General features: G+C 37.0%; 2 protein-coding genes across 2 annotated transcripts; one reads left to right on the forward strand and one right to left on the reverse strand.

Moving 5' to 3' along the window:
- Positions 1-525: 525 nt before the first annotated feature.
- LOC140148422 (uncharacterized) lies at positions 526-37,736 on the forward strand. Its single transcript, XM_072170356.1, has 10 exons — positions 526-740; positions 14,725-14,827; positions 15,352-16,027; positions 16,898-16,992; positions 18,643-18,736; positions 22,156-22,338; positions 26,896-26,961; positions 27,402-27,493; positions 30,223-30,328; positions 32,845-37,736. Exons 1-10 carry the CDS (start codon positions 598-600, stop codon positions 33,036-33,038), a joined length of 1,752 nt encoding a protein of 583 aa, XP_072026457.1. The 5' UTR covers positions 526-597; the 3' UTR covers positions 33,039-37,736.
- Positions 37,737-53,567: 15,831 nt separating this feature from the next.
- LOC140147678 (transmembrane protein 26-like) lies at positions 53,568-57,324 on the reverse strand. Its single transcript, XM_072169448.1, has 3 exons — positions 57,104-57,324; positions 55,900-56,053; positions 53,568-54,961 (listed from the first exon to the last, which is right to left on the reverse strand). The coding sequence occupies exons 1-3, from the start codon at positions 57,310-57,312 to the stop codon at positions 54,350-54,352; spliced, it is 975 nt and encodes a 324-aa protein (XP_072025549.1). The 5' UTR covers positions 57,313-57,324; the 3' UTR covers positions 53,568-54,349.
- Positions 57,325-60,774: the final 3,450 nt, after the last annotated feature.

Raw genomic sequence — 60,774 nt, forward strand, 5'->3', positions numbered from 1 at the left:
CACTGTACAAAAATCTGTATCAAATGCTGCATGAAATACAAGCGTGTCCCTACCATCTCTTAAAATGTCGCACAGTGGCGTAAAATAAAATTCACAAAATGTGATATGATTTCTGCATTTCGGGGGTCAAAATATTTTGTACCTTATATGAGGGGGGGGGGTCAAATTTTTTTTGTCCATCAAGAGGGGGGGGGGTCGAAAAAGTTTTGGGTTCACGAAGAGGGGGGTTAAAAATGTCCACGTGAAAAAAATATTTCCCAGTCCCCCCCCCACCAAAGTATTTCTGAACACTCCTTTAATTCAAATTTGATCTTGTCCATAGAATACAAATCACGATAAGTTTGGCTAAAATGACAAAAAAAACAGGTTGAAAACTTGACCAAAAGATGACTTTAGCCCTGTTAAACGTCAATTCTGTACACGTTGACAACTGGGCCTGCAACTGGGGGATGGGGGATGAGTGTATTTTGAACTTAGTAACGTGCGGTTAATGACAGTTTATTCAAAGACGGAACGGTACAATTTTGTACAGGTCAAACACATGTCAACACTGACATCCTGCCCTAGCAACTTTCAGTTTCCACGTCACCCCTCAAAATGAACAAAATCAAGCAGTTAAAAGAAGATATAAAAGGATTGATAGGCAAAGATGAAATTAAATATGAACGGGCACCGATTGATGATCCAGATGAAATAGATGAAATAGAGGCTCAAAAATCCAAAACAACCGGCACTACTAGGTAAGCTTAAAATTTTAGTTTCGAATACACGTCGTAGTCGTTAGCCCGAGGTACTCACACCTCCGTCATTACGATTTCCACTGTCCTTCTCCGTACGAAGGTCTGAGACTCCTACATGTAGGCTGAGCATATGGGACAGGGACGGTACACATAAGGCCAAGTAAAATAAAAAACATGTTTCACGTCCGTGTTTTTGAAAAAAAAAAGGAGGAAGAGGGGGCTTTTTATTTGTTATTTTTTATCGCAAAATCAGTGTAAATACCCATAATTAGAGCTGTTTCAGCGTATACAATAATGCCTGGAAAAAGGAGGAGGCCTCTTTTTATTTGTTGTTCTGAGAGATAGGCCCCCTCTAACTATCACAAAACCTAATATAAAAGTGTTCCTTGTATATTAGCAAGTCTATAGAAGGCCGTGCATTTTGAGCTGAGCCCACATAGGTGGTATTGTTTCATGTGTGCAACAAACATGGAAATTGACAAGGGTGTATAATTTTAAATTCATGTGCTACATAGTCAAATTTGGTACCAAATTGAAGGGAATATATATGTCAGCTACTTAAAGTCACAAAAATGCCCATTGTTATCTTGTTTTTGAGTAATTGCTAATTAATTAACCCCAAATGGCAAATAGCCATTTTTGCACGGTGGTAGATGAGGGGGAGCAGGATGAGGGGGAGCAGGAAATATGGGAACATTATAAGAGTAAGCTATATAGATCACAATACCCAAGAAATATTATTTTATTGAATCATTGAGTTATTCCTTATTTATAAACCAAGGTTTTATTCTTAGATGGTACTTAATTAGATTAATTAATTAATTCATTAAATTTAAAATCATGAAAGCAATGCCATTGAAATTCTAAAAGTTGCGCACAAATTGTGCTGGAAAATATGGAGTGAAATTTCTGTGTCCACTACAAATTTAATATGCTCTGAGTAAAATTAAATAAAGTGCAAGCCAGTAAACCTGATACAATGTAGGCTTAATTACAAGATCAAACCCATAGTTTTAATGAGAAAATGGGGGGGGTAGCAGAACGTCCAGCCAGACCGATGAAGGTCCAAATCGGTATTTTATCTCTATCATATGGCATCAGATGAGGGTTTTTTTTTATGGCTACAAATGAATCCTCACTAATTAGATTTGTATTTAATCTAGAGGTGGTGTATCTATAAATGCATCAGAATCAGCCAAAGAGTCCGTTCAACACTGTCATAGCCTCCACTGTAAAAGTAAAGTCCTTTAAAAAGAGAAACATGCGATTTGTTTTCACATTGTGAGAGTAATTTTCATTTATACACTGATTACACTCTTGGCAATTTAGCATTGTCAGTTCTCTCACATTCACCTTTCCATCACACCCTGTTGATTCAAGAGAATGGTTCCGTGGGTTCTTGGAACGGTTTTGTATACATACTTATCCATTTGTTGTTGTCTTTTAACATTTTTCTCAACATAAAAAAATCACCTAGATGTGACAGTTCTACACTTGGGCTTATTTCTCGTGCGATTAGATATGTTTCTGCAAATTGAAACAATTCTTGAACATTACGGGTACATTATGCTCCTTTATGGACTCATTTTTTCTTCTGCATGTCATATCAGAAAATGTACATGTACATGTATGACTTGAAGCCACCGCATCACAATATGGCCACACAAATTTGGCTGGCACAAAGGTGCTTTAACTTTAAGGACATTTTATTAGTTTTCAAAGGACTACCAGAGGACACCTTTCTTAAAAGGACACAAAAACTGTCAAAGCAATTTTTTGTTCCTCAGGAGTGTATTCAACCCAGTACCAATAACTGTTAAGTTGCAAGTTCTTCAGAATGTAGCATGAGGACATATTAGGGTATAATTTCTTCCAATTTTTATGTTCTTCTGTTGCTATTAAGATGAGTCTAAACTGTATTCGTCAGTAACTGTTGTTTTTGTGTTATAGCTTTAAAGTTGTAAATATTGTTTAAATTCATGAAATTGTCCCAAACAATGTTCGCAAAGTTTTTTGGTTGGCTGGTAATTAAGCCATGATACGATACCCACCAGCACTTCAGTGAGAGTCGGTGCATTTCATTTTTTAAAAGCAATGTAACTGATTTTATGCATTTATTAGTGTCACTTATTTGCAAATAAATAGTTTGAATGTTTATAAATGTTATAAAGCAAATTTACTATTCAATTTTTGAGATTATATAATATACATCAAAAATCGCTGGAAATTTGCAACTCAAATTTTATCTGAAAAAATGATCGCACAAAATTATTTTACCAAACATAACACCTAACAAGTTATATATCACTGGAAAGGTCTAACTGAGGAGAATTGAAAAATACAGTTTAAATTTCAATAGGGTGTATGGTTGTTTCTTTACTGAAAATTTTAAAATATAACATTTTTTCTAATTTTTTCAAGATATTTTGATCTCTAACTCTTTATGACTACACCCTATGCTTTTTTTAATTGTATTTTTGAACTCCTGAGACAATTTCCTGTTGAAAAATGTATACTTTTATGGGTGTAGGATGTCAAACATTAAAAATATACTTCATTGAACCGAAAACGGCGCGATTTTCGGAAAAACAGTCGGTGAAACAGAAATGGGCCCACCTCAAAACGCATGGCCAGAAAGCATCTCTACTTCCTAGACATATTTTTTGAAAAGTTATAACTGAATTTCAAAAATAAAAATAAAATTGAAGAAACCTCAAAAAAGGAAGCGGGAGGGGACGTGAAACATGTTTTATTTTTTATTTGGCCTAAAATACCACATTTTCTCATAAATACCACTTCCTAGTCCAGGCTACCATAATACCATTCCTCACGTGAAGATGATGTAAAAGACCAGACTTGTAGCTACTAGTGACTGTTATCGTCGCTGTGTTTTGAATTCTTCCTATAAATGCCGTCAGTGTGACGTCATCACCGCGACGTGAGTTCAGAGTGCCCCGTTTCTACGTACGTACGGCATTCATGGCCCTATGGTAGCACAATCAAACTTCTTATCTTACCAAGTTAAAATTATGCAAATTTCCTAGCACTGCCCCACGCACCCACTGCATGACATCACGTGCACAGACCTGACGAATCGTGTGCGTATGATCGGTGAAATTTTTGTAAAATTTGGTAAAAAACAGCTCGTGCATATTGTCCGTCTCCGTTGTAAAACTGGGTCCTCCGTAGTAAAATCCATCATGACCACTTGAAATAAGCTTCCAGCCAAGTCAGAAAAAATATTTCATGTCCAACAAAAAATTATAACCAAAATTACAGATAAATAAAATTTGAGTATCTTCAGTCATCGAAAATTTTGCTCGTTTGACGCCAGAAAAAAGTCAATTTTCAAACGGCAATATTTTCCGAACGGAACCATTGATTTTCATTCTGTTTTCGCCAGAGCCGAGCAGCCATCTTGAATTTTACAAAATCAATGAATATGCATATGTTTGAGCCCAGTAAGGTCAAAAATTCATTCATAAAACCATGTCGGGTCAATTGCAACGATTCTGATCGGGCCGAATAAGACCACGTGTTTGTGACGTGTTGGGCTCATGAATATTTAATGAGCGGCGTGCTCCTGCCTGACACGATAAAAAAAGATACAGGGGATCACCAAAAGTCCGATGCTATGCACTTTGCATGCTTAGTGGTGCCTGGCGTGCTAACTGGCTCCTTTAATTCTAACTTCGTACAGCGTGAATGGGGGTAGTTCGTTCGTGGGTAGGCATGTTCACAAAATTTTCAAGTAGGATATTTCACATGGAAATTATTTTGTTTAAAAAGGTGATTATTTAACTTAAAAAACGAGGGGTCAACCATGTCTGTAGGTAAAAAATTAGCGAAGTTATGGGCAAATGTCTGTTTTTAAAAAACTGCACTTTTCTGCGGCCATCATTGACAATGCCTTACAATGACTTACTGTACAAAAAAAGCATGTACCGGTAATGCATCATTTTTTACCACGATGATCCATTTTACACATCGGCGATTTTATTTTATGAAATCTAACTTTCACTGCATGCTGACTTCTGTATCAAGGATAAAGTACCAGCACTTTTTAGACTACGTCTCCAAGTTTCTGGTGTCCAAATTTCAAATTTTTGTATTTCCCTATGTGGATTACACAGTTAAGCCATTGACTGTGAGCTACTGTGGTCGCAACTTTTTGGACTGAATGTCGCCCTCTATAAATAAGCAATGTGGACATGTCTACCTATGGTGATCGAGGATGGAACAACTAGGCCTAGGCTAGGGTCATGATGTTTCGGGTTATAGGGACGTATGCATAGATGGAACACCAAGACCCGGCCCCCCAACCCAACATAAAAATTGACAACCATGAGAGTTACCAAATAGAGCGGAAAAGGGGTAATTTTTTTACCAGTACCGAGGACCGCGAAATTGGGAAAATAGGGGGTATTTAATTTGGACAGTCCGTGAAATTTGACAGTAAAATCAGCAAAATAGGGGGTATTAATTTGCACTGTCAGCGAAATTTGGATAAAAGGGGTAGGGCCTACTGGGGAAATCCGGCAATTTTATGTCAATATTATTTAGTGTCACTGAAAAGGGGTGTTTGAAATTATAGTCATTGAAAACGGGTGTTGGAAATTCTAGTCATTGAAAACCACAAAAAAGGTGTTGTTTTTGGCCAAATTTTGTCCTCGATTTTGCATGAAAAGGGGAGCAAATTTGATGAAAAATCATTGCACAGGGGGTCTTTAAAATATTTGGTAACTCTCATGGTTGCCAACTTTTGTGTTGAGTTGGGGGGGGGCACCGAGATAAAAAGACTAGTTTGCGTCTGACGTCATCTGTCAATCAAACTCGAGCACAGTTTGTTTACAAGTGTCGTGAAGATGAACGCGGCGGTAAAACCGGGCGCATTATGACGTTATGTATTGTGTTAATTTAATTTTGCACCTTCAAACATACATATTACATTACAAAACCATTTTAAAAGGTCTTTAGTCATGTTAGTAGGAACGAAACGTTCTTTCCCGAAGGCACCATGTACGTCAACAATGCCTAGAAAAGTTGCTTTTTGCCTTGGCTTATAAAAGTACTGGTACGTAATTTGTCGCCATTTTCTGCTGTTCCTTTTCTCCGATCAGCACCAGATAAATCGACCTTCCTTTTTACGCGCAGTGCCGCCGACAAGGGGGTTGAAAGGGTGCATTACCTTGGGTCTTAGGGGCCCGTAAAAAATGAAGAAAACATACTTTACTAAGGGGTAGTAAAAGCAAGGAAAAGGGACCTCAGGGGCCCGTAAAAGGTAAAGAAAAGATAACGGTACTTTTTAATTAAGGCATATTTTCTTTGCTTTACTATATGTATGGGACAACAAATTAAAGGTCTCTTTTCTTGTCCATTGGGCCTACATGTAATAAGTTATCTCTTCTTTGATTTTTACGGGCCCTCCAAGGTCTCTTTTTTTCTTTTTATGTACATTAAGGGATCTGGAATGAGCGTTTTGAGCGTTTCGACAGTATTTTTTGTGGGACATGGACATGAGAGCACATCAGACATATCGAATTGCATGCTGAATATGAAGAATGTCTTTCTGATGATATCAAGTAATTTTCATTTTTTGAAATTCACGATATAATACAAATTTTGTGAGAAATTATTATTAAAATTTGATATTTTTCCCATTTTTGATATAATAACAGTCCTCGAAGTAAGTTTTATAAATCTAATGATATATTCTTAAAGTATATGTAGCTGGGATGAAAAGCCGACGATCAATTGAAAATTTTGACCTTTCATATTGAAGATATGGATTTTTTTCCAAAAAGACCTAATTTTTTTTTGTGTTTTGGGAAAAAAAATCATATCTTCAATACTGAAAGGTCAAAATTTTCCATTGATCGTTGGCTTTTCATATACACTTTAAGTATAAATCATCAGATTTATAAAGTTTACTTTGAGTACCGGTACTGTTAAATATCAAAAATATCAATTTTTAATCATTTGCCATAAAATGTGTATTACATTGCGAATTTCAAAAAATCAGAATTATTTGATATCAGAAGGACATTCTTCGTATTCAGAATGCAATTCGATATGTCTGATGTGCTCTAATGTCCCACAATAAATACTGTCCAAACGTTCATACCCCATCCCTTAAAGGTACATGTATCTTTTCTTTGCTTATTAAGCTTTTTTACAAGATTCCCTTTGACGGCTGCATTAATGCAGCAGTCAAAGGGAATGACTATTTTTGCATTTTTCTCAAAAACTAATAAAACACTGGTAACAAAAGTTATGTAATAGGGGCAAGGAATCCAGTTACTACACTGCAATTTCAGTGACTCAAGACAAGTAAATGTAGTTATTGATCAAATATTGTTTTTCCCTCATTTTTGACTGTAACTCCACAACTGTTGTCTGTGCTGAAATAAAATTTTCAGTGCAGTACATGTAGTTGTAGTCCTTCCTTGCCCCTATAATATACATCTTACTTATCACCAAAGCGCTATAATTTTTGAGAAAAATGCAAAATAGGCACAAAATTGGCCAGGGGTGTAGTACCACCTTAAGTCCTTCAATGACCTTCATACATTGTACTTTGAACACCCAACTCCAACACCAATTTTTCAATTCCCTGCAATGTGTCCAACTTATACTGGATATTTTGTAATTCACACCACTTCAATTTGCACGCATTCCTTTCGACATTTGAACCCCCCCCCCCCATAAATTTGTATGTTTCTTTTATAGAATGAGCATATTTTTATTTAATGTAAGGCTAAATATGAAAATAACAACAAATAAAAGTAATGTTTCCTCTACTTACATTGTATACAAGACAGCTCAAGACCAGGGACAATAAAACCATATCAATTTGTAAGCGCTCTTTAGCAAAGTCATAGTTCATTGAATTGTATCATATCTAGGTAGTTTTCAACAGATTTACCACATTCGCCTTGCTACATGTATAACATTGAAATTTTGCGTTATCTGTTGACCTAGTAACGAAAATTGTTTTTAGGGGGAAGTGTTAGCTTTCGTTTGATATTTTTAAAAATCTGATTGGATGAAGGGAACACTTGAGGTTTCAACAAAAACCAATCAAAGAGGCCCATTTTTCAGCTAGAAACTCCACAGCTCTTACGATGCTATGCACTCAACCGTGTAGTGTAATCAAAGACTGTGTGGAGACAATTCACTGCATGCCTGAGAGCTCTTGGACAAAAATGTGTACTCAGGTGTATAGAGGTGGAAACTGTGCGCATGATGGTTTATAAGAGAATCGTTTTTGTATCTAAACCTTTCCATATGTTTGGGTGCTCCGTTCTACTTCAGTGCCAATGAGGTTAAGAAAATGGTAGTTGTTCCAAATCTACCTTACAAAGAGTGTGCTGACATTCAAAATTTATATGTCCCGTGGACAAGCATTAAAATCGAGTATCGCTGTAAAATATGTCATAACAACAGAACGGTAAATGCTAATTACCGTACTGACGCGAGTATAGTCCCATCCCGTTTTTGGGTGAACATTCATGGTTGATTAAAAAAAATAAATAAAAAATGCATACAAATTCAATGCATTTGGAAATCATTAATAGAGTATGACATGAGTACAAATTTATTCAAAACACATACATGTAGGCCTACAATATTTTTTTTTTTTTTTTTTTAAATCAACCATGAATGATCCTAGAGCATTTAGGTCTAGGTCGGTCCAGGGACACTCCAAAGCCGAAAAAATAAATAACTTAAAAAAAAAAAAAAAATTGGGGGTGGGACTTTACTCGAAGGTGGGACTATACTGGCGTCAGTACGGTACTTCGTTTTTTCACACAAGGCCATTAATGAATATATCATGTGTTTTAAATCCTAAAAGTTCAATCTGGTTATAAAATAAAGATGGATTCTTTGCACTATTGCACTTTTTCGGACTCACCTTGTACATGTATATTGCTTAGAAAATATGGACTGAATATCTCAGTGTTTTAAGTTGAGCACTATAGACATATAGTTCGTGAAGAGTGATGTTTAATTTTTTGTAATGAAATTTATATCTTCAATCTTATCACATTTTGAGAACTTTACACTACTGTGCGACAGGTTAAGAGATGGTAGGGACAAGTGAGCATTTCATTCAACATTTTTTTTTTCATTTTCATTCATATTTTATTTGCCAATCACCAATCAATAATACAATGTACAAATGTAATTCAATAATGATATTAGCAGAAGCAATAATAGTGATAATGATAATAATATAAATCATGGTAATAAATAACCAATATAATAATAATAGTAACAATCCTGATAATTTGAATAACATGATAATAATAATAATTTATGTACAAGATATGGCGGGATGTACCAGGTTAATTGCACGAAATGGCCCGTTTAAAAAAAGAAATATAAAGAGGTTCTATGTACTTTTATGGAGTAATCAAAAATGACAATTCAATTAAATAGAATGACATTTTAAATGAAACCTACCATTCTAAGTAAATCAAAAGGATTTTTTTAAATTATAATATTATTACATTTTACAGATATTAATTTCGTGCAATTACAGGCACCTGTGTGCATTTTATATTCAGAGTTTGTATTCATTTTTGCATATCAATGCCATCAATACCATAAACTTAATGACATTAATGATCCTAGTGTGTACTTTCATGGAGCTGTAGGTAATTAAAAATAATGACACATCAATTAAATGAATTAGTGAAATACATTAGTGAACCAGACATGTATCAATTTTCAACTATAAGTGCATATCATTAGATTGATAAACTTTACTTTGAGGACTGTTAAATGTCAACAACATCATTTTTTAATAATTTGTCATAAAATGTGTATTATATCGCCAATTTCAAAAATTCAAAATTATTTGATATCAGTTAACTGAGTTAAGGCTATTCCTCAATCTACTCAGAATGCAATTTGGTCAAGCCTTACATTAAGTATGTCAGGACCAGGAGCCAAAAATAAATTAATTAGTTTTACAGGTTTTATCCAGCATTATTTATACAGTTATGTGTATACCAAAGTGTAAACAAAATTCAACCAACAAATTAAAAAAAAAGAATAATAATTTTTAATAATTTTTACAGGGTAGACCAAGCTTAAATCATACAAAATCAAAGAAGAAAAAACCATCCACATAATTATAAAATTTGTAATGCAAATGAATAAAACTGGCAACCCAGTGACCCACTCTTTTCATGAACTGAACCAGATAAGAAAATCACATTCAAAAAGTGCATTTAACCATAGACTCTGAAGTCTTCAGAGTCTATGATTTAACTTCAATGAACAAACGTGTATTGGGAGTCTGGGATTCAACAAGGTCAAAGTGGCATCCAAGGTCAATTAAAATTGCATCTGGACTTTTAATAATTTACTTGCTGAGGACTTTAAGGGCATTTTAGTTGCTTGTAAGATGAATTAAACTGCTAGGCCTATTCTTTTTTTCTTTTTTTAAAAGCAATATAGTGGTTTGTCATGTATGTTGACCTGCCAACTGAGCACCAAACACTTGCTTTTTAGTGGCTCCTGGTCCATGCATTTTTCACTTGAACCAGGAGCCAAAAGGTTAGAACCACTGGGTAAAAATCGCCTGGCGCCTGTCTAATGTAAGGCTTGAATTTGGTATGTCTGAGTGATACACTCTCAGTTCTCAGCCCTTAACGTCAAAAATGAGTCAGTAAAATGTATGATTTTAACGCATGATTTGTTAAAGTTTACAGAACTCGAGGGGATACAACCCCTCTGCCAGCAACCCCTTCCCCTCAAGCTTGTCTCTGCTAGCTGATCTTTTAGATTTTATGTTTGCTAACGTGCTGTGACTTTTTTCTTCTAAAATAGCCCCTGACAGAAGGTGAATCTTTGCCTAAAAATAATTTTTGAAGGGTGAATCAAGGTAAATGGCTTGAGATGGGTAGGTTCAAACTCCCTTTGACGGCTGCATAAGCACAAATATGAAGTTTGAACATTCTCTGCATGTATAAGATTAAGAGTACAAGGGGGGTCTGGAAACCGAACGCGATGGAATATGACAATATAAAAAGGGGTTTAGGTAGACTCATAACTCAAAAAGTAGATGAACTATGCTGTTTTTAAAGCAATCACAACATTATGCCTTATGTTAGAAAAGTAATTATCAAGCATGAATCACATGGTTCTATTTAAAACAAACTCATATTTTCCTTAAAAACAAATAAAAACAGCCGTCTCTCACCCGCAATATTCATATTTCCTGGGCTCCGAAATTGCCTGTGGGGCAAAGTAATTTGTTTCCATAGTATTAAGGGGGTACTACACCCATCGCATTTTTTTGCGGGTTTTTTGCATTTTGTGAAGAAATGAGAAAAAAAAATTGGTCAAAGTGGTATGCAAAATGAAGGGGCAAATCTTCTCGTTCTATTGGTGGCATCGGTATCGATGTAGCTTACATGCTTTTAAAGGACATGCCCAAAAGCGGTACATGGGGGCACTTTTACAAATTGGAGTATATCTAAAATTTCAGAATTGCTACCGTGAAACCAGTCACACGCACAAATTAAGCATTAATGTCAGACCCTAAAAGTACCAAAATATATATTTTTGGAAATGCATTAATTATGCACAGCTTTGAAAACACATGCTTGGCATCACTTATCATTATTAAAGAAAATAAACTTCTTTTTCCCCTTCCAGTTGACAATGATATGCAAAATTTGTGTTCGCTAGCCAGCACATCTGTTTCAGGTTTGAAACAGTAAAATCTTAATGATAAGATAATGCTTGTTTTTTTTTTTAGTTCTAGGCGATTTTTAGGGTCGCCATCTCAGTAAAAGACAAACACTGAATACAATGTAAACGCTATCACAAGTACATGTGTTTGGCACAAAAATGTTAATTTGTCGCAACTTGTTGCACAAAATCAACTAAAGTGAGAACGTTCACAATGTATGTTGGAGCATAATTAATATGCCACCATTTTTACTTACATCAGAGAAGACAATCCTGTATATTTCATTTGAAACAATTCCTGCCAGATGATATTTCCGAGTTTGTGGAGGTCGCCATTATAATTTTGTATTTTGGGTTGGGCGATACTTGATACTTTGATACCGCCGATCGGTACTGTGGGTCGACACGATTAATTGGTATCGCCATACGATACCGTAGGCTACTTTTGACAGAATATAGAAAAAATAAAATGTATTATTATGAAACGTATTGAAAACAAAAATATTCAAAATTGAAAACAAATAATTATAAGCAAATATTCTAATCTTTCATTCTCGACTTCACGCCGTGGGGGGGGGGGGCACTCGGCAACTTTGGAGGTGACGCGCCTATAGGGCTGGATAAGACCCCCTTTTTCAGCATCGCTGTCACCCAAAGACCCCATATTTTTTTACAAACACATGCTCTGTCACCCGAAGACCCCCTATTTTCCCCAGGCGGCGAATGGCATGATCGAGCCGGCAACTTGTGAAACCGCCCGGCCGTATGGCATTTTCCATATACCGCTACTTGGTTAGTTTTGTGGGGTTCATTATCGAACCCCAACGGTTTAGCTTGTATTTATATTATTTATTAACATAGGCCTATTTGTTTGTGATATTTCAATCGTTTTAAAATTTCAAAATAATCCCATTCAATTACACGGTTGAAGATGAAAATTTACTGAATTTAGAGAATGCAATGCGACCACCACCTGATTTTTCCATTTGATCTGTCACCCTTACAAGTTCAATTTGAACAGCAACTTTCATTTATCACTGATTTTGTTACTTATTTTGAAAAAAAAAACAATGAAATTTGAAGCCATTTAGAACTAGAAATTCGATTTTCGAGGTTTTTGAAGCGCTGTTTCGGCTCTCACCCAAATATTCCATTTAAAAATAAGGTCATGTTCTCACCCAATGACCCCATATTTTTTACATTTTGCTCTCACCGAATGCCCCTTAGTGCGAAAGTGCCAGCCCTACACCTATAATCCATTTCATATTGAAGTGCCCCCGGGACTTCAGGTAGCGAATAAATTTGGTATAGTGATTTAATTCCAATGGATTGTCCCCGGATTGTCTATGGGATATACTCAGCGGCATACCATGCGTGATATGTGAGATATTTCGAGTGATAGAGGTGAAGTTTATGATGTTGTTTTTTTGCAAATTTCCAATGTTTTTCGCCTCCAAATGTATTGGGAACTTTCATAATGATTGCATATTAAAGACCCATTCAGTGATCCCAGCGCAAGTGTAAAAAAATTAAAATTGTTTGAAGGATAAGTCATTCAAATTGTCATTTGGTATTTTTGAAATGACAAATTTGGCTAAAAAACGAAAAAAAAACAGCAGTACTGACGAAGTTGAAGCCAGTGGCGTAGCTGCCAAAATTGCCTGTTTGGGCCCGCCCTGGCGCTATTTGGGCCCTCGCCCCTAGCTCAAGGAAAAAGAGGAAAAGGAGAGAGAGAGAGAGAGAGAGAGAGAGGAAAAAAAAAGGGAGAGGAGTGGGGGGAGAATGGTACTATATAATATCAAAATGTGTTGCTTTTAGGGCGCTAGCACCTATAATCTCTTTTCTCTCTCTCTCTCTTCACTTTCTCAAACCACGGAAAAAAATTGGGTCAACCTTTTCGGGCTGTTGAGGAAGGGCGGCTAAATTTTTGTTTGGTGGATTTGGGCCCCGCCCCATACAGGCTTGCCCCCCCCTGGAAAAAAAATCCCAGCTACGCCACTGGTTGAAGCCCCATTCAAATACACAGTAGCTAATTTAGATACTATCAGTATCTAAATTACAGATTCGTGTAAAATGTCTTTCGGCTGAACCACTCGCATAGGCTATGTTTAGCACATCTATGACAATGACAAAGGTACCGAAATCTGAATTTTGATGATTTTTACGATCGTCTGGATGAGCAAATCACTGAATGGGCCTTTTAGTTATTTTATCATTTTGGAAGAAAAAAAGAAAAATCTAAAAATTTAAAACGATCGTACATTAAGGCTTTAATTAAAAAGAAAGTTGTAAACTTGTTGCATCTAGTCGATTAAAGTGATGTTTGCTATACTGGTTTTATTATCACCTGTGTTGTGTTTACGATTCGTAATCCCACGAAGAGTAAGTTTAGTTCGTTAATGTGGTAGGCCTACAGCCACACGTACCCGCATCCCCTGAACAAGCACATCCCGACTCATTTCAGGCGCTGATTCAGGGGAGCGCCGACTGGCCCAAGAGAAGAGAAAGGGGCTTTCGCGATTTATGTTTAAAACAATTGCTAAAATTGTCCACCAAATCGCTTCAATTAGATCTTCATTTTGCACAAGTTTCTTACTTCTGAGGGGGGAACATCCCCTCAGACAACCCCTCAATCGCATAGCGCGTCCGCGACCATTCTTTTTTTTTCATTTTATTTTATTTTTCTAAAAATTCGCCCCACTCCCTGACTGCTCTGGATAGACAATCGGTAACAAAAGCTGGTATCGCCCATCACTATGAAGATTGACATAGACGTATTATAGGACTGGGAGCGAGTCTAATACGTGTGAGTAACGGCAGAAACCGGTTGTGAAGAAGACTACGTGGATCGCTACAAAAATAAGCGTCCTTAACAACCTGTCAACTTTAAGACAAATAGGTGAAAAATTACACTTTCACGATGTGTTTTCATAATCTTTTTTATTTCACATGATCCGTGCATATATCGCCTAGCTATAAATGGAAAAATATTTTTTTAGACCAATCAAACCAATACATGGGTGTAGTACGCCCTTAATGTCATATTTAAAACAAAAATTGTGTTCAAATCATGCTTTATGACTTTCTTAAAAAAATATGCATTTTAACAAATCTTACATCTTTTTCCAAATTTTTGCGTAAATATGCATAGTTTTATAAACCTTACTTTAGGGTTTTACAAATATTTAGTAGTAACGAGGCCCGAAAGTTTCCATACTCCCAGTTTTAACACCAACCTTTAAAAGTATAATTTCTTTCTTATTTCTTGAACATACAGTGTTATGTGGCACAATGTGACCGACTTTGCAAACATATTCAAATCCTTTATGGGATCAGGATATCTCAGTAATCCATTTGCTTATCATCAAGCAGGAATAGGGGTAAGTACACAGTATTCAAATGAATTTTTACCTTGGGGTGCACTTTTGCACCCCCATTTTGAAAGTTGTCATGCAATTTCATCTGATGCAGTTTCAGACAATCAACACATAAAGTCAATACAATGTGGTATCGCAATTTTGCACTGCACTTTTAAAAGTTGTATTGCAACAGGCGAATTTTGGGGTGCAAATTGCACTGAAATAGGGTTTATTTCAAATGCTGCAAGTACATAAAGTAATTTTTCGTTGTCAGGGTCAGAATATCTGTAAGAATCCGAGAAGCGATTCTCACAAACAGATTTGCGTGAATAAAAGTTGATTCTCGCAAACGTTTGTAGTTTGCACAGAAATTGATTTGCAAGAATCAAATGATTCCCGATTTTTGTTATTTTGATTTATTTTGATTTAGCTGAATTGTTGAAATTTTCCATTTTTTTTTCATTGCAATTGGAGAGATTTATGTTAAAATGAAATTGAAATAATAACAAATAGGTGTTCTTGTTTTTTGGTTTTTTTCATTCCAGCTTGGCTTCATAGCTATGGTGTTTATTGCTATTGCCACAACACATTGCTGTCAGCTTGCTGTACATTGTAAGAAACAAATCATCAAACATCTTCTGAAGAAACAGTTTCCAAATGGTACTCAAACTACAGACCCAAAGACTTCAGCCATGCTAGAACACAACATGACAGAAACTCGAAAGAGTCTAGAAAGGTCACTGACTCTGCAGGATATAGCCCAAATTTCACTGGGTGTATGGGGCTTGAGAACAGTCAATTTAGCATTATTTATTACCCAATTTGGGTTTTGTACAAGTTATATTATATTCCTTGGGAAAACATTGCAACATCTTTTTGGCGGTATCGCAACTGAAGATGAGTCAACAGAGGAAGGTGAAAGGTCATTATCAGGAACATTGCAATCTGTAAACATGACCTCAGATATGTATGATTTTCTTAATAGCACAGACCAAACTGTAACAACTATAATGTATAACACCACTATAGCAGTTACAACTCCTCCGCTGATGAGTACTAATCATTCTGTTCCATCTTATACTGTGTTTGTTCTTGCACTGTATCCCATTTTTGTAGTCTATTCTTTGATACGAAAGATGAGGAACATTGGTCCAATCAGTGTTGTATCAAATATCATCAATATGTCTGCGTACACAGCTATCATGGGCTATCTTATAAAACGTAAGTATTATTATAATTAAAGACAGGATTAGTTTGTGTCTGACGTCATCAAACTCGGGCATGGTTTGTTTACAACACAGGTCTTGATGATGTGTTGCTGAATGCGGCGGTAAAATAGGGTGCCTTCAAATATATAACCTTCTCAAAAGTTAGGTCTTCATAGTAGGAAATTTTCTTTGCCGAAGGCACCATGTCAACGATGCCTAGAAAAGTTGCTTTTTGCCTTGTAAAAGTATGTAATTTCTTGCCATTTTCTGCGATTCCTTTTCTCCGATCAGCACCAGATGAACCGACCTTCCTTTTACGCAGGCTTTAACGCGATAATAACCTATCAAGGGTCGTAGGGAGTTTGATTGACAGTGGCGTCAAACGCAAACTAGTCTTTTTAATTCTGTCTTTAATCATATAAATAGTAGGTAAGACAAACTGGGAACATACCAGAAATTAGACTTACCATGATTCAAGCTCATGTTAAATGTAACTAACTTAATATTGCACCAGCAGCATTCAAAAAGCTGCTATGGATTAATGTGACTCCACCCTAAAATGTCTGCTATCACCCGAGAACTCGGCTCCAGAGAAAAATGGCGGCATGGTTCTTGGGTGATAGCAGATTTAATAGGCACATGCACTTAAAGGGTCCTAGCAGAGCTATTTTATCTGCAATATATTGTTATTACAGTAATTACTGATGATCATCCATTAAAAAGAAATTTTATGTTTTGATTTACTTCAATTGTTATGTTGGTACATCATTGATTATGATTCTGACTTCTTTGAATATGTCAAAATTTAAAACAAATTTTAAAAGTGTATTATTGTTTGGAATGTGTATTTGTAACCAATATTCATCATTTTGCATACTTACAGATTACCGTCCCAGGGATGATATAGTGTGGAGTAAGTGGTCATCATTCCCTATTTTCTTTGGCATGATGACAGGTGCATATGAAGGTCTGGGAACAGTAAGTAACATGTAAACTTGTGTATATTGACTTGCCTCAAGTTTGATACAGACATGGATCAGTGTTTTTATACGGTAACACTGCAAGTGTGCTGACAAACCTCATTTATATGTGTGTGTACCCAAGATTAGGTTGGCACATTCAATGGGCGATTCTAGTTGAAATCCATTCACTCCGCTACAGAAGACATAACTTTAATCTCCCACACAAGAGGGTGCAGATTTCAGATGGACTCCTGTTCAGCTATAGACGAATCCAATTTCACGCATTCCTACACCTCAATGGCAGCCCAAGCTGGGTCCCCGTCGGTTCCATCTCACCTAAAATGTGAAATGAAGCGGCCTTGGAGGGTATTTTAAACTGCATTCTATCATCCGTGTTACACATAGACAAAAGAATGATGACAGTTTACAACACAAAAGAATCTAATATTGAATTTTAAGCGGCTTTAATCCACCCAATTGGGCAGTCACAACACCAGTTTGGTGCTGCGGGGACCCAATAATGGCCAACCAAATCCTGACCATGACTTGGCTCGTTGTATTCATCTATAGGGCAACCCCATTTGAAATTCACACTCCCTGTGTCGAAGATTAAGGTCATTTCTTGCATAGAGGGTGTATGTATTTCAACCAGAATAGCCCAATTTGATACTGAAACCAGCGATGAATGCATGTATATATATGTCACTACCAAAATCGAAATGAAAGTGTAGTATATAAATTACAAATATGTGACACAATCTGGTCCGTGGAGGCCAAAGGCGGCATATTTGAAATTGAAATGAAGGCAAAAATACATGTATATAGTAAAAAAAAACAAGAAAATACATAAGAAAATAGACATCACATATAACTTTGGAACCAAGTACATGTATGCTGGACCTTTATTGTTTTCAGTATATGATAGCCTAATGTTTGTACAATTTTTATATTTGTCAAAAATGCCTCCTTTGGCCTCCATGGACTAAATTGTGTCACATATAAGCATAATGATCAGGGATATTGACATTGTAAATAACATTGTAGGTCATAGCATGGTTTTGAGATCACCTTGGGTCTATAATTTTAACCATACCCCTCACAGTCAATATTTATATACTATGCACAAATTACGGAGCTTTTGTGAAGTATACATGCATTGACACAACACCTGGCATAGTACACCTGTGTCCAATAATTAAATATAGCAACAATAGTAGAGCCTGAAGAGCACTTTGAAAATAGAGGGCAGCAAAGAAAATAGTGATTTTAGGTGTGAGACACAGGACACAGACAATTCTTTCAGTGAAAGTTTATTTCCGCCCACCTTTAGACCAAAATGTTAGCTGATACACTCACATTTAGAATTAGGTGTTGGTCCCAGCATTGAGTGTTTCAATGTAACTACCAAGCCGCAGGTGAAACAAAGGTTAGTAATATTTAGCTCATTTAGGGGCTACTGAGATATGCAATGTACCAGGGGCCAGGGGGATCATCTCACTTATAATTAACCCCTTCCCATCCCATGCCAATGGTCTTGCTTATCCCTCACTAAGTTACACCCCTCATTAAGTTACTCAATGAATTATGTGTAGAATTGGTTATATTTTTCATATGGGATATATCAAATTTTCTAATCTTGATAGTTTTCTTTCAATTTTTATTGCAGATCATTCCCATTGAATCCAGTATGGAAGGCAATCGAGAGTGGTATTCAGTACTTCTAAATTCAGCTTTATTTTTGTACACTGTATTTATGGCAGGTCAGTAACTACTCAATACCCTGAACATAATTTACCTAGCTGAAAATAATTTACATTAGTGCAATATTTCCACCATATATGTGACGTGTCATGTCAAAAGGAGACACTGTTGGGCAGGATCGTAAATGGAGAAATAGCCAAAACTCTGCCCAGGGGTGATTTTTTCACAATTTGTGTTTGTTGCGAATTTGTGATGTTAATAATGTTAACAATATTGTCTGATAGTTTCAGACCGGAATATAACTGGCATCTTGTATATTTTGAGTCATTTCTGAAGGTAATTCCTACTCTCAACATTGTCAATAATATTTTTAGAAGCCGATATCTCAATTTCCAATTTTATGATACCATAACTTACAATGTACGAACTCAATATCTTCACTTAGGAATGTCCAATTTCATTGGGGAAAACAGTGCTGTACGTGTAGAGCAAAATATCTCTTTATTTAAGATATGTAAAAACCTCAAAATTGATAACCTGCCCAAAAGTGTCTTTGACATGACACGTCACATATAATTTGCGGTCTTGTGTGTGCGGGTGCAGTCCGTCGCTCAGAAGACCTGGTAGTTAGAAGACCCGCTATTCAGAAAACCCATTATTCAGAAGGCCCGTTGGTCAAATTTTCCGAGTAGCGGACCTTCTGAATAACAGATAGACTTTCTGAATAGTGGGTTCTTTGTTGAATTTTATGTAAACGACCCGCTACTCAGACTAGTGAGCTGTATCCAACCCTAACCCTAAACCCTAACCCCTAACCCTAACCTCGAACCCCACTTCTTCTACCTGTGAGTAAATTCCTCTCTTTGAGAGTATCGTCGTACTGTGTGCACCCTCTCTAGCTGCTCATGAAGAAAAATATATACAGGTGCAGTTGCAGATAAGGTGCGAGTAAAAAGAATCCAAGACTTGAGGACTAACGTAGAGCCAGTGGATGCAGATTATTTCTAAACTGGTCCAGGGATTCTGCTGACACTACTGAGGCTGGGAGTTGGTTCCAGAGGCAGATGACGCTGGGGGAAAATGATTACTGGTAGGCTTGAATCCTGGAGTGTTGTTGCCTGCACTGCATCTTGTGTCCTCTGGTGGTCTCGGAGGATTGGTACAGGAAAGGAGGGCCAGATGGTATGGCTACAAAACTATGAACAATGTGGTACATCATGATCATTTTGTTGTAAGATGGCATCAACATGTTCTTTGTCACAGAGACCCTTGGCCAGGTCATTGATTGTCAGAAGCAGCTGCGACTTGCAGGAGTGTTTTTTCCAAAAACCGAACTCATTGTCCGTATTAAGGATGCCATGCTTGTCAAGGTGATGCATGATCTGACTGTGTAGGATGTGTTCCAATAACTTGCCAATGATGGATGTCAGGGAGATGAGACAATAATTCTCAGGCTTGTGTCTGTCCCCTTTCTTGAAGATAGGTGAGATGTCAGCTGTCTTCCACTGAGTGGGAATCTTGCCTTGATGTAGTGAGGCCTGAAACAGCATGGTTAAGGCTGGTGCCAATGCGTCTGCTCCTTCTTTAAGTAGGTATGCAGGTATGTTGTCTGGGCCGCAAGCAGAGAATGGTTTGATGTTTGAAAGCAGTTTCCTAACTCCCTCCACATTGATTGTGAAGCTGGGTGCAGTAGGGTGAATCTCCGGTCCCAGATCTGAAAGTGAAGTGATGTCTTCAGTCGTGAAAATAGAAACAAACTGGTCGTTAAGGAGACTGGCCTTAACAGTGCTATCAGATTGGAGAATGCCATCCTTCATGATGGGGGCGACTCCAGTGTTGTCACATCTTTTGCCTTTAATAAAGGACCAGAACTTTTTAGAGTTATTGGTGTTATCATCACAAATTGTGTTACAAACATAGTCACTGTATGTTTTACGACAGTCAGATTGCATCTGCTTCTTCAGTTTCTGATATCTGTCACGCTCGCTATGTGTTGTTGCAATGATGTTGTACATGGCATTTTGAAGGGATTTTCAGATTCTAATTGTTTGATAATGCATTGCAGGGGTTTTAAAGGTGTCATTGTTGTTTTTAATTTACAATGAAAAAGTAAAAAAAAACCTAAAACACAGATTGCATTATGTGTAAAAAAGTTTCTATTGCCCTTTCCTGAGTGACCCAAACTTAAACAATTTTGAGAATACCAACCCAAAGACTCTTGAATACTCTTGAAAGAATACTTACCCAATTTTTTGATTTTCAGGAAAAAAGTTTTTTTTAAAGATTTTTTAATTTTTTAATAGTCATGCTAAAATGCAACATTATGCTGAAATTGGCACCCCTGACCTTTCACTGTTTACAATGAATTTGCCATAAAAGTAGTGATAGAACAGGATTAATTACCAAAGCAATGGGTTTACACTAGTTTGAATGTATTGCCCTGCACTATAATCAGGCACACTCATCACCTGTGTATGTGTACAATCATTGATTGAATATTATACCAATCTTTTCAAAGACATTAGAATAACCATTGTAGTCTATATCCACTGCTATACATTTATCTGATGAGCATGGTCAGAATTTATATCACCATATGGGGGACATCGGCATCAAACTGGTGTTGTAACTGCCCAATTGGGTGGAAAAGCGCTGCTTCAAAATCAATCTTGTATTGCATTGTAAAATTTCAGCAGCCTTTTGTCACACGGGTGATGGAACACAGTTTAAAATTCCCGTAAAGCCTGCATCATTTCACATTTTAGGTGAGATGGCCCACTTCAATGGCTGCCATTGAAGTGCAGGGATGCATGGAATCAAATTTGTCTATTAGTAATTAATCCAATTATATCAATACTTCTACAGCGAATAATGGTCTAGAAAATGAAAATAAAAAAATAAAACATTTTATTGGCCTAATAATCATACATTTTGGAGCCAAAAGGGCAATAGAATTTACTTTCATTAGGCCTTTCATGCACATAGCACTACACACACTGTATGACGCAATCCAGGCCCTGTTCTCTAATTCAAAGGGGTCGATTGTTAAGAATTGTGTATGATTATATCTAGTTTTTAGCTATCCTATGACCAATAGTCTTTATTATGCTACTATTTAGCTCTGGATTTTTTGAAGTCTCAATTTTATTCCAAATTTGTTCCTTCTGATACCTGTACTTGGTTTTCTACTTGCCGATGCCCTAATTGTAGGCCCATTTAATGTCTTGCCCCTGTATTCCATTTTTTTTTTTTTTTTTTCAAATTATTTAGGTCTTTCCTAGGTGGGTTGGTTCTAGAGGTGAATTTACACCTGTTTATCCCAGCCTATTCGCTGGCCTTTTAACATGTTTTTATATTTATATTTTTCAAAATTTTTGATGTGCAATAATTATATATGTACCAGTGATGAAGTCTAATAAATAAATAATAAATAAATAGAGTTAATGAGTTAATTAACTTCCATTGTCTTTTAATACAGGAATTGGTATGCTTGGTTACCTGGTGTATGGTGAAAATGTACATCAAGTCATTGTATGGAATCTGCCACATCATATACCACTTGTGAGGCTTCTTAACATCTCCCTATTGCTCAATGTATTATCTACATTCCCTATTCAGCTCTTCCCAGCAATCGAGACTGTCGAAGGTCTTGTGTTTGCACGTAAGTATGGATACAGAATAAATTCTTGTTCAAACTTCTTAAAAAGTTTACTTTACTGGTATTGCTGCTACTTGTATGTGTATATGGATCTCAGTGAATGTAAAATGTTAACAATGTGACAAAATTGTCTTCTGTTTATGAAGGATTTAATAATGATTATTATCAGGGGTAGCACTAGCCTCTTAAATCTTGGAGGTCCATGTAGTGTGGCTTCGCAACACATATTACCCTGTAAATAGGGTCATATCTGAAAGGTACCCCTAAGCAGGACTTTATCTGAAAGGTATCACCTTTACAGATTTTTGATAAAATACTCCTATTTACATGGTTTTTTATCATTTTCTGATATTTACAATGCTTGTGTTATGGTCCTGATGCAGGGAAAAAGAGTAGAGGAAACATATTTTGTAATAGCAGGATCACTAAAATTACCTTTAAAGAGCAAGCACCTACTAGAAGTTCAAAAACAACTCTTTTTATAGAAAACAGGTTAAACACAATTTGCATTCATTCTCTGAAAAATGACATTTTTTCATGTTTTTTGTCACATTTGCACTCGTGTAAACACTATAAGACTTTAGTGACCCTGCCATATTCATTGCAAGGGTGAAATAATGTGTGGGTATCCATTTTGTGTCATATATTATATATGCACCTGGAAATTGTGAAGAAAAATATTGTTTGTCTCTTTCAAGATCAACATTGATATGATCAGGAAACTTGCTTCATTGTCATGCCTTGTGTGCTTGTAACACTGGGACTTTCTGCACAGAAACATATCCTACCAAGCAAGCCTTATAAACCCATCGAAAACAGAAAGTATCTAGTTTAATTTTGGTCCATAAGTCGAAAATGGGGTCTTAAATCAAGACTGACCAAAAGTATGTTACAGATAAATTTATTCCGCACAGTTTGATACCTCATTTGTCAAAATCGATGCAGAATTGATGCCACAATGACCTTTTGAATGCACTATACCCAGGATTTTAAAGTTGCAGTAATTCCTATTGATGTGGTTTTCCTGCTTCTCAAGATTCTCCATAAAGGTACACAATAACAGAGATAGACTAAGACTGTTTGACTTCAGTTCATGTGTTTTTTGAATACAGATACTCTTTTACTCCTTCTTCAGTGTTTTACCCTTCACTCTTCACAGTCAATATCTGGCATGTCCTCCTGCTGCAGCAATGACTGCCAGACATCTGCAGTGCATGCTCAGTGAGACATCTGATGCACACTTGATCTAACAGTGTGGAAGTGGGTTGGAACCGCTTGTCAACTCTATAATAAAACCACAAATGCTCAATCAGGGGACTTGATGGGCCACTGAAAACAGCTGATCCCTTCATCTTCCAAAAACTGATTGGTGACTCCTGCCCATGAGGTGTCACATTATTGTCCTTCAGAACGTTCAAAGGCCCATTGATGTTGAGTAGGTCGGTCTTTCCGTCCAAGCTGATGCCTGCCTACACCATCACTCCGCCTCCTTCGAATGCCTCCACCTCATGGATACCTTAGTCTCCCACATCCTTGTTTCTTTGTCTCTAGATTTGCCAGCACCCATCATCCCATGGGAGATACACTTGACACCCGTCACTCATCAGTGAACAGAACATTTCCCCATCGCCATCTGCTCCATCTTCTATGCTGTCTTGCAAACCCCTAAAGACCAGATTTCCTTCTTATCGGACGGGTTTGAAGCCCAAGAAAATGTAGACCGTTTTGTATGGTCTGGAGACATATCTGTCTAGGGCGCTGTCTTTGTTTCCTGTGCAGATGTTTATGAATGTCTTGAGCTGTAAAAACAGAAGGTTATAATTAGAACAGATTATTGCAACTTTTAAAATTGAGGTGATTACATTCAAAAGGTCATTGTGTAATCAATCCTGTATCGATTTGGAAAAATGAGGTATCAAACTGTGCGGAATAAATTTATCCGTACCGTAACATACATTTGGTAGGTCTTGATTTAACACCCCTTCTTTAACGTATGAAGCAAAATTAAACTGGATACTTTGATTTTGGGATGGGTTTAAGAAGCAGATGCCAGACAATTTTAGCCTGGATCTCATCAAAATTTCACAGCCAGGTGACACAATATTGTGTATATTGTATTGGCATTGGCTCCTGGTAAAAAACATCATCCATTCTGATGGCTCCTGTTCAGGGGCGTTTATTCTTCCGTTAATCGCCCCCAAAGGGGAGGGAATAATTTTACCCCTTTGGGGAAGAATTTTGCATTTTGAAAAAGAAAAAAAAATAGAGGGGAAAAACAGAAGAAAGTCAACAAGATTCAAGGAAGATTAAAAATGAAATTAACAAATTTGGGGAAAAATGTATAGCTGGAACATGTATTATTAAATGTTATGGCTATTTTTGGAATGAAATATATGGTCACTGGGTGGCAGTGACTGCTCTACAGGGTAGGTGAATTCATCAAGTATAATTTAGGGAAGAATTATAATGGGTACATACATGTAGCATTAGCATGCATGTAGTGATCCCTTGGCTTTTACCCATTCCCATCCCAAAAATAATTATTTTGAGGGAAACCATGGACTTAAGCATAAAACAGGGAAAAGTTGGGTCAGTAATTCTTCCCTGCCTGGGCAATAGTGACTAGTGGTCATACTATAGGTAATAATGCACACAAAGATTAAGGGAGCTCTGCTTTGCATATTTCATACAAAATCCATTTTCTTTTTAGTTTGGACATCTGCCTGTCTAGGGAAGCATTTGGGATTCTAAGGGAAGACAGAACCATTAATCAGTTAACAGCTCTATTGTCCAATGTTTGTCTTCCCTTTTAAACCTCGGCTTCAGATCCAAATCCTTGATTATCCTTCCCTAGGCCTTTTATACAGTCACCACATGTATAAAAGAGCTGAAAACGCTGAAAACAGTTAGCAAAAAGCTAAAAACACCTAGCAAAAAGCTGCAATTTGGGAAGATCCTATACTTTTGTACAGAGTAAGTATACTGGTACAAAAAAAGCTGAAAATCAAAACAAAAAAAGCTGAACTCTCACACCCTATAAATAATAAATCACAGTTAGCTCTGAAAATAATAAAGAGCCTAGAGGTGTTTGCCAGCCTGTCTTCCCTAAGTTCCCTTTGAACCATTAGTCCTTAGATGCAATGGTTCAGTGTCCAGACTGTACCATCTACATGTATGTAGGAAAGAATTTGATGTTGTTAGGTACCGTAATCAACTAAAATGTGTCCCCTACCCCCTTAATTTTTGGAGGTGTGTAAAAAGTATTGGTATTTGGAAGAAAAATCAAAACTCAAAAACTGAACAGGCTTTTGAGATGCAAACTTGTTGTGCCCAAAACAGTTGCTTGTAAAAAGTTTAGCTTCAATTTTGCCTGACTGGTATTTTATTTGAGTTTTGATTTTTTTCCAACCATAATTTATGATATTGTGAGGCTTTCATCATACATGTATTTGCTGGCATTTTAGCACAGGCAAGCAGCTGCACATGAATTTGTAAGAAAATAAAGTAAAGCAGATTTTGCTTTCTGATTACAGATTCATAATCTGCATAAAATTTCACCCTAGAAAAAGATCCTTTGACCATAATATCAGTAACTTAATTTTCAAACCATTTTGGCCACCAAATGGTGCCAAGATCTTGAACCAGGGGCGTTGCTAGACCAATATGATTCGGAGGGTGTACGTTTGCCGACTGAAATATTTTGTGAATTGTAGACCCAAATTTTTAAAGAGCCTAGAGGTGTTTGCCAGCCTGTCTTCCCTAAGTTCCCTTTGAACCATTAGTCCTTAGATGCAATGGTTTAGTGTCCAGACTGTACCATCTACAGACTACATGTAGGAAAGAATTTGATGTTTTTAAGGAAGACAGAATAAAACAGCTCACACTTAGAATAACAGTTGTATAAAGAAGTTTCTGGGTCTGACAACACACCTATATTCAGACAAGGAAGGGAGGGAACAACAAAATAAAGAAAAGTACAAGTAGATAGCAACAAGCCTAAAATTTTCCCTTTTGGGTCCATTTTTAGGATCTCAGTTGGGGAAGAATCGGGGGACGGATGTGACACAGCGCGGTAGGGTGAGGGAATAATTCCAATTTTCTGGAAGAATAGACACCCCTGCTCCTGTTCTAGGTCCACTTAATTTAAGGCTTGCTATCAAGATTGTTAAACATATGACATCATTGCACGCTTAAACCTAGTTTCTATTAACCCTAACCCCCTAAGGGCTTTTCGACGACGGGAAGGGAAAGAAGGAAAGAATAAAGAGAGAAAAGAAGGAAAGAAGTTGTTTGCTCTGGGTGGGATTCGAACCCGAGACCCCTCGCATGCCAAGCACTCGGTCGGCGACACTTTGCCACGGGGTCTTGGGCTTCGCTGGCCAGCTTAAACCGTGCGTTATATATATCACTTAGGGCGATTGCGTCATCACACCACGTGGGATGCATGCACTGAACAGCGCATATATCAAGTAGTATTTTGTAGTATTCAGGCGGGTTAGTGTTAAGGTATATAGAAGAACACACCATTGATGCATTGTTTGTTTAATATCTGTCATGTAGGCAATCAGACTGTCACCTATGAAGAAATAGAAATGAAAGACATGGGACAATCAAAGAATGACATGGGTAAGTTGGAGTAGTTTTAGCGAGAAATGGAATGAAAGAATGAGAAAGGGGCAGGCCTCAAAAGAGAAGAGAAAGGAGGGGTGATCAAGGGTGGAAAGAGATAATGAGATTAATGAGAAAGAAAAGAGAAATAATAGTTGGAAATAAAAGGGAAAGAGAGAATGTGAGAAAAGACAGAGAGAAAAGTAAAAAAAGACATACATTCAGGTTGACCCTTCATGTAATTATCTTGTGTAAGCTAATCCTAACCCTAATCCTAACCCTAACCCTAATCCTAACTCGAAACTAACCCTAACCCTAATTTCGTGTATAATTACATGAAGGAGTAACATACATTGAGACAAACAGACAGGGAGACAAAAAACTTGCAGAGAGCCATCAAGATGAACAAAAAACTTGTAATAATAATTATGACCTGTATCCTTTTTGTGAACTTGCAGATATGCAAATACATCAAAATGGTACAGATGAAGCCAGTATAAACAAAGGAAGTCATAAGATGCCAACTTCTACCAAAGACATTGTTGATAAGGTAATTTGGATTATAAGGTGGTTCAATATTCCTATTTGTTAATGTTTTTTTTGAGTAACCGAACAAACATATGAACGTAACTACAGTCCAACCTCTCTTATCCGGCCATGATGGGACCAAGCATTGTCCGGATAAGTGAAAAATCCGGATAAGTGAATTACATGTAATTCTGCATTGACTGTCCCAAGTACTGAAATGGTGACAACAAAAGATTGTTTAAACATGGTGTAATAACACTAAAACTTAAAAGATGGCTTTAGAGTGCTTTTTGCAACATAGTTGATATTCTAAGCATTTAGGGCATGGAATTACCTGTGGTAAATCATCAAAAACATATTTCTCTGTGATCAGAGGAATTGTGATCGGAACAAGGATTGGAAAAGAGCATGTGCTTTTATGAATGAACTTGGCCATTTCGGGATTACGATGCATGCCGAAGGGTCATTTTCCGAATATATACGAACTTTGGTGCCATTTTATTATTATCCCACAATGATCGGTGGTATGGATCGCTAGATATTGCTGTTTGAAAAGATTGCTTTTTGCCGGGCTTTTTGCTGACATAAAAAATAGCGACATTTTCAATATTAAATACCAGTTCTGCCACACTGCCGATGTATGCTTTGGGGGGATGGGATTTTTTATGGAGATGATGAACCTTTATTTCACCTAGTGATTGATAACATAATTATTCTGGGCGGCTCATCAAATTTTGAAATGTTGCTTTGAAAGTGAAACCCCTGATGACGAACATTTGACGCACCCAGGCAAAGTGACTGACATTGACGTACCTATGTTGTGACTGACCAGTAGTTTCCTTGACTGTAACCTGTGTCAACAATTTGACAGTAAATGGGTCATATAGTGCGTCATACAGGTGACAGGTGCATTATGGTTTCATTACAGATTGGAAGAAATGGGACAGCATGCATACATGACTAGTTAATTATCAATATTTTGGTTTCATTCCAGCAAAATCCACCTTGCACTTGTTTTTCAGTAAAGAATCTTGACATTTACTAATTTTAATTACTTAGTATTCAAAGAGGCAGAAATGATCTTTTAACACATGGGACCTTACTTTTGAAATTTAGTTTAAAGTTATGATGGCTTGGGTACTATTAAACAAAAGGAGGATTTCGTGATCCTAGCATCCTCTTTTTATGCAGTAGATATCCACAAAAAAAGCTTATTTCCAAAATTTCAGTTGATTCCGATTTTGCGTTTGCGAGTTATGCATGATTATGTGTATTACACTGCTCCATAGACAATGTGTTGTAATTTTGTTCTGGTGCACCAGAACGAAATTCAAATTTGCGATATTTTTGCTAAACTAATTAATCTGCAAGAAATATTTGGTACATAAACATTATGTAGCCAGAGGTATCCAGTGGTGTAAAAATCTCAACTTTTTTGGGAAAAGTGGGGGCTGAGGCTGTGGATCACGAAATGCCCCTTTAAAGTATTCTGAAATGTTTTTCTTTATATTTTTAAGATTACCAATATTTTTGAGTATTTCACAGAATTTGCAATATAAAATCCAGGTGTATTTTGCTGGAAGGGCGCACATAAAGAGTATGAGGCCATAAAAAGAAGGAATGATGTGCCAATTACTGTGATATTTTTTTAGATGTAATGAGTTTTTCCCACTATCTTTCTTTTATTCCTTGACCTGTATAAATATATTTACACTGGTAGATGTTTGTGGTAGCTTAAAATGTCATGTGTGGCAAAAGTGATATTTAGAGTATTTGTGATTCTAGCGTTCTCTTTTTATGTTATGTTTGAGCAGATCCACAAAAAAGTTTATTCCCAAACTTTCAGTTGATAGCTGATTTTGTGTTTGCAAGTTGGTACATAAACATTATGTAGCCAGAGGTATCCAGTGGTGTAAAATGCTTAAAATGTCATGTGTGGCAAAAGTGATAATTAGAGTGTTTGTGATTCTAGCGTTCTCTTTTTATGTTATGTTTGAGCAGATATCCACAAAAAAGTTTATTCCCAAAATTTCAGTTGATAGCGGATTTTGTGTTTGCAGTTAGAAGGAAGGTGACCTGATATATTTGGAAAATCAAATTCTTTACTTACGTATAACGTAAAGTGTCATCCGTTTCAACCAGTCATGCAAAAAGAACATGTTAATGTTTATTGCTTATGGAATTACTGACATTTATACAGACTGATATGGGTAGTCTGCTGTGTTTTTATTAATGATAATCATCATGATCATGTAATATATTGATTTTACATGAAAGACCCTATTTTTCTCAGTATCATATTGATATTAGAAGTTCCAACTCGAATAAAAAAAACTATCTAATTAGTGTCAAACATGGGTATAGCACAGTCATGACTAATTTGACAGTTTTCGGATGATTTCTTCAGAAATATACTCTTTTGGAATGCCTAATTTCAATATGTTAATGAGAAAAATATAAGCTTTCACCTGATTTTGATGGGGTAAAATGGTGAGGCTGCCAATCAGGTTACCCACTTTTAATGAATGGTTACATATATCACACTGCTTCATTGGCCACTGAACAATATGCTATAATTTTGTTCTGTTAACAGAACATAAATACAAGTTTGCTAAGTGAATAATAAGGTTTCCAGTGGTATAAAAATCTCACCTTTTGAGAAAAGTGGGGATGAGGCTGTATGGATCATGAAATGCCCCTGTAATCATTGTGAACTAGCTAACAGTATTCCTTTTTTATTTGCTTAACCAGGCCCCCACATGGCAGCGCAATATGGTCCGTGTGATGATAGTAACAGTTATGGTCGTCATAGCATTGGTTTTTGAACATGTGTTTGCATTCTTTGGTGCTCTTGTCGGTAAGTAGAACGCCTAGGGGTGTTTCCACAGTAATGAGACCCCCCTAGCGTTTATTGCCCTAATTTTTGTTCCTTATTTATTTTCATAGTTTAATTTAGGCCATTGTTAATCTTTATAAGTAAGGAGATAGCGAGCAAAAATTCAATGCCCTACCTACATTTTGATAATTTTGTCCACATAAACCCTATGGGGAAAAATAACGGTTGTATAACATGACTTTTGACGCACAACAGATAAAAGGTTGTATTTTGAAAAGTTGACCCTGTATGGTCTGTGCTATGGTTTTACTACATGTAGGTTAACATTATTGATTCCTTTAATACAAACCAAGTGTATAGGTACTCTGTGATCCATATCAGGGTTAGGATGTGGGTACAAAGTCATAAGGTTGCAATGTGCGTTAATGTTACAACCGTTAAAATGTTACAACCGTTACAACATTAAATGTTATGAAACATTAACAATGAATGATATTTCATTGCTGAGAGAATTAGAAATCATCTTGAGAATGAATTACCACCAGAGCAGGCTGGCTTTAGAAGGGGAAGAGGGACAAGAAACCAAATTGGCAATTTGAGGAATTTAATGGAGAAAAATAGGGAATTCCAGCAACCATTATACCTTTGCTTCATTGACTACTCAAAGGCATTTGATTGTGGGCGGCATAGGCAGCTGTGGAGAATAATGAAAGAAATGGGGTTCTCCGAGCATGTGACTGACCTGATTTGCTCATTATATCACAACCAAGAAGCCACCGTTAGAACAGAGAGTGGAGACAGTGAGTGGTTCACTATTGGCCAAGGCGTTAAATCAAGGATGCATTCTGTCACCGTACCTTTTCAACATATATGCAGAGTACATCATGAGGAGAGCATTTGTTGGTGTTACAGGTCAGGTGTCAGTCGGAGGACGAAAGATTAACAACCTCAGATACGCTGGCGACACCACCCTTATTGCAAAGTCATCAGATGAGCTTCAGGACCTTATAGACAGAGTAAAAGCAAATAGTGAGGAATTTGGGCTGCATCTCAATGTCAAGAAAACAAAGATAATGATCTGTGGAGGAGATACAAATCAGCAAGTGAAGGTGAATGGAGAAGATGTGGAACAAGTTGACACTTTCAACTTTCTGGGATCACTAATAGACAATGCAGGGGGCAGTTCCCAGGAAATCAGAAGACGCCTAGCCATGGCAAGATCATCGGCAATTGCGCTGACAGATATATGGAAAGACAGAGGTATTTCTAAAGCTACCAAGATTCATATTATGGATGCTCTGGTTTTCCGATTGCCTTGTATGGCTGTGAAACGTGGGCGGTTGGAATGACAGATAAGAAAAAGATCATGGCGTTTGAAATGTGGTGCTGGCGGAAGATGCTGAGAATATCTTGGAAAGAACATAAGACCAACGAATTTGTAAGAAACCAAATTGGAGACCATGCTTCCGTGTCCCAGAAAATAGATCGTTTTAAACTGGCGTATTTTGGCCACATTTCTAGAAGAGATGGTGACAGCATTGAGAAGATAATTATGCAAGGTCACATAGAAGGCAGTCGTAGAAGAGGTAGACAGAAGCTTAGATGGACTGATGGAATTAAACAATTAACAGGCCTTTCTCTCGTCGCAGCCCACCGTCTGGCTCAAGACAGAAGCTGCTGGAATACCATCATCAACAGGGTCACAAAGGGTCAGTCATGACCCATAGGACCACGACGACGATATTTCATCGTTTTATCCAGGTTTGTTATAATAAGAGGAACTATGACAATCATAAGACAAAACCTTACTGTGATTATTTGGTTCATTTTGTAAGTTATATGTCATTTTGACGTGCTTTAAAGTGCAGTTATACAACTTGCCAGGATTGCGCCCTCTCTTGGTGTTGAAAAGGCAATGGGCTATTACATTTAAAATCCACACTCCCCTGTGGAAGATTTTTGAAATATCTTCCACAGGGGGAGTATGGATTTCAAATGGAATGAGTACATTAGGCAGCTCTATGAATTTCATACCCCCTCTGAGAAAGATTCAACCTGAATCTTTCCCTGAGGGAGAGTGAGTTTCAAATGGAGCTGCTAATGTGTTAATTCCAATTGAAATCCACACTCCCCCTGTGGAAGATATTTCCAAAATCTTCCACAGGGGTAGTGTGGATATTTAATGGAATAGCCCAATATTTCAATGAAGAATGTGTTTGTTTCCTATTGTTTTCTGGCATGTTCAACAAACCCAATTCTCCTTTTCTTCCCTGGCCACTTTCTGCTCATTTTGTTAGAACAGCTGGGCAGCACTGATGGTACAAAATGTACTGGGATTAAAGTATTTTTCTGAGTCATGTAAACCCCAAATTAAAGGTGGTTGACCTTTGACCTGTAACTTTAATGAATGATGTATGGATGAACAGTACTCATAGATAAAACCAGTGAAGATGGGAAGAAATTTTTTCTCATCTTCAAACCTTATGCCTGGTCTACAAAATGATTAAATATATTTTATTTTTTGATTTATCTTGCAGGCTCACTTGGATGCAGCTTGATATCATTTATCCTTCCTTGTCTTATGCATCTTTTTATACACGGCGTCAAGTCTCTTAGCAAAGCAGTGGTCGTCAAGGACATTTGCCTTATATCAGTGGGAATCTGCGGTGCTATTATCGGTATCTACACATCAGCATCAAAGATAGCAAAACATATGCATGGATACAGCTAACATACAGTAGGAGACCTTTATATAATCTCACATTTAATGGGACAGATTTTATTATAAGAATAAGCTGATTGCCAACTTTTACACAAACTACAAGTTGCATGGAACACAATTTTTCCAAAATATTTATTTTTATAGCATGATCCAATCAAGCAAAATGAAGGCAAAGTCCTGATTTAAGTGTTGTAAAAAATGATATAAAAAAAAAAAAGCACAGACTTGCAAGTTGCGACTGCAAGTACTTTCCTGGATTCTAACTTTGAAAAAAAAAAAAAACCCATCAAGGCCGCACGGCCGGCAGCCCCAAGGCCAGAGACTCCCATAGTTGAGTTCTGGAGTTCCAATATAAAAGGGCCCTACAGGGCATGAAGGCAATAGAGCGTAACAGCCAATTATAAATTTGTTTATTTTTTCCCAAAAGACACCAGTGCCATTGTCAGTTGTACTCCTATGCTTGGTTTTTGAGTGTCTCAGTTGAAGGTCAACCTGGCTTGAAAGGCAGTTATAAGGTTTTTTTAATTAGGACACTTGCCTACAATTTGGACAATTAATGCCTACAACAGAAAACTTACATGCAGTTTGGACAATGCCCACACATATAAACAATATATGAAAGAACTATGAGTTTTTAAAGGGAAAAGGTTATAGGAAATTTATCAATTAATAGATTTCCTTTTATTTATTTGATGGTCACAGAAATCATGTCTTAATTAATTAATTAAGCAAAGCAGTGGTTTCTTTTGTGTGATAACAATGCTCGGAAGTTAATTAGTTGTGCACAAGAAGCCTGTTGTAGGTAAAGGCTCTTGTTTGAAATTGATTACATTTGAATGCTTATTTGTGGGTGTTTCTTTAGATAAGATCACATTTGCCGTCTTGCCATTGCCAAACAAGGGCAACCACTTGATATAGTTCTTTGCTTGCCAGAAAGCATGCACATCATGTTTAATTTAGACCCTTGCTTGAATGAGGTGAAATGGTCATATACTGTACACTCTACTGGGATGTCCCTCAAGTACATGTATATTGAAAACCCAGCTGCTAACCTTAGTAATATTGCATCTAGACCAAAAACTGTGAGTGTCAAAAATGGGACTTGTTCCATGTTTTTAAGGAAGGGGTCACATATGTGCTGTAAATGCAAGTATTTGAAAGGGTTTTTTAATTGGTAATTAAAGTAATTATTATCATTCAATGAACAGGGACGGTTTACAGTGAACTGCTATTCAGCTTTATGCAAAAATCATAAAAATACAATACCATAATGTTACAAGGCAAGACATTTGTAACCATACACCACAAATGAGCCGTAAAGTCCCCCGTCTGGTCATTTTTACTTTTTACATATTTGCAAAGAGCATGTTTCAAGGATTAAAATGACACCTCAATGAACTTCATATGACAATCAGAAGCAAAGTTATGACTTGTCATAGGTTATCATGAATCAAAACACGAAACCGAGAAAAAGGCATTCAAAGTTATCTATTTTGGATTTTTTTCCTCAGATGGGCCTCAGAAATCAGTATATTTAATATAAGTATATTTCTTTAAAATAAAACTTTGTAGAAGAAAGCTTAAACTTTCATATCTGCACAAATCTCAATTTCGCCAAAATACAACCTTTGCATATGTATTTTCACCTCTAGCTCAAAATGAAGTTTGCCGACTTTATGGCTCATTCGTGTCGTACGGTGACATTTTATGTATACGAAGTTTACTGTCAATTGCCTGTCTCATTTTCTACAAGGACATAATATATGTGTTATTTTGTGTGTATTCTGTAAGATTCAAAAACTATTTTTGTAGAAATTGTAAATGATGTGCCTTGAAATGTTATAATTATGAACAGTTAACTGATCAGGTTATAGTAATTATAAGAAAGTTTAGATAAAACAAGTTTTGTATCAAAACAAATTGATACCGGACATTATGTGATAATATGCAGAATTCCAACACAATCAGAGAAAAACAAAATTATCACAAAAATAGTTTTTATTATGTAGAATATATATTTATATATAAATGTTCAGCCTTCATTTGTTTTCTATCACATGTATTATTTCCTAAAATGTGACCCACTCCCACAAAACCAGACATAAGTCACTAATTTTGAAAATTGAGTTTTTGATGTCATCATTTAATACAGGTCATCAGCTTTCATTTGATACCAAAATTATGTTTCTGGGACATGTGGTCCTCATTCTACTATCCTTCAATGGGAAGGGGGGAAGCGACACAAATAAAACGCAAATGCAAGAAAAATGGCTTTAAAGTTGTAAAATGACATGTTAAGGACTTAGTTTGGCTCAGAAAATGCTAGATTTGGGTGCTTTAGACGTAAAAGAATATTTTGTTCAATGGTAGGTTAAAGTAAACATATTTTAATATGTAGTCAAAAAATAATAAAAAATGAAAAATGAAATTTGCAGGGTTTTACACCCCTTTCCCAACTTTGACTCGCTGTATTTTGAAATGGCTGAGTGCGACTTATGGCGGGTTTCGTCAGAGCGGGTCACAAATATGAAAATATTCACATCTCGGTAACTCTTAGTCCAATTACAGCAGGACTTGAGTTTTATTTAGACTATTAAAATAAGGGGACAGTCAAAGCTTTTCTGTGCAAAATTATTTTACCAGCTGCTTCAGCAAATGATCACAAAGCATTATACAGCAAGTTGAATAATTAAGATACCAGTTATGTTCACCCTCTGTATATCCTAAACAAAGACAGATATGTCATAATTGGAACCAACAGCCAATAGCTGCATATTTTAGCTCGAATTTAAGACCTCATTCGTTGAAATTGTTCAAGAAATAAAGACATGACGATCAAAAAACCCAAGGAAGATTCAAATTTAAAAGTTACAGTTTGCCACATTGCATGCCCTATTGATTTGTACACAAAGCATTCGTGAACAAGAGAACTAGCGCCGTGCTTTCATTGATTAGCACGAAAAACTAGCGTTGTGCTTTCATTGATTAGAACACAAAAGTGCAACTTTTTATTTGATATCTTCATTAGGTTTTGCATCACCGTTTCTTTAATTCTCAACCAACTTCAACAAATAAAGTCTTAAATCAGAGCTAAAGAGTACAGGCATCGGCTACTTAATTTTGACACATTTGTCTTTATTGAGGATATACAGGGGTTAACACAACTGCTACCTTAATTCTTTTGCTTACTGTAGGTCAATCTGTACGTACTTCAAAGCTCATGCTTATTTCATAAAATCTTGCATACAGTATAGCTGCCAACCCCAAGAAATATTTGCATCATTGGCCAGATGTTTCAAATTGACATTTAAAATCGATGATCATATCAAAATGTTCAGAAGAGTCTGAAGAATCTTTTCTGCCATGTTGGCAGATTTGTAACCCCATATTCTATTCCGGGGTATCGATATACATGTACAGGTCTTGTTTAATTTTAACTAATTAAGAGAATTCAAAAAGAATTTTCCGTTGCAATGGCCATTTCCACTCATTTGTTGTCAATTTTACTCTTACAATGTGGTTATTTTCCAGATTTCCTGTCTACAGCCTTCAGAATCAATGTGATTTTAATTTTGAATGTATAATATTTTGATGTGTTGCACTTAAACATTGATCAAGAATCCAAACACTGACTCTCAGATTCATAAAGAAAAGTAACAAATGTAATTGGATAAATATGTACACAGAATTTGATGATACTTTGTTCAGTGTTCCCTTTCAGGCCACGGTGCTTCAGTGGCCCTGCAAGTTGAGAAATTGGCCCAGAAGAATTTGAAAAAATAAATAAAGAAAATAATAATAAGAATTTATATTTTGTGGCTAATTTTGGGCAGATTTTGGGGCATAATTAACACATTGGCCCAAGCTGAATAATCCTTGATGGAGAGAACACTTCCTGACTGGAACACTGACTGACCTAAAAATCAGATTGAAGATTTTACTATCGACAGTGTTTGTAGGCTTACTCAGTGTGTTTTTGATCCTGGGAAACATGATTTGATGTTAGCTATAAAATCATGTTACTCCTTTCATTACAGAGCTTATCTGGTGACTTTTACGTGTTAAAGCCTTAATGTATGATCTTTTTTCAGAAATCAGTATATACCTTTATTTTTTTCAAAACCGATTTTTTGGCATATTTGTAATACTTACACATGTTCCAACTTAAATCTATGAGCAAACAGCAAAGTCGCCCTATTTGTAGTAAAACAGGATGATTTTCTGTTGGTCCGACATATTATCATAATTTTTCAGATTATGATAATATGTCTAAACGATCGTAAGTCGTAGTCTCCTACGAATTCAATTTGGTTACGCTCCCTCCACATGTGGAGGGAGCGCTAGCGTAACCAAACTGGCTGCGTACGAGATTAACTCTGAGGCCGCACTCGCCATCGACGTCCTCATCCAAAAAGTGCGAGATATTTAGAGTGATAGAGGTGAAGTTTATGAAGTTGTTTCTTTGCAAATTCCCAATGTTTTTTGCATCCAAATGTATTGGATACTTTCATAATGATTGCATATTATCATGTTGGAAGAAAAAAAGAAAAATCTAAAAATTTAAAAAGATCGTACATTAAGGCTTTAAATGTATTGCAAACTGCTATGTCTTTCACTTAAGATACACATACTAAATTAAGGTTTTGTGTGCTTATAATATATAATAGGCCTATAAATAAATATATCAAATATGTCTATAATTATGTTTTTGTTGATTACACATAGTATTATTTTTTAATGTTGTATTGTATGGCACGAGGTCTTAATGGGGCATTTCGTGATCCATAGCCTCATCCCCCACTTTTCTCAAAAAAGTTGAGTTGTTATACCACCGGAAATGTCTGGCTACATTATGTTTGTGTGCAAAAAAAATTCTTGCAGATTCATCCGCTTAGCAAGAATATCGTCAGATTTGTATATGTCAAAATTATGACATTATGACTGTACCCACCAAGTTTTATGCCCATCCGAGAGTTTAAATAGTTACAGCACCCACCAAGTTTTATGCCCAATTGCCCATAGAACAGTTTTTAGTAATTTGACCTCAGATGACCCCTGGGTTACCTTGGATGACCCCGAAATGACCTTCCAAAACTTTGACTCTAAATGTTGACAGTACCCACCAAGTAATTTTCAGTAATTTGACCTCAGATGACCCCGGATAACCCTAAAATGACCTTCCAAAACTTTGGCTCTAAGTGTTGACTGTACCCACCAAGTTTCATGCCCATACGACATTTTTCAGTAATTTGACCTCAGATGACCTCGGATAACCCCAAAATGACCATCCACAAATTTGGCTCTAAATGTTGACTGTACCACCAAGTTTCATGCCCATACGACAGTTTTTGCTAATTTGACCTCAGATGACCTCGGCCCTTGGTAACCTCAGGTGATCTTGACCCACTAACCAATACAAACTTGTTTTGTCTGGGGTCAAGATACACCCACCCACCAAGTTTGAGGATCGTGCGACCCCTAGTGTCCGGTGTCCGAGAAAAGAGAGACAGGCCATGGCAACATATGGGGAGAAAGAGAGAGAAGACCCCAGGATGGGTCCCGTGGTAGTAATCCACTAACAAAATTTAATGTAAAATTGTTCTGCCTGGGGTCAAGATGCACCCACCACCAAGTTTGAGGAACGTCCGAGAAAAGAGGAGGACAGACATACAGATTCCGGTGAATTATAAGAAGAATAGTATAATCATACAACACAAGAACACTCAGAACAGAAGAGTCCTTACAACATTTGTTGGAAGAGTGAGAGGAATTTAAGTGGGACATCATTGGTTTAGCAGAAACATGGAGAGAAGGGGACGGGTTGGAAGAGATTGAAGGGGGAGCTTGGTTGTACAAGAGGAGCAATAGAAGATGACAAAAAGGCAAGAGGAGTTGGTTTCCTGATACATTCAAAAATCAAAGACAACATTATAGAGGTGAAGAGTTACTCAAATCGGGTCATCTTACTAAGACTTCAGCTAGCTGGAAAGGAAGAGATGTGCGTCATCCAGGTATATGCACCAACAAGTGACCATGATGATGATGAAGTGGAGCAGTTCTATGAAGATATCACAAAAGCACTGGAAGAGCACAAATCAAATTATACTATAGTTATGGGAGACATTAATGCTAAACTTGGTAAACAACAAGAAGGTGAAGAAAATATCTTGGGAAAACTGGAGTTGGAGAAAGAAATAGAAGGGGTGAGACCATGAGAGAATTTGCTGCCCAACACAATCTTGTGATCACAAATACCTGCTTCAAGAAAAATGTGAATAGATACTGGACTTGGGAAAGCCCAAATTGCCATACCAAAAATCAAGTTGACTTTATACTCAGTAGTCAGAGAGGAATTGTGAAAAACTGTGAAGTCATCACAAGAGTAGATATCGCTAGTGACCACAGTTTAGTGAGATCCTGCATTCACATCAGCAGAAAGTTAGCCAGACTTTTTCATCAAGAGCCAGAGAAAGAAGAAAGTTAACTTGCTTAAACTAAGAGAAAGGAAGGAAGAATTTCAAATCCAATTGCGAAATAGATTTCATATCTTGGAAGATGAACATCTCAACATATAGATGACAGATGCAGCCTGATAACAAACATCATCCTAGAAGAGGCAGCATCTGTAGCACCTCCAAGTAAAAGATCCAAACAGAAGACAGAGGAGGATATTGAAATTGACCAATTGAACTAAAAAAGAAAGCAACTCAGGGAAAAAGATAACAAGTCAGCAAGAGAGAAAGTAGAATATGCCGAACTTGTTAACACAACCAGAAAGAAAACGAAGACAGAGAAATAGAAAGAGGAAGGAGAAACAGATTAAAAACATACTGGAAATAGGAAAAGGTCCCAAAAAAATCAATAAAAAAAGTCGAAAGAAGGTCAGAATCCAAAAACTGCGCAAAAAAGATGGTTCACCAACTACAAATAGGGAGGAAATCCTCAAAATATGTTCAGACTTTTATCAAGAACTATACTATCACCAGAAAACTCAGAATTACCAGACATCACATTTCGTGAAGTAGAAACAGCAATCAAGGAGATGAAGAAAAACAAGGCACCAGGACTAGATGGGATAACAAAGGATATTCTCGAGGAGGGAGGAAGTGAAGTAATAACCCATCTAACAAAACTGTTTAACCAAATCATCACTAAAAAATGCATCCCACAATCTTGGAAAGAAGCAAAAATCATTCTTCTTCACAAGAAGGGAGACAAAGCAGACATTAAGAATTACAGACCCATTAGTCTTCTCTCACATCTGTACAAAATGTTCACAAAAATTCTTCAAAATAGACTAAAGAAAGAACTGGATGAACATCAACCACGAGAGCAGGCAGGTTTTAGAGAAGGTTGCTCAACCATGGACCACCTACTTGCAATAAACCAACTCATAGAAAAGTCAAACGAATACCAACTTGACTTATGTATTGGATTCATTGATTACGAGAAAGCATTTGATTCCGTAGAACATCAGGATCTCTTCCAAGCACTGAGAGAAATAGGTATAAATGAAGGGTATGTTTGTATTCTGGAGGATATATACTAGTACACAGATGCAACATCACGAATCTATCTGAATAGTGACGTTTCTGAAATTGTTAAGATATCCAGAGGAGTTAGACAAGGAGATACGTTGTCACCAAAGATATTCACAGCATGGAGGCTATCTTCAAAAACTACCTTTGGATGAAAGAGGAATCAATGTTGATGGAGAAAAATTAACAGACCACCGATTTGCAGATGACGTTGCCCTTAATACTACCTCAACAGTGAAGGACATGGAAATACAACTTAATGACTTGAATAAAGAAAGCAAGAAAGTGGGATTGAAAATGCACAAAGGAAAAACAAAATATATGACAAATATGGCATAATATGACAGATATAACATCATATATTGGTACAACATGGGCGAGAGTAGCATTAGATAGAAAGGTATGGAGTGATCATGAGGAGGGCTATATCCAACAGTGGATTGACATAGCCTAGATAGATAGATAGATAGATAGATAGATAATCATGTTACTGCAAACGCGAAATGTTTGGGACCTTTTTTTTTAATAATTAATAAAACATACCACAAAAAGGGGATGCTATAATCACAATATACGCACTGCGGAACTGTTCAAGTTCAAATTGGGGTTGTTGATGACCATACTGAATACCCCAATTGAGTAAACCAGCCACTTGTCTTCTTGTACCCACGAGGAAGCGGATACCAGGCTTCTGTTGCATGCAGTTGACGCTGCTGCTACTGGATGTCAGCGAGTCATGATACGTACTGTGGACACAGACGTGGTTGTTTTGTTTTCACAAATTTATCTTACTGAACTTTGGGTATTCTTTGGCACGGGTAAGAATTGCGGAGTCGTCCAGCACATGTCATTGCCTAGACTTTAGGACCAGAGAAATCTTTGTCTCTACTGCGATCAGACATCCTTCTTTCTTAACCATGGAAAGAAAACAGCATGGCAAACGATCAAGATCTTCACTGATGCTGTAGACTCATTTGCAGCTCACAGTGCAGTTCCATCATCAGAGCAGGAGTTGAGTGATCACATGCCGATAATTGAGCGGTTTGGTGTACGACAACAATTTATAAAGCAATAATTTATACAATAACAGTGAAAACTTGTCCACGAATGGCTTCAATTCAGTGGGCCGTCATTTAAAAAATGTTCGGCTTTTTCAAACTTAACTTTTTAAACAATAATAGTGCCAAAATGGTCCACCAAATGGCATCAATTAGGTCTTAATTTGGCAAATGTTTCCCACTTCAGAGGGGGCCACCCACAGACACCCCCTACATCGCTCTGCTCCGAAAAGGCCGCTTCGCGGCAATAATTTCTAGAAACAATCATAATTTGCGCCCCCTGTCTACGAATTCCTGGAAACGCGCCTGGCAAAGACAACTTCTTCAACATTCCAGATAAAAAATGTGAAAATTATATTGGAAGACGTGTAAAATAAACACGATTTCATGTTGTTTTTAACGTTTTATAACCCGATTATATAAATGTATTCTGGCAACATTTGTTGCTGTCTTTCTGTACGAATCTGTGCGAGTCATGGGTAATCACCAGGACATGGAAAACAAGATCCATGCCTTTGCAACATCTTGCTACAGAGTCATGTTAAACATCAAGCGTATGGATCGGATTCCAAATGAAGCTATCTACAATATGACCAACACCACTCCACTGGTTGCCAGAGTCAAGATTCATCAACTCAAACTTGTTTCAAAAATGTGTAAAATAAACACGTTTTGATGTTGTTCTCAACGTTTTATAAACTTTTTTGTTTTGCGAAACCCCGCAGATTCCAGAGCTACTATTACTTAGAAATTAGAAACAAAGTGTTTTATGTTTGCCGGGGTAATTGGCTGCTGATAATGTATGCTTATTAAAGGAAGAAATGGTAGGCGGGGCTCATCGAATACGTCAAGTACGTCAAGCGTTCGTTAGCGTAGGAAGACTTATTTCTTTTGTCTTTCTACATTCAGTTTTCCCCGAAGTTCACCCAGATCTAAATCTTATATAAAGTAGAATGTATATAGAAATAGTTAAACATAATTATTAAGATAACTGAACTCGGTGGTTGTACGTGGTACTTGCATGCAAGACACTGATACAGAGCTTAGAATTTACGATCCCGAGATCAACATTAATTTAGCAGAACTGACCATCATGCACTCGAAATCGGAAGAACATTTGCCAAAGTTTGTGATTCCACCTTCATACAAGGGAAGGCATTCGTCAATGCTAACAAAAAGACTAGCAAGCAAGAAACTGGTTCAGAAGAGTGGGTTAAACCATATGCAATCTACACAATCGCGCGATTCTCAGTCCAATCAATTTCTGTGTAATCTTAATGGACAATCTCATTCCCGTAATAGAACTAAGTTAAGCATATTAAATTTAAAGGTGAATGCAGATAGCGATACCGTCTATGATCCAGGATTGTCTTCTGGAATGACTCTCAAACATGTACCGTATAGCACGTCACCCTATGGATTTCCGGTGTTGCAGAAACCTGCCACTTGGAGCATTGACGAATCTACGTTCCATAAGACCGAAGAAAGCCCTCTTGTATTAGCAAGACATCGCAGCAATGCTTTTAACTGTGGTTTAACTAGACGTAGAACTGTAGAGTTCAAGTTTGACTCTGAAAGTCAACCTTTCATAGAGAATATCCCAAAGTCACCACGATCGCAATCACTACCGTGCGAGCCATCCTTACTGAGACGTAAGAGTGAAGTTGCTGCGTTGGACATCAAGCAAAGACTCTTGTTAGACCAACAAATAGCACGTAGACCATGTAGACGTTCTGGTCCAATAGTGTACAGCAATCTGGGCGTAACAAATAAGAAACTTATTCCATTGAATTGCCAACGTCGTCATAACATAGAATTCTCTTGCAAATACACCAAAGAAAGCGTCCACATAGCCGTGCACTCTGTATGTCTGCCATCGAATCCGTCATTTCCACATAAGGTTGAAACGCGTGTTTGCGTTTGGCTTGGTAGCCACGGACAAAAACACTTTTGCCAAAAAGAGTTCTCATCATGGATGCCAGAAATCGGTGATAAAACAACTAATTTCACCGGAGAAGATCTGCGTTTTAAGTATCAATCTAAGCTGACAGATCAATTCGTGCACTTTAAAGTCACCTCACGTTGCAATGGTAAAAAATACAAAGCCGGAGAAGTGGTGGTACCTCTTTCTCGCTACGAGCGGCAACTATATCATGTTACTCGATTGTTAGAAGCAACACCAAAGGTAAGAGAAGTGCTAGTAAAGCTACATACCCAGCCCCGATCACTGTCTTATTCTGTAAAACAATTGCCCTTCTAATCTCTTGAAATTGACGTTCAGTAAATATTTCTATTGTATTCCCAACGTACTTTTATGCTTGTCAGTCATGCAGTGTTTTTGTATTGCAACAAAATTGTTGTCCTATATTAGAAGATGTATTAAGGTAAGCCTATTATAGCCTACACACCATAATGATAAAGAATTCAACTTTCAGGCGATATTGATAGCCTAGATAATACCATTGTAATTGTTCAAATGTTTCGTGTATTGCATAATAAGACTTTGTAACAGATTTTGTAATTCCTTTGTTGAATATAAGCTCATCAGGTGTGTTAATTAAAAAAATGAAATGACATTTTTGCTTGACAGAACCAAGTGAATTACATCTGACTTCTTCAGGTATGACTGATATGGTCATCTGATCCACTTTCCCGGGAAACTGGTTTCCGGTGTTGCGTAGTCTGAAATAGGGCCTACGTAATGTATCACTGTTTTACATCTTGGTCTTATCTACTTATCTGGTTTTATACAGGTTCCTAAAGTCTATACTTCAGTTTGCTTCAGACCTAATAAAAAGAAGTTGATCGTTACCATTGGCAAAGTGCTGGGTATTCCGACCGGTCTAAATCATGCAAGTAAGTTTATACAAACACTTAAAATTATGTGTTGTTTTCTTATGAATAATGATTCCTCTTCATGATTTTGTTGTTTATTATGTCAATGGAACTATTGGGTTGATCTGTGTCTGTCATTTCCCAACTTGTTGGCTGCCCGTGCTTCTTGCCATGTGCATTCACTTTCTTCTGGACGCGGATCATATCCATGTATTATAATTCTAAATAACTTTCATGATGTGTGATTTTAAGGATGACTCCGGCAATCACAACATTATGCCTTACATGTTAGAAAAATAATTATCAAGCACGAATTACATGGTTTTATTTAAAACAAACTCATATTGACCATAAAACGAATAAAAACAGCTGGCTCTCAACACGCGATATTCAAAATCCCCGCGCCGAAAGTGTTTAGTGCAATGATGTCATGGTTACTTGTGCTCAATTGTTGCCAGCCTTTATTGTATTACTGGGACGTCATTGCACTGGACAATTTCAGCGCCCGGGAATTTTGAATATCGCGTGTTGAGAAACGACTGTATTGAATCGTTTTTATGGTCAATATGAGTTTGCTTCAAATAAACCACGTGGTTCGTGCTTGATAATTAATTTTCTATCATATAAGGCATAATGTTGTGATTTCCGGAGACATCCTGATGTATTGTTGGTCGAAGCAGCAGAAAAAAGTGGTTCACAGCATCTTGCGAATGGTAGTGAGCTTGAGCAAAAATTGCATTGCTTAATTCATAGCGAGCGTGTAGAAGAATTCAAATATCACAGATATACTTTTGTAGGTCCTGTGGTTCTTGATGTAAAGAGGGCTGAAACAACAACACTTTTGTAAAACGTACATAACTCATTAACAACAATAAATTAAGCAAGTTTTCAAAGTATATGATTTGTAGAATGAACTTTTGCAAAACACCAAAGTGTTATTTTTCAATAATATATTGATTCAGATAATGAAAATCGATTTGTTTTGGCTGCTTCGACCAACAATACCTCGTATATTCTTAATTGTGTGAACAGTAGTTGACCAAGAGCAGGGGGCTGGTGGTTATTATCTTTGTACCAGAGATGTAAGTGTTCGGGAAATGGTTTAGGTTTTATTTGTTGTTGTCTTGTCTCACATTAAGATATGCAATAGTGTATCAACTTTGCATCAAACAAGTACATGAACTTTTTCTTTTCAATTTCATCTTCACTACAATTTCAAGATTAACCAATGAATATCATCCACATTTGGCTACATGCGTAATTATGAGTGCCAATACATGTTTGTAAATAAGTTTTGGGCATTATTATGAACAGTCAAAACGAATAAAATAATATAGTTTCTTCGCTCGATAAGTTATGTGCCGATTGCGAAACCACAATACATACGAGTTTAAATTACATACTGCAGTTCACTGTTCATTTTCCTATACACAATACACAGTGATCTCACCATTGACGTGTGACAGTGTATGTTAGAGGTATAGAGCATTTCCTAGTTAACGTCACTGTGTGGAAAAATAACCGGCCAATATTTTTCGTACTCTCTGAAATTCTAGAAAGTATAGTTTTGTAACATGTCCTAAAATTTTAGCTAATTTAGATATTTGAAAATATTCACACTTTGGTGTTTTAGTAAGGAAGGGCACGACATGGCCTGCAAAATTCCCTGTGTAAATCGAATGCAACTGTAAGTGACTATCACTCACTTATAGACCGCTCTCTTCCGAAGGGCATTAAAGCTAAACCAATTGACGGATATTTTTTGCACTTGCTGTCAATCTAGAATAATGTGTACATTACATGTAGGCTAAAAACTGGGTAGGTGAGGCATCTGCAAATGTTCGTACCTCCCTGATATGTAAATGACAGATAACAGCAAAAACAGCTCCCATATCTGTCCATAACTTTGATCAGTGCAGCGAGTCAGGGGCTTTCAAGTGGATGAATATTAATTGGCAAGAGCCATATTTGGGCAAAAGTGCAGTCCACCATTCAATGTGGAGGATAGACAAGACTTAATCGATTTTGCTCGAGTAGTTTCCTGGTAACCAGGTTTAAGTACTGCAAAGGTCGAATTATGTTTGCTGTGCAGCATAACTGCACTATGTTGGGGGAAAATGACAACTTCTTTCCCAATATCAGATACATAATTATTACATGTATGCTCAGCGCGCGACGTAGGAAGCCATATTCAGTAGGTTAATTAAAAATATATAAGTGCGTTACGATCCACGTCTGATAACCTCCCGGGGATAACCTGATTTAGCGTGAACTTTTATTGTCGTCATCCGCGATATCTCAGAGGAAAAACAGTACATTTTTAGATGTATATTCAGGCCCAAAAATGTCCCATATTCGAGCGTAGCGATCAAAAAAATAGAGGTTTTTATGCCTTTTTGGTCCAAGAATGCCCAAATCCGCCCAGTCCAAAAAGGTCAAAATTTTGAAGAAAAAAAAAGTCCACTTTTTCAAAAAACCCCAAATAAATCCTGGCTACGGGCCTGTGTATATTTATTTATTTATATGTATAATATTTCGGGCATTTGTAAAAGGCACTATTTAAAAATAATGCCTTTTACAAATGCCCGAAATATTATCCAAAGTTAGTGTTTTTAGAAAAAAACTAAGTTGACAAATTGAGTGAAAATCAATCTTTACACATCGGTTTATATTTCCTTTTTGTTATTAAAATTACTTATGACGAAGACATTGAATGCCAATACATTTTATTTAGTAAGAGATGTTCATTACAAATACTTTGTTTCAACGGTGTCTTATTTTTTTCCAGAGATATCAGTTACTGTTGTTCTTGAGACTTTGGTCGACGAAAAACCAATCCTTCTGAAGCGTAAAACAGCAGCCGAGAAAAATCACAGCGCCATGGATGAGGTTATCTTTCGAGAAGCACTGTCGTTTGATGTTCCTGAACCATTTTGGGGAAAGATGCGTCGTTTTACAACGATTACAGTTTCTGTCCATGGTCATAATTTGATTGTACACAATATAAAATCTCATATTGGTGAAACTCAATTGGGACTACATGCTCCTGTGTCAAATGCCGTGAAATATTGGGATGAAATTACAAGAAATCCCGGTAAACCCTGCACGCGCTGGCTTGAATTATTTGTTGCATAAAGACAAAAAGGTACTCACAGGAGTAATAATGTACACCAGGCACAAAAAGCAACTCGTCAGTTATATTCATCCTTGCTGTTCAATAATTTGATAATTTTGGATTATTCTGAAATATACATTTTGTTAATTGGACTTTTCTTTCTCATTTGACACCCTGTTCGTGAACATTGAGCAAGAATTGATCAAGATATGCGCCTCCAAACTCTCAAACCCCAAAGTGAAAAGTTGCAATTTTAACGATTCAATTGTGCCTGTTACACTGTGTGCTTTATTGATTGGCCCGTGGTGCTTGTGTGCAATACAACAATACATGCGTTCCCATTGAAAATCGTTGAAAATGCAACTTTTGATTTTGGGGTTTGAAGCTTTGGAGGCGCATATCTTGGTCAATTCTTGTTCGTTTTTCACGAACAGGGTGTCAAATGTTAAGGCAAAGTCCAACATGGTGCAGTCATGTCTACAGTAGAATTCATCTCGACCTTTGCAGGACTTAAACCCCATTAAAAGCTATTAAACCAAGATAACACTCATTGAAGCAGCTCAACTGATTAAATCAGATCTTCTCTGGTTGTGCACAAGTGTCTGTTTTACATGTGCGACATCGCAATAAAGCTGGTATTATAGCTTCAGTTGGGTAACCGATTATAAAGGAAACGAAAGGGAACAATGGTATGTGTACCTTTGTTCACGAAATGAGACAATGGCCTGCTTTTTGTCAACCAGCATTCTTCAAAATGAGCAACATAATGATTGTTGACTTAACACGGTTTCGAAATAATTTCTTCATATTTTTGGTGTTATCTGTCGTTTACATATCCTTCCTAAAACACAAAAGTGCGACCCTCTCCAAACATCTAAATTAGCTAAAAATTTAGGACATGTTACAAAACTATATTTTCTAGAACCTATTTAGAATAGTTTAAATGTAGCTTATACCGTTTTTTGTGGCATCCTTCAGAACGGAGCGGTCCGTTACCAATATAGCTCAATATTTTCGGTCAAATCTCCATTCAATTAACACGGGGAGTTGGCTAGCTATGAGCTAGCTATGCTTTGCCCTCACTCATATTCTACGAAAGTGCGGACCCCTTCTGAACATCTAACCTAGCTGTAATTTTAGGTCATATATTTGAATATATTTGCTAGAAGTTTGGAGAATAGTTAAAATATTGGCCGGTTATTTTTCACACAGTGATGTTAACTAGGCAATGCCCATATACCTATAACATACACTGTTTGTAGAGGTCACGCGTCAATGGTGAGAGCACTGTGTATTGTGTATAGGAAAACGGACAGTAACTGCAGTATGATTAACAAAATGTATATTTCAGAATAATCCAAAACTATCAAGTTATTGAACAGCAAGGATGAATATAACTGACGAGTTTCTTTTTGTGTCTGGTGTATGTCATGAAATCAATGATGATGGGTGGGGAGTTTGGACGGGGAGTGGGGGATTCATATCCCCCTAAAGACGCTTAAAACTACACGATAGAATCACTCCAAATTTTCTATGAAAATTGCATAGGCTATGATGTGTGTATAAAATAAAATAACTGATTATATCATTAAGGGAATGCCCATATCAAAAAATGAGACCTTTTCGGAATAACTTCCCGATAGTCACCGGGTAGACACCGGCAAATTTCACATGCAAATTAGATAGGTAGCGGGTGACTACCCGATAAATTTTTGGGAAACAATAGTGGATACCTTTCAGGTAATAGGTACCGGATGACTACCCGATGACTGTTTTGGGAAACTAGCGGGTAACCACCCGATGACTGTTTTGGGGAACCAGCGGATAACTACCCGATAACTTTTCGGGGACCCAGCGGATAACTTTTGGTGACGATATACCTGGTGACCTCTTTGGAGACTTCCTGTTGACCTTTTGGGGAATGCAGAAATACAAATTCATGAGTATGCACACATTTATTAGGCAATTTAGCTTATTATTTGAATTGTATAGTTTTTGGAGAAATACAACTTTGCAGTCATGGCAGTTGAGCTTGTGCTATCTTGCTATAAGAAACTTGAAAGTGTACATACAGTGTATATAATTGTAGTTATTGTACAAAAATATTCTTCTGATTTAAATTTCAATTAATGTACAACCAAATTGATATATCAGAATATAAACATGTCTACAGTCCCTAAGTGTGATCACATCACTGACACAGCCTATAATTTCTATATCAAATATTATAATTTATTTACAACAAATAGCTTAACATAAAGCTTATCAGTTAATTGACACATTAGCTGATGATTAGTAATTAATTGACATTCATTTACTGTCAAAATCATGTATGATTTACTAGAAAAGATATAAACTAAACATTCAAATGTGTCATATATTAGGTACATTGTGTATAAAAACTGCATCAATACAAATCATTTCATACAAATTGTCCTACCTGCATTGTCATATGAAATCAAGCTTTCAATGCTTTATAATTCCTACAGCATGTTCCAGATTAATTAGTAAACATCTTGTAATGTCCTACATGTAAATCCATACATTTTGGACCACAAATAACTTGAATATTCTGCACAAATATATTCCAACTGCCAACAGCTAGCTACTCCATTTTGAATTCATACAGTGACCTTAATTTGACCATATACCCACCCACGCATTCTTAAGATGCTTAATGCTATTTTCAAGGTCAAATTAAAAGCGGATAACCACCGGGTAACTCCTGCAAAGAATATAAGTTTCTGGGGACCTTCTGGGTAACTCATTTGAAATATTTGAGTTTTTGGGAGACTTCCGGATGTCTACCCGAAAACTTTTGGATATAACTTAATTAGGTATCCGCAAGGTATCCGCTAGCGGGCACTTTCGGATAACTCTGGAAAAGGTACCCGAAAGGTTTCTGATAACCACCGAATGGTCATCGGGTGGTCACCGGGAAACTTTTCTTTTTGCTATGGGATGGTCAATTAAATACCCCGTGAAATTAATGATTCTATTGCGTTTCGTCTGAGACGATCAAAGTGTTCTTTTTTCATTGAAAAGGATAAAGACAGTTTAAACATTGAAGCAAGTTTGTTTTGTTCTTTGTTCTTTATTTTTCAATTAATAGTCAAAGTATGTAATGCTTCAAAGATCAATTTGTATTAATTAAAGTACTACTTGACATGTTAAAACTGTTCATCGAGGAGAGTTGCTGCTTATTACTCACACGAAACAGGTGTTTTGATTCAGTTTGATCTCATGTACATGACTATAGCGGCAGGTAATGAATTATTTTGTATAGCCATCAAAACACGTGTCTTTCCCAGCAAACACAAAACGTTTTTGACATCATTCGCAAAAGGTTGTAAAAAACGTTTAAATGTCGGGTTACATAAAGGGTATAAAACGTTTTCATAACATTAAAAACATTTGTTGATAATGCAAATATTTTAACATATTGTTATTTAAGTGTTGACAAAATATTTGGCAAAAAATGTTTGCAAAAATAGTTTACAATAACATTTCGGAAATCATTTTAAAAATATTGTTGTAGTGTGTTTTCATACAAAACGTTTTAAAACGTTTTCATGACCTTTATATAACCCGACATTTTAATGTTATTAAAACTTTTTACCTAAACCCAAACCCAAAATATAACTTTGTGTTTGCTGGGTTTATAAACTGCCCGCCGGCCGCTGAGAGTAGCTTCTATTACAATATGTGACCCGTTACAGCAAAAGGTACCTTAAGTCGGGAGCTACATATGCCTTATTTTGCTAGTAACAAATGCATTCTAAACCAATCATTAATCCTATTGTTGTAGAGGATAATAAGCTTGTACCTGTCTATAGAACTGTTTGTTATACAGCTCTAGTCTTTATTTGATATGGCTAATCCCTGTTCAAGTGGCGTGAGTGGTGGGTTACAAAAGCATTGTATTGTATTTGTATAGGTATGTACTATGTAGCCACCCACTAACAATGAGAAGACATTCCTGAACCTCGTTGACTTGTAGATGATTTGAAATGACCGCCACTTCAGATTGTCATTATTGTTTGATATTTTCTGCCAACATTGGGGAAAAAGAGACACTTGTAGCAGCCGACATAAGGTACCTTTCGCTGTAACGGGTCACATATAAGCTTATACTAGTACTCTGCGCTCGGTGAGCGGTTGGTCATGTTGGTTAAAAACCAATCATTGGCTAAAATCAATCGATAATAAAGTAGCGATGCAGCTATGAATATATACAGGTTAAATCTATTGTCACTGTATTGTTGAAGGTTGAGTCTTTCCATGGTCTATAAACTCAGGAACAATAAGATTGAGATGTTAGTTGAGATGAAATGATTTTATTCCTAGTTTAATGAAAATAAACTGATGGTGTAATAGATTCTTTTGATATGATTATATTTTCAAACAGTTGAATACATCACATTATTTTCTGTCAATCTAAAAACCTTTCGGTGGAATTGCAGTTTTATATAATAAAGAATATGATAATCGTATCTTAGTGGATTTAACTTCCAGTCAGTGTATTGAAAACAAAAACTGACAACAAATCGAATTTTCTTGTGTTGGCAACGTTTAAAGAGGGTAATGAGCATGCGCAGATCGTAAAAACGTGTCATTACAGCTAATGAATGGAAACACTGTGGTATCTTATATCGTTCAGGTGATATGTTCTTAGCCTGTGTCGCTCGGCCTAACTTGAACAAACTCGCCATGCGTGGCTGTTGAAGAACTAGTGGATTCGCCCTCTAGTCAATTTTTGATACGAAGATATAGGGATGGCCCGGGGGGGGGGTCACTCCCATTGTGGCCTGTACACCATCCGCGATAATGAAAACGCGTAAAAGGGTAGTTTTTCGTCGATAGGTACGATACGCGCGTAACGCGATTAGGGTGTCTAAAACATGAAATATTGGAAAAAAGGGTAGCAAAATTGCAATGGCTAATACGCGGAAAGGAAATTTAGGGTATGAAATTTGATGCAAGGAATAAAATCCCTGTTTAGGGTATCGTTTTAGCCAAGGGTTAAATCCTTGTTTAGGGTACTTTTCAAAAGTTGATTATCGCGGATGGTGTACAGGACACAATGGGAGTGACCCCTCCCCCCCCCAGTGGCGTAACCAGTGGGGTGGCCGGGGGGGCAAGCTGCCCCCGGGCACAAAAAAACTGGGAAGAAGAGCAAAAAATTGAGAAGGAGAAATTGGAGAAGGAGAGAAAAAGAGGGAAGAAAAAGGGGAAAGAAGAAAAGAAAAAGAGGGGAAAAAGGAAGGAAAAGAGAAAAGGGAAGGGGGAGAGAAGAGGGAAAGAAAGAGGAAGAAGATCTATAGGGTCCTACTACTTTCATTGTGAAATTTGTTCTCTGAAACACTGATTTTTTAGCTTCTAATATGCCAAAAACCATGAGCTTCAGGGGGCTCCGCCCCCTTGAAGCCCCCCCCTTGACTCCCGCCGGGGCTTTGCACCTGGACCCCACTAGGGGCCCTAAGGCGGGCACCTGGACCCCACCAGTTTAATGCTTCGCGGCAAGCCGCTCGCACATAAATACTACGATTTTTTTCAGAAATTGGGAAATTTTACAATCTTGCCCCCCCCCCGGAAGGTCAGGTCTGGTTACTCCCCCGGGAGGGATGGTGACGCTGTGCCCTAGACGTTGTTCCTCCAGTTCACCGTCGATTAACTAGTACCACATCAATAGGTGAAAACAATGTTTGTTTATATCGCCCTTCATTACAAGCAGGTGGTACTCATTACATGTGCATGTCTGCAATCATAGATTGAATTTTAGTGATACTATTTCTATCATTTCTAATAAGATTTTTCTTTCTTTTATTCTCATAAAACCAAATCGGGCAAAATTAAGAAATTTGACATCGGTTCACCTTTTCAACCAAAAAAAACCAAAAAAAACAAAACAAAACAAACAACTGCATGAGTACGCTCATGAAGAGATATCTTTATAAAGATAAATGGTAAAGTGAGATGGTAAATCGTCCCCTTGAATCCCGGGCTTGAATCACACAGTGTCGACGGTTTACCGTGGTCTAATACTGAATATTAACACATGGAGTTTCTTTGATTTAGAAAGGGTAAATCGTTGACAAAATTCATGATTTGGTCCGATTTGATGTCTACTTTTTTGTTAAGTGTTTTACATACTCTATTTTTTCAGTGTTGCAGGCATAAAATTGTAATCACTAGTGACAAACTGGACATAACAGGCATCAGTAAATTTTTTCAGAGTGTTGCATTGAATTGATTTTTTTTGGTCTGGACATAGCCAGTTGTGGTATAGGAAACTGGACATAGCCAGTCTTGGCATAAATATTATTTAAGCCCTCGAATATTCTCTGGCTTCTAAACAAGATCAATTGTATATTCCTATATTCTTTACACATAGGATGCTTCAGTTTTTACACAAAAATATTTCATTAACCCCCCTACCCCTGCTTTTTTGAAAGGTACATGTAATCAGGTTTTCTTAGCCTATGCATTAAATTAGCATTAAATAAATTCTGAAAACACTTTTAGAAACGTTTCATTATGGCGTATACTGATGTGCATGTATTTATTTTGAAAGTTTTGATCAGATTACATAGATTACATAAGTCGTGTCACGAATATGCCACTTAAAAAATACGCAAACTATATTTAATTAGCGCTGGCGCATACTACTCAAGAAAATCTCAGGGGTGTCAAAGCGTGCGTCAAATCCTGTTGCATACAATGTATTGTGCAAATTACGCACATTTAGGAAAACAGCAAAATCTACATGTACTATCAATCAACAACTATTGAGTTGACAAGGCTTCTTTCTTCGCGTGTAGATGCCTCTCCATTACCAGACTCTGCATTTATGACACCATCCTTACCACAGCACAATACACCAAGGCGGTAAAACTGAAGACTGATTACGAGCACGTTCTTGCATGTAAAAAACAGCATCATCTGATTAATAGCCCCGACGTATATCATCAAAAATAATCGCATTGTCAAATAAGGCGCATCTTGTAAGATAACAGACACGATTAGCGCCCAAATATCACTTTGATAACACCCAGAGCAAGCGCTTCTCATTCCTTCTTCATTATCGGTATATTCTTCCGGATTCGCTTCTGCCGTCGTATTGAGGCAGAATTGAAGAAGACTCCAGGACCAGATAGATAAGATGATGATGATAATAACCAGATCGCAGAGCACCCGTGGTTCTTTAAGGCTTTCCAAAGAGAACTCCAGACTATCAGCTGCAACACCAATGTAACCCATAAGAAGTTGAGCAAGTTGGTCACGTGATAAATGACCTCTAGGTAGTAGCCATTTTCCGAGAATAAGTAGAACGAGAAGGATTTGTTCCAGAGCCAGTGTCCAGTTCAATTGCAATGGAATTACAATCTGTTGTATGAAAAATGGAAATGAAAAGTCTTATAAACTCATGCCATGACTGATCCTTAAATGGTATCTTATGTAACTCATTGACCTATTAATTTTAAAGTGCAAAGGTGTAGCTGACAATTTTGCTCATTTCAACACCGAATTCAATTGGTTCCGAATTTCAAAGCCAGCAAATTACAGACTCGTTTCTTTAACGTCTATTAGTTGCAAAATTCTGCAACACATTATTCATTCAAACATCATGTTCCACTTAGATATTTATAACATCCACATGTAGCAGCACTCACGCAACACCCACCTCATACAAACAGTCCTTAATTTTGCTCAGTCCTTAGATCATCGTAAAATTGATGTCCTAATCATGGATCTCTCGAAGGCTTTTGATATTGTTTCCCATCCTCGTTTACTTTTAAAATTAGATCACTTTGGTATAAATAACACCACTCATCGTTGGATTTCAAATTTCTTGCCCCAAAGAATGCAAAGAGTCGTTGTGGGTGGCGACTACTCTGAGTGGGTCCATGTGCTCTCAGGTGTTTCCCAAGGGACGGTCGTAGGCTCCCTGTTATTTTTATGTTTTTGTTAACGACCTCCATGAAAATTTGTCATCCCAAGTGCGTTTTTTCGCAGATGATTGTGTGATTTATAGGGAAATAGTAAACGACTTTGATGCAGAAGCCTTGCAGATAGACTTTGATACTTTGTCACTTTGGGAAAGGACTTGGCAGATGAGAATTCCTCGGACGAAGCATTCAAAAATCTTTTTCGACTTTCAATATCGTTTCGGAGACTAGCAGTCGAAGATTAAATTTCACGATTCCACGTGAGTCAAAACTTAAAACAATTTAATGAAAATGCTCTAAAATTGTGCTGTCGTGTTAATATTCCACCTGAAAATATGTTCCCTCCCACCTGGTTATGTCCCTGGTACTACCTACTCCTTGTATGTCTCCCAATGTTGCATTGGCTACGTAGATACCACACGAACCTGACATTTTCATATGTTTCACTCTTGAATTATACTCATGAAGTTGAAGTAGCCATAAGCTGGGAACTACGCCAAGTATGTACAAGAAGAGGCTGGGACAAATCCTGAAAATATACAAATATTAAAATACGTCAATGGCAGTTGATGATGTAATTGGTGGTGGTGCTATATAAATCAAGAGCCTCGCAGGAAGGGTGAATTTTACGCCGGGAGGGGGTGGGGGTGGGGGAAGTAAATATGAAGGTAAGGAACGCACCATTAAAAGCCCACTCAGTGATCCCAGCGAAAGTGTAAAAAAATTATGTATAAATTGCTTAAAAGTGGAGGACAAGGTATTTTTGAAATAAATAAATTGTCAAAAAACGACGAAAACAGCAGTATTGACAAAGTTGAAGCCCCCATTCAAATATGCAGCTAATTTCTCTACTTAAGGATAGTACTAACCTTTCTCAGCAATCAAATATCACAGTGATAGAAATGTTGGCTAGTTGGATATAGCTTTACATTATTTTTGTATGTTTATACAAATTGTTAGGCTGATCCTGGTTGCGAAGGTTATTTGTGGAATGTCTAGGGTGTGCGCTCTTGAAGCAGAAAAGTCCCTGATTTGTTGTTAAATGGTTTATGGAATGATGTGGGGCCGTAGTGGTCAGCGACAACCTGTAAAGTGTGCTGAGGCTTGTGGATCAACGTCTAGGCGTTGTGCCTGTGCGTAGCGCACTATAAATCACTGCGCTTTTTTTTTTGACTCAGGCATAACCAGGAATGACCAGTCATAGGAAGATATCAAGGCCTGGGTGCTAGGCATGAGGTGTAGGCCGAAAAGGTTCTCTATTTACTGCGCATATCCAAACACCAATCTCATGTCCAAATTAATATTTAAAGGAATGTCCAGATTCACCGTGACTGAATAACTTACTGCAAAATAATGAGATAATTTTCAAGGAACCTCGTCAATATACAAAATGCCATATACAAATGCCGTAATTAAATTGATTTACACGTAAAACATTATCTCTCAGTTTGATTGGAACATGTCTCTCGGACATGTCTCTGTCAAACAAACCCCGTATACACTGTTGATGCCACAACGAATTACCATTAAAGTAAAATCCTAAAGATTTGTATCAATATATAAAACAAAGTCTAGTTACCATTTCCATTCGCCTGTTCTAGTGTATTTTGTAGTGACATGATACTCGATGAGCAGGAGCACCAAAGGAACCAGTAAAAGAGAGTACAAAGGGTCCTCATAGACATCGATAACACGCCAAAATGTGATAAAGCCATGAATGACAAACAACGATCTAGCGATGAGACCCTTCCATGCGGCGAAAATGAACGCTGCCCAGGTTGTAGCCATGATGTGTACGGATTAGCAGTCATATACTTCAAACTACATAGAACGGTCTTGTTATACTTTGGCATGACAAATTATTGTCTGCATGTATTTACGGAATGTTAACACTAACATTATTGTGTTTTATTTGTATAGGACAACTCAACGTCAAGATTAGACTATTTAAGTTAGTTGACATGGAAATAATAATTGCAGTTATGCATGACACTAACCCAGGGGTTGGTAATAGTTTGATACCAAAGCAGGCGTAGGTGTCGAGTTCTTCAAGACATGACATTGTTAATATCAGTTGTCAACGACTGCAGTTTTGTTTCACGTTCATAATCATGATAATGGTTGCTCAATATTTCACATTGATGAATCCAAGTGTTTGAAAATATTGGATCCAAAATATAATAATGATACAATTGGTTGCTTAACGCCCAATATTTATTGGTCTCGTTATGAGTTTTAAGATATTGGACTCGACTACTCGTCCCATATTTTAAAACTCATAGCTCGACCAATAAATATGGGGTCAATCGATCTAATTTTATATCAAAGTTAGCCCAGAGACATAAATATCCCACCAAAAGTTTCACAATCTTTGTTGATAAAAATAAGTGCCTGTAAATACGAAAAGAAGTGCTTGTTGGGCTATGACAACATGGAACTCTGGGGCATCAGAAAATAATAGCACACTAAAAGATGAACATAATTATATCGACATATCGGGAGATAGCGATAGCAGCCCACTTCAGAAGTGACCAACTATGCTCTAAATGGTTGTCATCGCGCCCAAATATCTCATACACGATTTTCTTGAGTCATTTTGGGCTTATTACAGAAATTAGAAGTCGCTAAAAATGGCAACATCAATCAACATGAGCAAACCGAAGCGCATGTGGGGAGTGGAAAGCAGAGTGAGTGGAAAGAAATACAAGAGTCTTGGACATTGAAATCATATTATGAGAGCCAGGGTAAGAAAATATTACATAATTTTGCTTTCAAAATCTACCGACCCCATGGCCTGGGGGCACGATAGCTTGGGTTAGGTGATCGAATATCCTTCCCCCTTTTTAAAAAAAATAATAATACCAAAACCATTCAGGTGTCTGGTCCGCAATGCCCTGTTAATTGAGGCAAATCTTTCCAAGCCTATGTTTGTCGGGTGAACGTGTGTGTCAAAACTTCATTTCATTACCTAGCTGGGGGGTTTACACCCCGCCGCTAGGTATTCTTATGCTATCCGATTCTTCTTTCTGGCAACAAAATGCACATTTTTTGCTCTAGCTCAGACATGCTTCGGCCGATTTTGACCTAACTTGGTCACAAGCATCATTGACCACAACCATACATGTCACCTGACTTTTAATGGGTTAAATGTCACTGAGGGGTCAAATAAGCCAAAAATGTGAATTGAGCTAAAATTGTTTTTCTTCCTACATACAACATCCTACAATGACGTCACTTGCACATAAGAATCGGCTATATCCAGTGTTTATAGGGTGCACACAGAATTGAGGTCAAAGGTCATTAAGAGGGCATTACTGGTATAAAACCAAATACCTGTAAAATGCTTCTTGTGCCACAAATTACCGCATAGCACAATGACGTCACCTGCATATATGTATCGGCTATACCCAGTGTCTAAAGGGTGCACACAGAATTGGGGTTAAAGTTCGTTAAGGGGTCATTTCCGGTCAGAGTTTAAAAAAGCTTTAAAAATTTATATCTGCTACATGCAACATAGTATGTTGATAACAACTTGCACTGATGCATGGTCACTGGCCAGTGTTTGTGGTCAAAGGTTAAATTTTTCAATAGCCACTTGTTAAAGACAGTATTTGAAGCATTTATCCGTTTTGCTTACTGCAATTTTTTTGTGACACCTCAGGACACCTTGTAGATAGGAATCATAGCTTTCCACATGCAAGGGACAAACTTGGGTAATCTAAACTTTCATATCGAGGGTTCAGAACCAGAAAGTTGTAACTCAGTATGACCAGCTCTCACAAAATGAGCATAAAGTTGGCTCCTTGCTTTGGTCTTCAAAATATATTTCCTCCATAATGTGTTTTGTGATTAATAATGGACTCTATCTTCTATAGTGCCCTGGCGAGTTTGTGCTCATTTTGTGGGAGCATTTCTGGCTATCAACCCCAGAATTATGCTTTTGTGTACTACATCACATGTCATAGTAAATCTCTTATCACCTGTTAGATGGCTAACCCTTGACACTTCAGAGAAGTGGTTTCATTAAAGGCACAGTTATAACTTGCTGAAGTTTTAACATATCATTGCTAAAACTTGTGTATTATATTAAAGCCCAGGTATAGAGGATGATATTAAAGTGTATTTACATTATTATACTTGAGTCATGTACAATTGTACATAAAAAGAATGTTGGTAAAAAACAATTTGATAAATATGATAAATTAAATACTTGGAGAGGGTGGACTGAAATGTGGTACAAAATGCTGAGACAAAATGGTTGTGGTAAATTCTTCTTCCTTATTAGTGCTGGCCTCATATGTTTGAGTATTATCGTACTGCGTACAGACAAGCTGTACTTATTTCATGTTGGCGGGTCGTGCTAATTTAAGCTTGGTATGGACAGTGCAGTTATTAAATAGCGAAAATTAATTCTTAAATGTGCCTTTAGTAGTAAAACACCTGTTATCATGTATCCAAAGTGCCAGTTGGTCTTTAGTTATTATAGTATTGGCCAAATGGATATTTAGTTATGTTTCCTATCTGAAAGTTCATTGATTATAACTTAAGTCTACTTTAGTAGACCTTTTTAATTTATCATCCCTGTATTCTCTTCTGATCCAACAGCTATAAATCTTGGTAGCCCACTCCGAAAACCGCTGTCCCCTGAGAGCCACGCCACCGAGAAAAAACGCCTTTTTTTCTCTGGGCAGAGCAATCACTCAGTGGGGGATGTATTTTATGCATGGAATGGCATAGGAGTGTGAACTTTTATTTAAAAGGGAATGCAAAGCAGTCTAACTATAACTTTGCTGATGTTGTATGTATGAGTAGGGTAACTTACACTTGCTCTATGCAAAGTATGAATCCAATGGCTTGGGGGAGGGTTATATTAACCCATTAAATGAAGGAAGAAAGAAAGAGTAGTCAGTAAAATAAATAAATATATAAATAAATAAATTAAATTAATTACCGGTAATTAATTAATGTCAAAGGTCATCCAACAGGTCAACTGGGGTCGAAGGTCATATGGGGTCAGCGGGGTGAAACAGTATCCTATCAGCTGGGGCTTTATAAACTTTTGTGCTGGTGATTGCATATTTTATTAACCCTTTAAATGAAGAAAGAAAAAAAAAGATATAGCTGATATAATAACAAACCTGTGAGTGTCTGTGTCCTCATGTTTCATCAGGTAGTATTTATCCACATGTGGCCACAAGATTTTGGCCACATTGATACATTTATGTGTTTGCTATCTAAAAGTATATTTCC

This window comes from Amphiura filiformis, chromosome 3 (genome assembly GCF_039555335.1).
Source record: "Amphiura filiformis chromosome 3, Afil_fr2py, whole genome shotgun sequence".
NCBI classification, from domain to species: Eukaryota; Metazoa; Echinodermata; class Ophiuroidea; order Amphilepidida; family Amphiuridae; genus Amphiura; species Amphiura filiformis.

Excerpts from the sequence above, each read along its gene's own strand:
- LOC140148422 (XM_072170356.1), top strand. The coding sequence starts at position 598 with ATGAACAAAATCAAGCAGTTAAAAGAAGATATAAAAGGATTGATAGGC. Across the intron at positions 22,339-26,895 it reads CGAAGGTCTTGTGTTTGCAC|GCAATCAGACTGTCACCTAT; the intron begins GTAAGTATGGAT and ends TCTGTCATGTAG. Across the intron at positions 27,494-30,222 it reads CCAAAGACATTGTTGATAAG|GCCCCCACATGGCAGCGCAA; the intron begins GTAATTTGGATT and ends TTGCTTAACCAG.
- LOC140147678 (XM_072169448.1), bottom strand. The coding sequence starts at position 57,312 with ATGGCTACAACCTGGGCAGCGTTCATTTTCGCCGCATGGAAGGGTCTC. Across the intron at positions 56,054-57,103 it reads AGAACAGGCGAATGGAAATG|GATTTGTCCCAGCCTCTTCT; the intron begins GTAACTAGACTT and ends GTATATTTTCAG. Across the intron at positions 54,962-55,899 it reads CATTGGGAGACATACAAGGA|ATTGTAATTCCATTGCAATT; the intron begins GTAGGTAGTACC and ends TTCATACAACAG.